The sequence below is a fragment of the Pecten maximus genome, chromosome 7 (genome assembly GCF_902652985.1).
Source record: "Pecten maximus chromosome 7, xPecMax1.1, whole genome shotgun sequence".
Lineage (NCBI taxonomy): Eukaryota > Metazoa > Mollusca > Bivalvia > Pectinida > Pectinidae > Pecten > Pecten maximus.
The window spans coordinates 8,644,134-8,716,222 of NC_047021.1; the positions used below are offsets into that span (position 1 = coordinate 8,644,134).

The window sequence follows — 72,089 nt, forward strand, 5'->3', positions numbered from 1 at the left end:
TTATTGTGTGGTGCTATTTATGCTGTAGCTGTAATATATATATACTGTCATTGAATAACTGTGTCTTCGATGCGTGGTTTTTTTAGAGTCAAAATTATCTTTAATTACAACTTTAACCAACAGGGACTGCTTACAACTAAGTTGCACGATAAGCGTTAATTTAATTTCCTAATTGTTAATTTTCAGTTCTAAATAGCAACATATTATCCTCGTCTTCCTAGCGTTCACGTCTCCCAGTTGATTGGATATTTAAGGGTTTGTTCTTATTATCACTATTTCCGGTGTCCACTACTGTCGGAGAAATTAACACAATGTCTTGAAAGATGTCTCCAGACCTTTTTGTTATTTAGGTCATTCAAAGATTGTAACAAATTTCACCATCTAACCTTGGAAGTAGGCTCATGCTGTGGCACCCTGTTAGATTTATTAGTTTATTTTATTCTTTATATTCATAAGATTTAGTTGAAATATATTGAGTCTAATTAGTATTACTTTGCATATAATGTTGTCGCTGATTTAAATCCGTAATCCGCGCTCCGCATCCGCGATCGCCGTCGCCAAGTCTCGTGCGTTACTTTCACTTTGATTGGAATTTATGTGAGTGTGACGTAAGTGTGAAAGTTATGTATACCTGTTTGACCAGTGACAGACTGACCTCTGACCTCTGACACCTGTCGCATTGCGTGACATTTCCCGCGTTAATGTTTTCTTTGCTTCTCGATTCTTTCTTTCTATGCACTTCATATCTTCTCTTCGTAGAGGTAACATCGATACATACATGTATACATATATATAGAGAGAGAGGCGGGTTACATCACCGATGGCTTAAGTAAATCCCCGGTACCACATACAGGGTAAGCTATTTATTTACTGAGTAATTGCTAAACTTAATATTTATGCTGGTAAATATTAATGTTCCTTATTTTACATTTATTGGGAATACATAACTTTCTCATATGTAATTATGGGTGTGGTTATTTGGCTAAGATAATCTTTTCTTTACGGAGAGTTATTTAACACTGATTATGTGTCGGGGTATTGATGTACGAGTATTATGTGAACCATATTCATATAGTTTTCTAGTCTTCATATCCTGAAATGATTGTTTCATCACTTTATAGTTTTTTAAAAGTATCGTACGCTACAATGTGAATTGTCCATATGTAAATGTATTATAGAAGAGTTCGTTTTGTATATTGTCTCATGTGTGTTTTAAATTGTTACGGGAAAAATAAATTACCCAAATGACTTCAGATACGGTTTTGGTATTTTGGGACCCTACATGGGCGCCAATGTAACAGAGCGCATGATCATTTAAATTTAAATCACTGCCTCCGCGGGATCGAACCCAGGACCTCTGGCTTACTAGTCTTACGTTCAACCGATCGAGCTAAAGAGAAGATCTCTCTAGCCGAGCGGTATATTGCGACTAGTATTTACCAGGGTTACATAATAGACGCAATATACCGCTCGGCTAGAGAGTTCTTCTCTTTAGCTCGATCGGTTGAGCGTAAGACTAGTAAGCCAGAGGTCCCGGGTTCGATCCCTAGCGGAGGCAGTGATTTAAATTTAAATGATCATGCGCTCTGCTACATTGGCGCCCATGTAGGGACCCGGGGAAAATACTCAGGATTGCTTCACAAGCATCGCTGTTACTCCTGGAAACTCGAGGACGAGTTATATCCTGGAGGGGGAGTATGTAACCTTGGTAAATACTAGCCGCAATATACCGCTCGGCTAGAGAGATCTTAATTCTCTTTAGCTCGATCGGTTGAGCGTAAGACTAGTAAGCCAGAGGTCCCGGGTTCGATCCCTAGCGGAGGCAGTGATTTAAATTTAAATGATCATCCATGCAGAGATCCAGAGCCAAAAGATTATTATGAGGAACCGCGGTGTTTCCGATGTGGTCATTTTATGAGGCGATGCCAGGAATGGTTTGGTCCACGATATCTCCAGGAAGCACCCTTAACTACACCCTGGTACATGTCTTTCCGTTGCATCTCACTTCAGGAGAGACAACTTCAGCATAACAACTACTGTCTTGCTGTGCTACGTAGTTCGGAGAGGGATATCGTGACGATACCGAACAATCGACAGGTCAACATCCATTGCAAAGTGGAAAAGGAGATGCCATACCCCAATGTATGTGCGCTGATACATGCCACGTCTTCTTCAGTACTTACCCAGGACTTAGATGTTTCCCCAGCAGTTTTTACTTATAGGTATCAACAAAATGGGATAGTCAACGTAAATATTTCCAATGTTACAACCAGAACAGTAGTTGTCCCACCACGGGGATTAGTTTGTGAAATACAGCCCGTTGCTGTAAGGAACAGTCTTGCTGCCGATGAAAGAATGGGACCTGCTGCGGCCAGTGTATTGGATCAGGCAACATTTTCGCCATTCCTGGATGATGCGCTGCTAATGAAAGGGAAAGATGTACTTCGCAAATACCTAGATGTGTTCTCAAGTGGAGAATTGGACCTAGGACACACAAATGGTGTTACCCACAAACTTGAACTGGACGATGACCGGCCGTTTAAGCAAAGACACCGGAGGATACCACCTGGTATGGTTCAGGAGGTAAGGGATCATCTTCAGCAGCTACTTACCTGCGGAGTGATAAGGAAGTCCCATTCGCCTGGGCTTCTGGAGTGGTATTGGCGCGCAAGAAGAATGGCCAACTCCGGATGTGTATTGACTATCGTCAACTAAACCAAAGGACAATCAAAGATGCGTATGCCCTGCCGAGGATAGAAGAAATTCTAGACTCTCTCTCTGATGCAAAGTTTTTCTCTGTACTCGACATGAAAAACGGGTATCATCAGGTAGAAGTTGAAGAAGAGCACAAGGAAAAAACAGCATTTACCGTCGGCCCACTGGGGTTCTACGAATTTAATCGACTTCCTTTCGGTCTTGCAAATGCCCCAGCCACTTATCAGAGACTAATGGAGCAGTGCCTTGGTGAGCTCCATATGGTCGATTGCTTCATATACCTGGACGATGTAATAATATTTTCATCAACGTTCGAGGAACATCTCCTAAAACTCTCCAGGGTACTTGAACGACTTCGACAGCATGGGATAAAGCTTTCTCCAAAGAAGTGTATCTTCTTCCAACGTAAAGTAAAATACCTGGGATTTGTAGTTAGTGAGGATGGTATCGAAGCAGACCCAGAAAAGGTTATGAAGATCCAAAACTGGAAGACACCCACTTGTCCTGAGGATGTTCGTAGATTTCTTGGTTTCGCCGGCTATTACCGGAAATTCATACAAGATTTCTCGAAAACAGCACGCCCCCTTACCAATCTTATGCCTACACCAAAGAAGGGGAAAGGATCTGCTCAGAAGGAAAGGACATCAGAAAGAAAAGAGTGGATCTGGGAGGAAGTTCATGAGACAGCATTTACCAAGCTAAAGGATGCGCTATCATCACCTCCAATATTGGCCTACCCTGATTATGACAAACCATTCGAATTGCATACGGATGCAAGCCATTAGGGACTTGGTGCTGTCCTGTATCAGCAGCAGGAGGAGGGGATGAAGGTTATTGCATATGCTAGCCGTGGACTATCCCGTTCAGAAAAGAACTACCCAGCTCACAAGCTGGATTTCTTGGCCATGAAGTAGGCTGTAACCGAAAAATTCCAAGACTACTTGTACCAACACCAGTTCACAGTCCTCACAGACAACAATCCTCTAACCTACGTGCTAACCAGTGCTAAGTTGGACGCCACTGGACACCGTTGGCTAGCTGCATTATCGGCGTTCAACTTTACCATCAAATCTGTCTACGACAGAAATGAATCTATAGAGACACTACTTGGAGCCTTTTATAGTGCAAAACAGAAGGAAGGTGAATCAGTGACATCTTGGGGCCTGCGCTTAGAAGATACTTTGGCGACAGCAACCGATAAGGGAGGACTTACCCAAGCCAGGACTGACTCAATGCTTCGTTCGGTCTTCCAGGAGGGGTTGCGACCTGAATTAAAGAATGTCAGTGGACACAAATTCGATGCCATTACAGACTTTGACCAACTTCGACAAGCAATAAGAAGAATTGAGTTCAGTCGTGGGTTGGATCCGAAGGAAGTAACCAAGAAGGAAACTTCTCATATCAAGATAATAACAGAAGCCAGTGGGAACTCGGATATAGATGAGCTGAAACAGATGATGAAGCAACTGTCAACCAGATTTGATAAGTTTGAGGAAACCAAGAAAGGGAAACCAGAAGGTAAGAGAAATGGTAAACCAAAAGGTGGTAATGGTGGATATCGCAGTAACCATGGAGGAAATACTGGCCATAATGAATCAGGAACTGATTATAGACAGGCACCACATCCTTATGAAGGACATCAGCAGTATGGAAATGATCATCCATGCAGAGATCCAGAGCCAAAAGATTATTATGAGGAACCGCGGTGTTTCCGATGTGGTCAGTATGGACATTTGCAGTTGGGATGACGCGTTCGGCTTGACCATATGAGGGGTAATTTAAACTGCCAAAGACCTATGGACGGAGGTTACCCATAGGTCTAGACCACCAACAACCTCACAGCATGGATATTACTAGTAGGGAGATACCAGATGAGGGGCCACCTGGTTTATCGGGGAGGTGCAATATAGCTGATATTTTCATAGAAGGATTGGAGGCTAAGGCGTTATTAGACACGGTAGCCCGAGTTTTCTCTGGCCCTGTCACCATGTCTGGTGTAGGGCCAGAGCGCACTACTATATGAAAACGTGGAATTATCCGACACCGTTTGGTGTCGCTCAGAATTTGATGCAAAAACAATAAAATCGGGTGTGACATAACACCTACCTTACATATATGGATAAATGAGATATTTATGTACCCCAAAACACCCATTTAGTCTCATCTAGGTGTTTTATTTCGTCCGTACAGGCCCTCGCTTTACGCTAGTCAAAATTTCATACTGTTGACCCGCCATTTTGTAAGTGACAGTACGACTAACCACCCAAATCGGAACGCAATGGACCGAAAAGACCACATATCATTTATTGTGTTTTTCTTCTTACAAAGTTTAAATTATGAAAACTAAGTTGATTATTTCCCAAAAGATGTTATATTCCATTAAAAAAAATCATTATTTATAAATTATAAGCGGTAAAATATATAAAAGTAAATGTTGTATTTTTTTTTCTTTTCGCTCCATCGCGCACAGATTAGGGTAATTAGTCGGACCGCGACCTACATAGTTAGCAATATGGCGTCGAGTCAAGTATGAAATTTTGACTAGCGTAAAGCGAGGGTCTATACGGACGGAATAAAACACCTATATGAGACTAAATGGGTGTTTTGGGGTACATAAATATCTCATTTATCCATATATGTAAGGTAGGTGTTATGTCACACCCGATTTTATTGTTTTTGCATCAAATTCTTAGCGACACCAAACGGTGTCGGATAATTCCACGTTTTCATATAGTAGTGCGCTCTGGCCCTACACCAGACATGGTGACAGGGCCAGAGAAAACTCGGGCTATAGACACGGGTGCTGCCGTTTCCAGTGTTGGTGAGACATTCTACAGGAGTCATCTTGGACATATACCTCTACGACCACTTAAGGATGGAGCACTTAAGATTGAAGTTGCTGGTGGTGATTTACTACCTTACATTGGATTCATTGAGGTTAACATCACAGTAGACAGTTTAAGAAGAGAAGGGGAGGAAGAAGACAACTGCCTTTTACTTGTTGTTCCTGATTATGATTTCAACAAGCGAATACCAGTTCTGCTAGGAACCAACGTGCTTTCTCATTTTATGAGGCGATGCCAGGAATGGGCGCTAATGTAACATAGCGCATGATCATTTAAATTTAAATCACTGCCTCCGCTAGGGATCGAACCCGGGACCTCTGGCTTACTAGTCTTACGCTCAACCGATCGAGCTAAAGAGAAGATCTCTCTAGCCGAGCGGTATATTGCGGCTAGTATTTACCAAGGATTACATACTTCCCCTCCAGGACAGAACTCGTCCTCGAGTTTCCAGGAGTAACAGCGATGCTTGTGGAGCAATCCTGAGTATTTTCCCCGGGTCCCTACATGGGCGCCAATGTAACAGAGCGCATGATCATTTAAATTTAAATCACTGCCTCCGCTAGGGATCGAACCCGGGACCTCTGGCTTACTAGTCTTACGCTCAACCGATCGAGCTGAAGAGAAGATCTCTCTAGCCGAGCGGTATATTGCGGCTAGTATTTACCAGGGTTACATAGCCACTTCGAACAAAATCCATCGGCCATTGTCCCAGTACGATACTGAAATCCATCGCCCTTTGTCCCAGTATGATACTGAAATCCATCGCCCTTTGTCCCAGTTCGATACTGAAATTCATCGCCCTTTGTCCCAGTATGATACTGAAATCCATCGCCCTTTGTCCCAGTACGATACTGAAATCCATCGCCATCTGTCCCGATATGATACTGAAATCCATTGCCTTTGTCATAGTACGATACTGAAATCCACCACCCTTTGTCCCAATATGATACTGAAATCCATCGCCCTTTGTCACAGTACGATACTGAAATCCATGGCCCTTTGTCATAGTACGATACTGAAATCCATCGCCTTTTGTCCCAGTATGATACTGGCCAAATACAATCACCCTATAACAGACGCCGTAGCATTAGCTCACTTGCTCATATACCGACAATAATTACGATAGTGCCACTAGCAGATCCAGGGAGGGGGGACCTGGGGGCCTATGCCAAACACAACCCCCCACCCCGCTTATGGAAAAATCTTATCACCGAAATATTATAAAATATTTCATTTTCAATTTTGGCCCCCAGACTCCTTGCCAAAAACCAATTCATCTCGCGCCTTTGGCGCTCGCATTACCACTAAACATCAGAAGAAAATACAGTGTAGATGTTGTTCAAGAAAACTGTGATAGCTCAATCACGTTATAAAATTGTCATCGTGGTTGCCATGCTAAAGTTTCTACGATGCCGAAAATTTATATAATTTTTTCAGCTTCCCTTCCTTAACATTCCCAACAACTTCAAGCTCAATAGAAACAGTGGAACTGGAAAAGAACTTTAAAATGTTTTTTTCAAAATGGTGGCCATCTTGGACTTCTGACTGGCCTGAAAAATAACAACATTTGGTGAGGACCGTCTCAGGATTATTGCAGGAATGTAAGAGCTGAATCCACCAAGTGAAAGTTTATATACATGTTGTTCATGCAGGATAACCATGAGAAATCATGTTACAAAATGGCTGCCATAGCAGCCATGTTAAATTTTCAAAGAGGCTGAAAAATTAACCATGACTTTGTTGTCCCTACCAATTTTTAGCTCATTTTGACCATTCTGAGAAATAACAACACTTGGTCAGGACCATCACAGGATCATTGCAAAAATATTAAGAGCTCAATCCCAATGTTGGAACTTGGGAAGAAGTTTGAAATGTGACAAGTTTCACACGGTGTACGATGATGGACAAAACATATGATGACTGCAAGTCATAACCAAACAAGAAGACCATATAGGTGGTCATCTGACTCCTACTATTTTGGTATACATGTACATACTCAGTAACAAGTATAGTGATAACATTGGCGATGCCCATCATCTTGGATTTCTGACCTACCCACAAAAATAGCAACACTTGGTCAGAATGATCTAAGGATCATTGTAGTAAAGCTTGATTAAAACTCACTAGTTCAACAAAATGTGTTGTTCAGGAAAACCAGAGGAACTGGAGAAGTTTAGATTGTATTTTTGAAGATGGCTGCCATCTTGGTAAATAGGATGACCCAAAAAATAACAACACATGGTCTAAACCTCATCAGGATCATCATAGCTAAGTCTGAGCTGAATCCCACAGGTTGAACTTCAAAAGAACTTTGAAATGTGAAAAAATTATGGACAGCAGATGGCACATGGAGCACAGTGGGTGTAGGTAATCCCGACCCTTTGGGTCAGGTGGACTAACAATTAAGAGATGTCAGAGGGATCTTGACGCCCACCATTGAATTATCTTTAAAGGCTCTATATCAGATTGTTCTTCTTTCTATTTTTCCCTTCCTTTTAAAAATCTGTTTTTAATTTGAGAAACATCCCTCAAGTACTTTTCAAACAAGGGACCTATATATGAAATTTGAGATTTAGTGATAATGGCTGACTGCTGGCCATGTTGTTTTCAGATTGGTCCCCAAATGCAATACGGGGGACAAAGGGGAACCTATATATGAAATTTGAAAAAGATCCCTTCAGTACTTTCTGAGAAATAGCAATAACAAACTTCTATGGTCAAAATCCAACATGGCTGCCTGTCGGCCATGCTGTTTTCTGATCAATCCCAAAATGCAATGTGCACAACATGCAATCAAGGGGAATCTACATATGAAATTTGAGAAAGATCCCTTCCGCAATTTCTGTTAATAGCAATAACAAACTTCAATTGTCAAAATCCAAGAAGGCTGCCTGTCCACCATGTTGTTTTCCAACTGGTCCAAAATTGCAATATGCATAATTAGGAACTAAGGGGAACCTACATATAAAATTTCAGAAGGATCCCTTCCGTGTACTTTCTGACAAATAACCTAGTAGGCCGAAACATGTCGGCAACCAGCATTCCTTTTCAATACAACGTTTAGATACCTGGATTCAGGAGTTGGCACTCTTCTTTTTATTTTGTTATTTACCTGGATTGTTTAAGAGGCCTCTGTATCTACTATGGATCCTCCTAGAACCCAGTGATGAAACAAAGCATCTTTTTGAACTCTGCAGGACGTTGGTTCTTGGAGAATTTCTCCTTAGGGAGAATTTTCTCTTCTGATTTCATTTTCTGACAAATAGTTTTAACAAACTTTCATTGTCAAAATCCAAGATGGCTACCTGTCGGCCATGCTGTTTTCCGACTGGTCCCAAAATGAAATATGCATAACTAAGGGCCGAGGGGAATAAATCTACATATGAAATGTGAGGAAAATCCCTTTCGTACTATCAAAAAATAGCCATAACAAACAAAATCCAAGAAGGCTGCCTGCTGGCCATGCTATTTTCCGATTGGTTCGAAAATGCAATATGCTTAAACTACGAACCAAGGGGAACCTACATATGAAATTTGAGAAAAACCCTTCAGTGCTTTCTGAGAATTAGCGATAACAAAAATTGTTTACGGAGGGACGGACCATGGACTACGGACGCAGGGCGATTTGTATGAAAATATAAACTTAACTAGCCTGTGTTGATAATTTTATATATTATATATTTATTGTAGTTATAGTCTTTTAATTGCTTATAGGACAAAAATAGTCAATTGCAACAGCATAACTTGATAGATCGACCTGAATAAGGAATCTTCTGGTGATATACTGCCCAACATTTAGTGACAATATCAATTTTCAACAAACTAACCATAGAAAGGAATCATTGGAAGTCTGACGTCTGCACACGATCTTTTCTGCTACTATTCTGCATGTTAAAAAATTTCTCTTAACAATCGACTTGCTTGTCTTAACAACAATTTATTATTTTACAAAATAATAATTATATACAAGTAGTAATAATACTCTGTTTTAAGTCTTTAATAAAAATAACTTTCAGACTTAAATGGTTCACAGTCTATAAACAAATTCTAATGAGTTTCCATATATTTTGAAACTATATACCGTATTTATTCTAATAAACGCCCCGGGGGCGTGAAATTTTTCCAAGGGGGGGCGTTTAATGGAGATCAAAATTTCAGAGTCGGTAAGTTGTGAGATATGTTGTATGTACCCATTTCACGCCATGAAACATGTGTATATGTATCCAAAACATTGTAAAACTAAGTGACAAACATTTTGTGTATGAAATTGCAAGAAACATAAACTTTGTTATTTATACTTACGGTAGTTGTACATTACGTACAACATATACATTGTTTGAAACACGGGGTCGAGTGTGTTAAATTGCGTCATAAACCGGTCACGATCCAGTTTACTCTCATCACTTGTAGTTTATTATATCTGCTATCAATCATGTCGGGTTTGAAGTGAAGTTATATGAAGTAAGTTTCAAACTGAAAGTTGTAAACTACGCCGAGCAAAAGGGAAAACATGCGGCAGCTACTGTGTTTAAGGTTGACCGGAAACGAGTGCGGGACTGGTGCCAAAACAAACAAAAACTAAAAAACATTTCTAAAACATCAAAACGCTGTAAGGGAGGAGGAAGGTCAGTAAAATTCCAAAATATTGACGTCCAGGAAGCTGAGGATGTACTGGAAAATTTAATGGGAGGTGCAGTTGAACTCGGTGAAAGTGAAAGTGAATCCACCGGAAGTGATGATGACAGCGAGGTCAGTGGCGCGTATGACAGCCCGGGACATTAACGTTTGTTGATACGATATAGTGGTACTGTGTATATAGTTACTGAAACTTTGTTTTGTGGTTTGTGTTAGTTTTATGTTGGATATCCTTTAAATAATTACCTCTGGACACACGTGGATGTGCCACGGTAAGTTCTTTTTCTCGAATTGAGGAATTTTCTTTCCAAAAAAAGGGTGGGGGGGGCGTTTATTAGGGTGGGGGCGTTTATTAGAATAAATACGGTACATATTATTGTTATGTCATATGTATCCCACATACATTAGCCATTCTAACAAGCACAAAAGCCCACAGATACACCCTGGTAGCTGATTTCTAGTAAAATCTGTGCGGAATCGTTGATAGATACTACCGAGGTATGCTGTAGAGCTGTATCTAAGAAGTAAGGAGTATGGTCGTATTCCTTAATAACACTTATACATCAGGGGTCAGTCCATTATGTATATGTTGATTAGTTAAAAGTATCCATCATCTTTATCTAACTTGTGACAATTCTACTACAATCAGACAAAATATATTATATCTATTAGATATCATTCTCAGAGAAACCACAAAACAAGGAAATATTTCCAAAATGAAATCCAACTATGTAAATGTTTTTGAAAATATTTCGTACCAGTTATTTTGACAGTCCAAAATTAAATCTGACTAAACATTTTAGATGATATTTTGTAGCAATTATTTCAATATGAATACTTATTGTGTATTGTTTATAATAGACTGTCATCAAACAATAAGTTCCATTCTCAACATGTAGACTATGTCCATATGTTAATTGTCAAATTATTCATTTGATATTTTGAAAAATTCTCCAGTCCCAAAGATTCATTTGCCTTTTGATACATTTAGGAAAAGGCATTATAATAGAACACCTTTATTCATTTTTTTTACACCTGAAGAGCTTGCTCTCAAAGCATGTGAAAGCGCTTGTGATTTTCTGGTTTGTGTTTTTTATCATTATTACTATGTATATCCATCACAAGGACATTATTTACTTTTAATAATATATACCGGTATATAATTGTTGAATATTGAATGAAAATACTGTTTAAAATATAAAACAGCGTAAACATAGTTCTGTTGTTGAAACATCATTCAGACTATAAAACATCAATGTTACTAAAACTGTCCCTCCACGAAACTCCTCATTGCCTCTGGAGCATTGGAATCAAATCCCACTATGTCCAACATGAATGGGTCTGTAGGATCAGCAATGGTAAATCCACTACTTGCCATACCAACAACGATCATTCTGGCATCTTTAATCCCAGTCTTTGTTCGGTATTGCTGCAATGCTTGACTGGGATGAATCTCAGTAAAGTGAGTCTCAGAATCGGTGTACACTATAAATACGTCAAACTTCTTCTTGTCTGAAAGTGCTTGTATGATGGGTAAAGAGCAGTTTGTGGATCCAAAACTCAGAGAGGACATCTTGTTCAGTACTTTCTTCATTGTGTCTGTTTTCTGAATTTGTATCTTATCCAACTTGTGACAAAAGGCGTAAACTTCAAAGTCAGACTCTGTTCTGGCCGTCAGCATCATCATGGCCGCAGCTCCGTCCCGGGCAGTCATGGACTCTATACCCATCATAGGAGTATCCATTGATCCACTCACGTCCACTGCCAGGCAGTACTTCTTGTTGGTTGGCTCAACATTATCAAAACACATGTAGTAAGCCTCTTCCAAAGCTTTAACAACATTGTCGTTGCGAGGCCAAGTAAGACTTCCCTTTTCGCTCATACCTTTGCTGTAAATTTTCATTGCAACTAAGATCTTAAAAGGATGGATCTTTGACTTCTTGAGGGCTGCTTTATTTTGAAGCCTGTCAACTATTATTTTCTCCTCTTCTGACCCCTCCTCTATCATATGAAGGCTTCCCATTTTACCAAGGTTGCGGATTGTGGCATTCATTGGCATGTTCTTCAGCAAAGCCTGCCACACTGGTATAGACATGAGGAGTGGTGTAGGTACATGTTCTCGTACCAGACCATGTTTCTGTATCAATTCCACAATATCAGACTCTTCTGTACAATGCAAGGCCTTTTCTACTGCTTCAAGGTAAATGTACACCTTCTGCCACTTATCCAACTCCACTACATCAGCCGGCATCTGCAACCTTTTGGCTTCCCTTAGACCTCGTACAAGGTACCTGATGATGAGTCGTAAAGATTCTGATGCTGGATATATGTGGGCCAGACGAATTACATCTTTGTGTTCCCAATTATGACGTCGGCGGAACTTCGTCACCTTGTAAGCAAGTGTTGTAACATCTTCATTAAAATTGTTGTACCAGTCTGCAATGGCACGGCGATGTGCTCTGCCCCAACCAGTTCCAGCACTAAATTCTTCACAGAATTTAATGAAAGCAAACAAATCAGTTGGGATCTGGCACACAGTGGAGAGTGCATCGTATGCTGCCTTCTTTGTGTTCTGGTCGTTTGATCTGGCACAAACAGCTAGAGCATAAACAGTACAGTTCTGCTTACAAGCACGCCCAGCCTGGCTGACCTCTACGATTTTCTTCACCACTTCCACTCCTCTGTCTTGGATCATCAGTCTGAAAACATAAAAGTATACAGTCACATTACATTGCATGCTTCACATGGTTTCATTTAACCAATGTATAGAAGATATTGAATAGTTTCCTGTTGAATACAAAATATATTTCACAAGTAAGACAGAATATTGATATTTTCACAAGTTCAAAGCATGAGTGAAAAATATCAATTTTTTCTGTCATACAAGAGAAATATGTGTTATATTCAGTAGGAAACCATTCAATTTTCTTTTTAACACATTTTGGTGCTAAATAACAAAATCAAAACATCAAACATTGAAAAGTGTCAAAAAGTTTGTCAACTTGAAATTGACGGCACCAGAAAAAACAGAATATTGCCAATTATTGAATTATATCGATTGAAGGCAAGATATTGTAGTACATGTATTATACATACCATGATACAGAACAAAATCTAAAATTAATCAAAATATTCCTATCAAACAATGTATGGAACACTTTGACAGATGGGAATTCAGTCTTTGTGTGCACATGATTGATGTTAGTTCTGGTGCTGGTGATTTTTTAAAAGAAAATCCCATTTTCCCTTTCATTCTTCATAATATTAGTTATATCATCTTTGTGAACATTATGGTAAAATGTACAGTTGATAAGGTACAATTTACAGTAATCTTAGGTCTTTAAGTTATGGTGTTGTGTTCCTAAATTCCTGGTACAGTTGTATGATATCATACTGTAGTTAATTAATTCTCATAAGTTTTTATTCGGTAAATAGTTGTTAGCGACCAAATGGATTTTGGCTCAATTAGCAACAATTTTTTCATAAAAAATGGTGAGTCTAGCCCAAGTGGGGAAGGAGAGATGGTGTCAAACAGGAGGAGATAAGGTAATTTCTTTCAATGGCTACTGTTGTCTTCGAATGATCTAACACTGAAATAAGGTCATTTTGGCTGACCTCACTACAGATTAGGCCAAAGCTACTGGAGGTCTGATTGGCTTGGGTTAAGTATGGTTAAGTAATGAAAAAAATACTGGTAATTAACTCATCAGTACAGATACCTCAATCAAACAGTAATATCATATAGGTCTCCGTGCTAAGTTAACCTAAAACGAAAGTAGTTGTGTTCATTTGCATTACCTGTCAATACACTGAACGCTTTCTCGTTTCAGCTCCTTCTCGCCGGAGTAATACGTGCCTCCTTCGGTACCAAGGATAAGAAACCGTAGAAGTCGAGTCATATCAGTTACCTGGAAGACGAACCCCCCAGAAATATTTTCGACTTGCATGTACGACAATCGATCTGTCTGGAGTTTGATTTCATGTGTTTCATCGTCTGGTTGTAAACTTCCTCCTTCTGCCATTTTTTTCTGAGAGTTGTATAACAATGTATTCAATAAAATCGACAAATATGATTGACGTCCGGACCTGGAACTTATCTTAAAGACAATGTCCCTAGTCGTGTGAAGAGTCAGTCATCAGTCGAGGAATGTACTGGGGTTTTCCAAATTTGAGGTAGCTACTAAAGTCCTGAACGCCAACATTAATGTCGACCATTAAATAATGACATTATCTAAAATATTACGGTATTTGATATTACAACATTATTTTGGCAATACTAGTATCTTTAATTACATGTATGGTTACGCTGAACAGACTTGAGACAGATAAAATCTGTTTTTGTTTGGACAGAATGTAAATTAGCGTGATAGACGTGGGGGACACATCGAGGTCGTAAATCCAAACACATTACTCTAGTTGAACATTACAGCCGTAATCTTATTTAAATATGTAATTTAAACTGAATAGCTATATTACATAAAATGTCACACATATACATATATATAGATTATCTATATTGTATCGAGTCCGATTTACAGAGACTGATCCGGTCTTTAGTAAGTACCATCTAAATCTTTTACAGTGGTCTACGAGTTTACGGAAAGTGCCGACAGTTCCCGAGCGGATCTAAGTGTTTTTGTATGTTTCCTGAAAGCGAAAGTTGTGGTCACTAAATCACATTTCTGTTAAACTATAAATACATTATACATCTTTACATGAATTCGAACTCAGGGCTGAAAAGCAGTTTATTCTACAGTACTTATTTCAAATAGCATAGTATGGCAGCTCTATCATACGTCACACCAGCGGGTCGTACGATTTACCCCAAAACACCCAAAAACTACCAAAAACACCCAAAAACTACCCAAAAACACCCAAAAACTACCCCAAAACACATCAAATTCAAGCAATAGTAATAATTCAATCGTTAATAAGGTAAATGAAAAAAAAATGTCTGGAAGATAAATGTGCGTGAATCGACAAACTACGCTAGATAATTGTCTTGCCGGTTTTATTGTATGACTGTTTGTAAGAGTTATCTCCCTCGCCGTCAAAACCCTACTCGCCGATAAGTCAACAAAATAAGATATCAATAGCTGTATTTGATATGTTAACATATACATATCGATTTCTAATGATGTTTTCATATAATGTGTTGATGTTGTGAGATGTTTTAAGGTGTTTTTGGGTAGTTTTGGGTAGTTTTGGGGTGTTTTTGGGTGTTTTTGGGTAAATCGTTCTGCCGACACCAGCAACTAAATATACAATAGTATACATGTACGTGTACGAAAAAGGTTCGTTTACCAGGGAAATCATCATTAAATAATTAATCTGAGATGCGAGATTTTGAGGAAACGTCGCTTGCAGCCATAACTGCCAGTGCTATTTACATACCTATAATGATTTATGGTCTGATACAGAAATCTGAAAACTGTCCCCCTGGAACAAACTGTGTAACGCTAGATCGTCGATTGTATGGAAATATCTTTCTGTTATTCGTTTGTGTTTCTTCACCTCACAGCCGCTTCTAAACGTGAGCTTCATTCAATACATTAGACAAAATCTCTTATAGTTTCTAACGTTGAAGTTTTCTTAAAGTACAACGAAATTTACGAGTTAATCAAACTCTCCTTCAGATCTGAATCAAAACCGTGACATGTAAATTGTGCAAAACAGTGACGTTAAATACTTTCTTATACAATGTCCCGGATTATTCAAAAGTATAGACATCTTGCTGGAGCAGATTGCAAGTTTCATAAGCGTCGATAAATATGTACAGTACGGTATGTTAGGAGAAGACGAAAAATGTCCATTCATTCTTGGTGGAAGGAGGGATACCATCTTGGGAGACGGAGAATGGGACACTCTAATGTTCGCTTTTTACAAAATTGAACATACTTTTTCAGAACAGTCCTTGAACATCTGTCTGTGTGTATGTCAGTCTGTCTGTCATGGTTATATCAAACAGAGGGAAAATATTAACCGAAGGCTGTACCAGTTTTATTGTAAAATACTATTTGGATTTATAAAAATCAATGAATGCAAGTAGCACTTGTACATTAAATTATAGATACTGATATATGAATTAGTTGTGAGTATGTAATCATGTATCTTTTAAACACCGAACAATCAACACAAAAAACTTGTACATTAAAACAAATACATCAAACTAAGGGATAACTAATGTAATAATTTAAAACATCCAGAGTCGGTGCTTGTCTGTGTTGTAATCGCGTATAAGATATTTGACATTGTTAGAAAATATCAATATGATATGGCACGGTATGATGTCTGAAAATGATAGAAAATATCAATATGATATGGCACGGTATGATGTCTGAAAATGATGGACACAAACTAATCCGAATGTTTCTGGTGTTTTATCGGTCTTTTAAAACTTTGATATAATCCGAATGTTTCTGATATTTTATCGGCCTTTTAAAACTTTGATATAATCCGAATGTTTCTGATATTTTATCGGTCTTTTTCAACTTTGATATAATCCGAATGTTTCTGGTGATTTATCGGCCTTTTAAAACTTTGATATAATCCGAATGTTTCTGATATTTTATCGGTCTTTTTCAACTTTGATATAATCTGAATGTTTCTGGTGTTTTATCGGTCTTTTAAAACTCTGATATAATCCGAATGTTTCGGATGTTTTATCGGCCTTTGGGTGTCCTGTCCTAAATATATCCAGGTCTTGGTAATTGTAAAAATTCTGGAATCGAAATATTTTCAATATTACTTGAAAATTATTATTCTAACCTTTATATTGTCCAGTCCCAGGAAATGTCTCCCACAAGAACATGGAACTTATTTCCGAATTTCTTATTTTGCAGATGGCTGAAATTCTTTGATATCTTATTCATTTCTGTTGTTTTCCCCTCTTTACCAAACACGATAATGTTATTTGCACCGCGCTAAAAAATTTTACATACTGTATTCGGAAAGACAGTGCGGTAAGGTATATTACATATTGTATTCGGAAAGACAGTGCGGTAAGGTATATTACATATTGTATTCAGAAAGACAGTGCGGTTAGGTATAATACATATTGTATTCGGAAAGACAGTGCAGTTAGGTATATTACATATTGTATTCAGAAAGACAGTGCGGTAAGGTATATTACATATTGTATTCGGAAAGACAGTGCGGTTAGGTATATTACATATTGTATTCAGAAAGACAGTGCGGTAAGGTATATTACATATTGTATTCGGAAAGACAGTGCGGTTAGGTATATTACATATTGTATTCGGAAAGACAGTGCGGTTAGGTATATTACATATTGTATTCGGAAAGACAGTGCGGTTAGGTATATCACATATTGTATTCAGAAAGACAGTGCGGTTAGGTATAATACATATTGTATTCGGAAAGACAGTGCGGTTAGGTATATTACATATTGTATTCGGAAAGACAGTGCAGTTAGGTATATTTACATATTGTATTCGGAAAGACAGTGCGGTAAGGTATATTACATATTGTATTCGGAAAGACAGTGCGGTTAGGTATATTACATATTGTATTCAGAAAGACAGTGCGGTTAGGTATATTACATATTGTATTCAGAAAGACAGTGCGGTTAGGTATATTACATACTGTATTCGGAAAGACAGTGCGGTAAGGTATATTACATATTGTATTCGGAAAGACAGTGCGGTAGGTATATTACATATTGTATTCGGAAAGACAGTGCGGTTAGGTATATTACATATTGTATTCAGAAAGACAGTGCGGTAAGGTATATTACATATTGTATTCAGAAAGACAGTGCGGTTAGGTATATTACATATTGTATTCAGAAAGACAGTGCGGTTAGGTATATTACATATTGTATTCAGAAAGACAGTGCGGTAAGGTATATTACATATTGTATTCAGAAAGACAGTGCGGTAAGGTATATTACATATTGTATTCGGAAAGACAGTGCGGTTAGGTATATTACATATTGTATTCGGAAAGACAGTGCGGTAGGTATATTACATATTGTATTCGGAAAGACAGTGCGGTTAGGTATATTACATATTGTATTCGGAAAGACAGTGCGGTTAGGTATATTACATATTGTATTCGGAAAGACAGTGCGGTTAGGTATATTACATATTGTATTCGGAAAGACAGTGCGGTTAGGTATATTACATATTGTATTCGGAAAGACAGTGCGGTTAGGTATATTACATATTGTATTCGGAAAGACAGTGCGGTTAGGTATATTACATATTGTATTCGGAAAGACAGTGCGGTTAGGTATATTACATATTGTATTCAGAAAGACAGTGCGGTTAGGTATATTACATATTGTATTCGGAAAAAGTGCGTAGGTATTACATATTGTATGGAAGTATAATATTGTATTCGGAAAGACAGTGCGGTTAGGTATATTTAAGACATGGTTGGTATAAGACATGCAGTTAGGTATATAAATTGGTTAGGAAAGAAGTGGGTAGTTAATATTTAGTATTCGGAAGCAGTGCGGTTAGTATTGCAGTTAGGTATTAATATTGAATTCGGAAGACATCGGTTGTATATCATTGTATGAAAGACAGTGCGGTTAGGTATATTACATGTATTCAAAAGACAGTGGCGGTGGTATTACATATGTATTCGGAAAACAGTGCGTAGGTTATTTACAATTTATTCGAAGACATCGGTATGGTAAGTTCATAGTTGTATTCGGAAAGACAGTGGGTAAGGTATTAATATTGTTAAAAGAATGCGGTAGGTAATACATATGGTATGAAAGTAATGTATTGAAGACGTGCGGAAAGACAGTGCGGTTAGGTATATTACATATTGTATTCGGAAAGACAGTGCGGTTAGGTATATTACATATTGTATTCGGAAAGACAGTGCGGTAAGGTATATTACATATTGTATTCGGAAAGACAGTGCGGTTAGGTATATTACATATTGTATTCGGAAAGACAGTGCGGTTAGGTATATTACATATTGTATTCGGAAAGACAGTGCGGTTAGGTATATTACATATTGTATTCGGAAAGACAGTGCGGTTAGGTATATTACATATTGTATTCGGAAAGACAGTGCGGTTAGGTATATTACATATTGTATTCAGAAAGACAGTGCGGTTAGGTATATTACATATTGTATTCAGAAAGACAGTGCGGTTAGGTATATTACATATTGTATTCGGAAAGACAGTGCGGTTAGGTATATTACATATTGTATTCGGAAAGACAGTGCGGTTAGGTATATTACATATTGTATTCGGAAGACAGTGCGGTTAGGTATATTACATATTGTATTCGGAAAGACAGTGCGGTTAGGTATATTACATATTGTATTCAGAAAGACAGTGCGGTTAGGTATATTACATATTGTATTCGGAGAGACTGCGGTAAGGTATATTACATATTGTATTCGGAAAGACAGTGCGGTTAGGTATATTACATATTGTATTCGGAAAGACAGTGCGGTAAGGTATATTACATATTGTATTCAGAAAGACAGTGCGGGTAAGGTATATTACATATTGTATTCGGAAAGACAGTGCGGTTAGGTATATTACATATTGTATTCGGAAAGACAGTGCGGTTAAGGTATATTACATATTGTATTCAGAAAGACAGTGCGGTTAGGTATATTACATATTGTATTCAGAAAGACAGTGCGGTAAGGTATATTACATATTGTATTCAGAAAGACAGTGCGGTTAGGTATATTACATATTGTATTCAGAAAGACAGTGCGGTTAGGTATATTACATATTGTATTCAGAAAGACAGTGCGGTTAGGTATATTACATATTGTATTCGGAGAGACAGTGCGGTTAGGTATATTACATATTGTATTCAGAAAGACAGTGCGGTTAGGTATATTACATGTTGTATTCAGAAAGACAGTGCGGTTAGGTATATTACATATTGTATTCAGAAAAACAGTGCGGTAAGGTATATTACATATTGTATTCAGAAAGACAGTGCGGTTAGGTATATTACATATTGTAGTCAGAAAGACAGTGCGGTTAGGTATATTACATGTTGTATTCGGAAAGACAGTGCAGTGAGGTATATTATAAAACGTTTATGAAAAGACAGAGTTTTAAGTATATAACCTAGTATGTACCGAAAGACATTTCTTTTAAGTATATTAAGAAAGTGGATAGTGAAAGACTACCTGCTAAAGTTACATGACGAAAAAACAAACAGTAAAAGCAAAAATTGGTTTCACAGTGATTTATTATTACATTTAACAATATCACATACAACGAGAGATTTCACATTATTTCCAACATTATAACTTCTAATATTTAAATTACAAAAATAACGATATCAAACATAAACATGTGTGATAAAAAATAATAGACTTCTATTAATGCTAATAAATTATGCACTGAACATACTGTTTATCATTAGTTAGGAGGGAGTACATGAACATAAAAAAACGTAACTATCAACAGACAAGTTGGCCATGAATATAAGACTGTTTGACTTGAGGACCTCTAATTGCATGCGAAAAAGGAAACAAAATAAACATTCACTGAGAGATCCCAGAGGGATCTTGGCGCCTGTTTACCTATATGTCAATAATGACGATAACAAACTTCGCTTGTTAAAACTCAAGCTGGTCCCGTTTGCCATTTTGTTTTCCGACCAGTCTCAAAATTAAATACGCATGACGAGGGGTCCAGGGGAATCTACATAAAATGAGGAAAAATCCAGGAAATGATTCCTGAGAAATAAGGATAACAAGTTTTGTCTAAATTCAAGAATGTTATCTGTCGGCCATTTTGTTTTCCTGTTCAGTCTTAAAATTCCCATGCATAACTAGGGACGAAAGGCAATTTGTATACATTTAAACAAAAATCGGTATGAATAAGTTCCATGACAGAAGAACTGCTATAACCAAAAAAAACATCTGTCAAATCCACGATCGCTGTCTGATGACCATTTTGTTTGATGAATCAATCAAAACTTCTGGTTAAATAGTTATTTCTACCAAGCAAAAGACACAACATTCATTGTTCTGATAAGGGTCCTACAGTTGACACAAACATGATCCTCTATTGTTTTAGGTATGTCTTTTGCACCAGTTCGCAAACGTTTTACAGTTGTGACTTGCTATGTTGTATCGCCTTGCTCCTATCTGTCCCTTTGCCCTTCTCAATACCTCTTCATTCGAAAAACATTCGTTTTTCTTGTGTGTCACCAAATACAGTGGTTTTTCAAACGGCAACCACTCGTCTACAACCCCGTATTTGTATGTGTTTCGAACTACCCTGATTTTCGTATGACTGTCGTGCTCAATCAGAATACCATGACAACGTGGATGTAAAGCCCATCTCGTCATGACCACGTGATCGCCTGGTACCAGTTCGGTGATTTTGTCTACTGCTCGGTCATCCGTCTTGAGACAGTTGGCTATTGCCCTTCCGACCCAGCATCCGAGTAATGTGCCTCCAACCTTTCCTACAGTCATACCAACGATTCCTCCACATGCGCCTGCAAGTAAACAGGGTATCATGGGTCCGGTTACCGTAAAGGATACACCGATAATGACTCCTACAATCGTAAAAGCCACGGTGACCACACCGTCAACAATGCGCCTGATGGCGATTTTCGCGTATTCGTTCCGGGACAAGTTGCCATTTCTTCGTTCTCTGTATGCCTTTATAACATCCCAAGCAAGAATGATACCTTCAAGGACTATCACAACCACTGGACCCACACAGCCTGCAGCGACTCTGGCCAGTGTGCAAAAGCCTGTAATTGCCGTTCGGACTGTCATGACGGTAAAGTGTACCAGCCATTCCCAAGTCTTAGCGACCAACCAGATGTACTGATGGCTCTTGCTGATACCCGTTTTGCAAAAAGTGGCGAAAGATTCACAGTTGTCATCGAATATATGAAAACCTGTTTGACTTAGCCTCGATCTTGCTCTGGCTATCACGAGATGTGGAGGGTTGGAGAGTTGTATGTCCGAAGTGTACTGAATCCTGTACAGGTCGCCGTATTCCTTAGATACATCTATTTGCTGCTGTATGACACTAACACTGCCGTTCTCGCTCTGCCAGTTGATCACCTCCAACGTGCTGTCCTCGGCATTGACCTCAATCACGATACAGTGATGCCATATGACATAAGGGCGATGGAATGCGATATGGTCGCCGACCACGAGTTGGTTAATATCAGTTACCCGGCTACGAGAGCTCTGTACCAATAGGACATTGTTTTCATGTAACTCGTGGCGAGACACATCCCTGAATCTATACATCCTAAGACGTGGTACTCTCGGACCATCTTCGGCAGAGTCTGGATTGGCAGTGTTGTCAGATAGCCATTCTGTGTTACAACATCTACAGAATATCCCAAATGGTTGGTAGTAAAGGAAACGTTTTGGATGGCGGTTTCCACAGGAACACTCGATTGTCATTCTATGTGTGTTTTATCTCCAATCTCTGTCAGCTCTGAAAACAAAAAAAAATACATGTACAACTATTGCTCGCAATGTTTTAAAGGAAATGTCGAATTCGCTTATATAGCCGTTTATATTACGGGAAACAATTTCTAATTCTATAGATATGAAACTTTGCTAATAGAAGTTGAGTATTGAGATAGTTTAGCTCTTGTTCCTTGGGTAACTTACCTAATATTACATCAACAATTTGTAGTTGTATATTTCTGGTTAATTTATTGAACAGACGTAGCTTAAAATCATCTCAGAAGATTTCAACTATTCTGCATTCCCAAATCAAGTGTGTAATTGTTTCTATGTGACAGTTGCAAAAAGTGCATAGGTTAGAGTCTTTTAGGTTTATCATATGTATACATTTATTGGTACTTATCATTCTGTGATTTATACTGTATTGGAACCATCGGCGCTAAGTCTATAGTGGATTTAAATGGAATCATATTATTTTTTCCCAGTATGACGTGTCTTTCACCAAATCCAGTTCTTGGGACGACCATTTAGTTATATATTTGTTGCTTGTTTATATATTTAAGCCTCTGTTTGTTTGTTATTTCATCACGGTATACATGTAGCTCAATCTAATTAAAATTACACTTGTAATTTCCGTACTGCAATACTATACTTGTATTGCAGTGTATAGTAGAGGAACGGAAATTACAAGTCTTATTTTAATTAGATTGACATGTAGCTGTTTGTATTTATATTAAGTTTATACGTAATAGATGAGTAAGTGTATAAACACTTGACACACTCTTACATGACGTTTATACAATAATACATAATTGGTTCTCCTTCCCCCGTGAATACGTCCGACCAAATGCGGACTAAAACATTTCCTTCATACAGAAGGAAAAGGATTTTAACCAATTTATGTGACCTCTCCCCTGTTTGGCCCATCATGATCGGGCCCCTTGATGGCCCGGCCCAACGTTTAAGGGTGCAAGGATGTAAGGCTGACGGACGACGGACGCTGCGCCAGGGTATAAGCTACTCGGTCCTTCGGACCTGATGAACTAAAAACAGCACAATAAAATGAAAAAAGAAAAGTAAGGACACAATAAATACTTCAGAAGTACAATATGGTGGTGAGAGAAAGTTGAGCCTTCATAGATACAAAAGAAACCCCAATCCTCAATTGTATTATTTGTGTACCTTATATTTGGATAGTTCACTAATTAGACAGTCTAAGATAGAAATGTCATTTTTGCATTGTTAATGATGCTCTTTGGAGGCAGATATATATATATATTTCTCTCGGTACGACTACGACAGGAAATTCAAATCTATATCTTCGGATCACCAACACATAGTGTATATGATACATTGTGCTAATAAATAGATATATAACATAGTAACACAAAAACGAAGGCCTCGAACTCACGATCTACGGCACCCAATCGCCTAGCCAGAAATACCCGCAGCTTGTACCGCTGCGCCACATCGGCGTTCTTAAGAAAAAACGTTTCAATGGCGCAATGATGGTCGACCCGATACCCTGACATGATCATTGTGGAAGTCGTATATTTATATATTATATATATATGGTCTAGTAAGTAATAACGACGGTATAATCCAATATAGGTACTGGATCCTAACAAACAGATGTTGGATGCGTGTATACTGTATGACGGTGCGACGCTTTTCATTGTATTACTTACACTGCGGGTTCTTAGTTTTGTATTAACGCAAAACTCATTATTTAGGCAATCCTGGAAACGCAGAAATCATTAACCTAATTAATTTTCACGGAAACAATAATCGAGCGTTGATACGCGGGAACCCATCTTTAACAATAAGAACATATATTTGTTGTTTACCTGATAAAAGTATATAGAAAGTATGATTTATACCTGGCCATTAAGTCTACAGCTACACGAACCGTTTGTAAGAGACTGACACAACAGGACAGGGCAGTTAATCGGATAAATGTATACTGTAGTGTACGTGTGAACTCATCAATATAAACAAACACGTATACTGTAGTGTACGTGTGAATTCATCAATATAAACAAACACGTATACTGTAGTGTACGTGTGAATTCATCAATATAAACAAACACGTATACTGTAGTGTACGTGTGAATTCATCAATATAAACAAACACGTATACTGTAGTGTACGTGTGAATTCATCAATATAAACAAACACATTTAAAAACAGAAATATTTCGAATAAAAATTCGATAAAAAATATTATACCGTAAATTGTTGAAATACTGAACAAGAGGCCCAGAGGGCCTGTATCGCTCACCTGGTTTCATGAGATATGAAACAAGAGAACTATGCTTAAGTACATTTGTCACTGGTATTGCTATGTCAATATATCATAAGCATTTTATATGGACGTACATGAACATTGGTTTTATTGTAATTCTAAAAATATCAATTTAGCCAAATTGATCACTTTTAGCCCCGCCCCTCAGCCCCCCGGGGGGTCAGCCCCACCAATTGTACAATTTTGAATCTCTACCCCAAGGGGATGCTACCAGGCGAATATGAGCGATATCCATTGCTTAGTTTCAGAGAAGAAGTTGTTTATATCAATTTAGGCAAATTGACACCTTCTGGCCCGCCCCTCAGCCCCCAGGGGGGTCAGCCCCATCATTTGTACAATTTTGAATCCCTACCCCAAGGTGATGCTACCAGTCAATTATGAGAGATATCCATTGCTTAGTTTCAGAGGAGAAGTTGTTTATAACAATTTAGCCAAACTGGCCCCTTTTGGCCCCGCCCCTCAACCCCAAGGTGGTCAGCCCCATCATTTGTACAATTTTGAATCCTTACCCCAAGGGGGTGCTACCAGGCAAATATGAGCAATATCCATTGCTTGGTTTCAGAGGAGAAGTCGTTTATATCAATCAAGCCAAACAGGCCCTTTTTGGCCACGCCCCTAAGACCCCCAGGGGGTCAGCCCCACCATTTGTACAATTTTGAATTCCTACCCCAAGTAGGTGCTACCAGGCAAATATGAGAGATATCCATTGCTTAGTTTAAGAGAAGTTGTTTATATCAATTTAGCCAAATTGACCGTGTTTAGCCCCGCCCCTCAGCCCCCCGGGGGGTCAGCCCCACCATTTGTACAATTTTGAATTCCTACCCCAAGTAGGTGCTACCAGGCAAATATGAGAGATATCCATTGCTTAGTTTAAGAGAAGTCGTTTATATCAATATAGCCCAATTGACCACATTTGGCCCCGCCCCTCAGGCCCCCGGGGGGTCAGCCCCATCATTTGTACAATTTTGAATCCCCACCCCATAGTGATGCTACCAGGCAAATATGAGTGATAGCCATTGCTTGGTTTCAGAGAAGAAGTCGTTTATATCAATATAGCCCAATTGACCACATTTGGCCCCGCCCCTCAGGCCCCCAGGGGGTCAGCTCCATCATTTGTACAATTTTGAATCCCCACCCCATAGTGATGCTACCAGGCAAATATGAGCGATATCCATCACTTAGTTTCAGAGCAGAAGTCGTTTATATCAATTCTGTAAAACTGACCCCTTTTGGCCCCGCCCCTCAGACCCCAGGGGGTCAGCCCCATCATTTGTACAATTTCAAATTCCTACCCCAAGGTGATGCTACCTGTAAAATATGAGAGATATCCATTGTTAGGTTCCAGAGAAGAAGTCAATTATATGAATATAGCCAGATTGACCACATTTGGCCCCGCCCCTCAGGCCCCTGGGGGGTCAGTCCCATCATTTGTACAATTTTGAATCCCCACCCCATAATGATGCTACCAGGCAAATATGAGCGATAGCCATTGCTTGGTTTCAGAGAAGAAGTCGTTTATATCAATATAGCCAGATTGACCACATTTGGCCCCGCCCCTCAGGCCCCCGGGGGGTCAGCCCCATCATTTGTACAATTTTGAATCCCCACCCCATAGTGATGCTACCAGGCAAATATGAGTGATAGCCATTGCTTGGTTTCAGAGAAGAAGTCGTTTATATCAATAGCGCAAAAATGACCCCTTTTGGCCCCGCCCCAGAGGCCCCCAGGGGTCGGCCCCATCATTTGTACAATTTTGAGTCCCCTACCCATAGGGATGCTTCTGACCAAATTTGGTCAAATTCTGATGTGTGGTTATGAAGAAGAAGTCAATTGTTGACGGACGGACGGACGACGGACGACGGACGCAACGGTATGGCATAAGCTCACCTTGGTCCTTCGGACCAGGTGAGCTAATAAATGGAACATCAAAACAAACGTTAAACAGATAAAAATGTACTTACTTTATAAGATCCCGCCTGACTCTAAATGTTTGTAAACAAGTTTTTGCAATCACACGCCGATTGCATCACATCATAAGAGGAAGGATGCGGGTAAGCGTGTTATTACAATTACTACAGCAGTAGGCTGTAACCTCCTCTTACAGTACGTCATCCTAAGTTGATAGCTATAAATACTTATTATTCAATTTTATAAAACATTATATCACTACGGACCAAATTGAAACACTACTTCCGTAGAAAGGAAACGAGGTTCACGCACGTCCACAACCACGTACATATAAATATAACAATGAAAATTTTCACTGTGTACTATTCCACGACAATGCCAAGGTCGACTTATTATATCTTTTATTGGGAAAACCACGTTGTTCTGGGAACTATCCTTATTCCAATGGCAACACTTTCGCTTTACCGTCCCAATGCTATGCCAACACAATGTTATGTGAATAAATTTATGTGACGGTGGAAACAAAACAACAATAAAGAAAACAAAAGCGTACACTTGTAACAGGGGACAGCAAATTAGATCAGAGTTAGCATTGATGCTGACCAGTATCTGATATAGGAGTCAACTTTGATGCTCTTCGAATGTAGTAAAAGATTCAACATGGATGCTCGCCGGTATGTAGTAAAGGTGTCAACATTGATGCTCGCCGGTATGTAGTATAGGAATCAACATTGATGCTCGCCGGTATGTAGTATAGGTGTCAACATTGATGCTTGCCAGTATGTAGTATAGGAATCAATATTGATGTTCTCTAAGGAAGACAACATTGATATTGGCCAGAATGTAGTATAGGAGTCAACATTGGTGCTGGTCAGTATTTAGTAAAGGGGTCAACATTGATGTTCTCTGGTATGTAGTATAGCATTCAACATTGATACTGGCTGGTATGTAGTATAGGGGTCAATATTGATGCTGGTCGGTATGTAGTATAGGAATCAACATTGATATTTGCCAGTATGTAGTATAGGAATCAACATTGATGCTCGCCGGTATGTAGTAAAGGAGTCAACATTGATGTTCGCCGGTATGTAGTAAAGGGGTCAACATTGATGCTTGCCAGTATGTAGTATAGGAATCAACATTGATGCTCGCCGGTATGTAGTATAGGAATCAACATTGATGCTCGCCGGTATGTAGTAAAGGGGTCAACAGTGATGTTCACCGGTATGTAGTATAGGTGTCAACATTGATACTGGCCGGTATGTAGTAAAGGGGTCAACATTGATGTTCGCCGGTATGTAGTATAGGAATCAACATTGATGCTCGCCAGTATGTAGTATAGGAATCAACATTGATGTTCGCCGGTATGTAGTATAGGTGTCAACATTGATGCTCGCCGGTATGTAGTATAGGAATCAACATTGATGCTCGCCGGTATGTAGTAAAGGGGTCAACATTGATGTTCACCGGTATGTAGTATAGGTGTCAACATTGATACTGGCCGGTATGTAGTAAAGGGGTCAACATTGATGTTCGCCGGTATGTAGTATAGGAATCAACATTGATGCTCACCGGTATGTAGTATAGGAGTCAACATTGATGCTGGTCAGTATTTAGTAAAGGGGTCAACATTGATGTTCGCCGGTATGTAGTATAGGAATCAACATTGATGCTCGCCAGTATGTAGTATAGGAATCAACATTGATGTTCACCGGTATGTAGTATAGGTGTCAACATTGATGCTCGCCGGTATGTAGTAAAGGGGTCAACATTGATGTTCGCCGGTATGTAGTATAGGAATCAACATTGATGCTCGTCAGTATGTAGTATAGGGGTCAACATTGATGCTCGCCGGTATGTAGTAAAGGGGTCAACATTGATACTGGCTGGTATGTAGTATAAGAATCAACATTGATGCTCGCCGGTATGTAGTATAGGAATCAACATTGATATGGTGCGGTATAGTATAGAAATCAACATTGATGCTTGCCAGTATGTAGTATAGGAATCAATATTGATGCTCTCTAAGGAAGACAACATTGATATTGGCCAGAATGTAGTATAGGAGTCAACATTGGTGCTGGTCAGTATTTAGTAAAGGGGTCAACATTGATGTTCTCTGGTTTGTAGTATAGCATTCAACATTGATACAGGCTGGTATGTAGTATAGGGGTCAATATTGATGCTGGTCGGTATGTAGTATAGGAATCAACATTGATATTTGCCAGTATTTAGAAAAGGGGTCAACATTGAAGCTATAACCAGTGAGAAGTATAGAGTCAACATTGAAGCTATAACCAGTAAGAAGTATAGAGTCGACATTGAAGCTATAACCAGTAAGAAATATAGGGTTAACATTGAAGCTATAACCAGTAAGAAGTATAGAGTCAACATTGAAGCTGTAACCAGTAAGAAGTATAGGGTCAACATTGATGCTGGCCGGTATGTAGTATAGGAATCAACATTGATATTTGCCAGTATTTAGAAAAGGGGTCAACATTGAAGCTATAACCAGTAAGAAGTATAGAGTCAACATTGAAGCTATAACCAGTAAGAAGTATAGCGTCAACATTGAAGCTATAACCAGTAAGAAGTATAGGGTCAACATTGAAGCTATAACCAGTAAGAAATATAGTCAACATTGAAGCTATAACCAGTAAGAAGTATAGAGTCAACATTGAAGCTATAACCAGTAAGAAGTACAGGGTCAACATTGATGCTGGCCGGTATGTTGTATAGGAGTTAACATTGATGCTCTTCTGTATGAAGTTGATGAGTCAAAATTGATGCTCTCCGGTATGCAGATATGGTAACCAGTATTTACTAAGAGGCACGGTGGTTGATTTGCGGCATTTCGTTATTTCCACTTTTCATCTCGAAAAGACAAAAATTAAATATCATAACTCTTGTCGTTTTTCGTCTTTTTACCGAGAAAAGACAAAAATTAACAAACCTTAAATTTCGTCTTTTATCCCCGATAAGAAAAATCATTGTCGAAAACACAAAAATAAATGCACGCAAAATTAGTGGCTTTAATTCTCTACTTTTTGGATTCATTACTCTCGTCTTTTCTACTTTGTTGTCCTGAAAAGATGACACTTAACAAACCTTAATTTTTTACTTTTCGGCCCAAAAGGAGATTAAAATCAACAAACCACAAATCCACTTTACGACCCATAAAGATGAAAATGAACAAACCTTAAATTTTGTCTTTTCAACCCATAAAGACAAAAACTAACAAACCTTGAATTTTGCCTTTTCACACAAAAAGGCTAAAATTAACAAACAATAATTTTTCGTCTTCTTTGGGGCGAAAAGTTGATAGGAGGAAATGGCACAAATCAGCAACCACATATAGGGGTCAACATTTATGCTGATTGGTATGTAGTATACATGTAGGAGTCAACGTTGATGCTGGCCGGTATGTTTTATCAGAGACAATGTTAATTCTGGCAGTTAAGTAGGGGATAACATTAACACTGGCCGGTATATAGGGTCAATACAGATGCTGGATGTTATATAGGGAACAATATTGATTTTGGGCTGTATATAGGGATCAACATTGATGCAACTTGTTCCAGAATTTTATTTGACTGGCTTACCAGCGCTCATACAAACAATTCCTCATATACAATATTATCAACATTCTATTATGATAATACTCTAAACATACCAGTGTCATTCGTGATTATAGCATAATATTTGAATAGGCATACCACTGTAAATCACACCAATTTAAACTCAGTTGACGATCTGAGAGGTGTGGTTTGATCCCTTCTTTGTAGCAGTTTATGTTTTCCATACTATACACCACTGCGGTGTCCATCCTGACATATGTTATAGTACTTCACACACCAGTGTCCATACAGACAGTATATATATAATACTACACACACCAGTGTACATACCGACAGTATGTTATACTACACACACCAGTGTCCCTACAGACAGTATGTTATAATACTATACACACCAGTGTCCATACAGACAGTATGTTATAATACTATACACACCAGTGTCCCTACAGACAGTATGTTATAATACTATACACACCAGTGTCCATACAGACACACACCAGTGTCCCTACAGACAGTATGTTATAATACTATACACACCAGTGTCCATACAGACAGTATGTTATAATACTACACACACCAGTGTCCATACAGACACTATGTTATAATACTACACACACCAGTGTCCCTACAGACAGTATGTAATAATACTATACACACCAGTGTCCATACAGACAGTATGTTATAATACTATACACACCAGTGTCCATACAGACAGTATGTTATAATACTACACACACCAGTGTCCCTTCAGACAGTATGTTATAATAATATACACACCAGTGTCCATACAGACAGTATGTTATAATACTATACACACCAGTGTCCATACAGACAGAATGTTATAATACTATACACACCAGTGTCCATACAGACAGAATGTTATAATACTATACACACCAGTGTCCATACAGACAGTATGTTATAATACCATACACACCAGTGTCCATACAGACAGTATGTTATAATACTATACACACCAGTGTCCATACAGACAGTATGTTATAATCTACACCATCCAGTGTCCCTACAGACAGTATGTTATAATACTATACACACCAGTGTCCATACCGACATACCGACTGTATGTTACCTAATCATTTAACTGTCATCTTCTGAAAATCCATGTTCTATAGTTCTCACAGTATTGCAGACAAATTGCATGTAAAGCCAGGTTTGTTTCCATTTTTAACTTCCATTTTTTATGTTATCTTGTTATTGGCTTTTCATAGCCAAATGTTGTACCGTCTGTCAATAGGACCTTTCTTGTGAGGTCAAGAGTACACCTCACAGTTCCAAGGAAAAAAGATAGTTTGAGGCAATGAAAACAAAATTTCAACAATTTAATCAATATATTCCACATAAGGATATTCATCTTTTACACAACAGAAATACATAAATTGTTGGGAGATACATGAACCAATTGTTTTTGTGGCATCAATAGAGTGAATCAAGTTATGTCAGAACATTGTCACCAATGGGAATCATTTATGTGAGAAGGTCGTATGATGACAAAGCAGAGCAGATGGAAATATTACCATACAAACTATTGTCCATACAAACTATACTATTGTCCATACAAACTATACTATTGTCCATACAAACTATACTATTGTCCATACAAACTCTAAGTTTTAGTACTTATACATACATGTGTAGTTGTTTCCAAGAATTTTTAATTTGATGATAGTGTTAAAATGACAATTGATTATTGAGAAATTAGTCAAGTATGAGTAAAACTATATATTTACTATTACACAAACATTTGTTATTTGGTATAGAGTATCAACATATAAGTATATATAATTACCTATAACACCTGTACATCAGAACTTTGAGTTTTCCCCATGATAAAGCTTTTCATTATTTAACAAAAAAAGAGATCCAAGAGGATCTTGTCACCCAACATTTAATTATCTTTATTGGTTCTATGTTCTTTTGTCTATGCTTTTCCCCTTCTTTCCTCCTAACAATCTGAAATCAAGGAAAACCTTCACATGAGATCTAAGAAAGATCCAAGAAGAACTTTCCAAGAAATATAGATAACAATCTAAAATTGTCAAAATCCAAGATGGATGTCTGTCAGCCATTTTCTTTTCCTGATTAGAATCAAATTTGATTGAGCACTAGGGACCAAGGGGCCTACATGTGAAGTTTAAGAAATATCCTTCCAGTTTCAAGAAATAGCGATAACAAATTTCAATTCTCAAAATACAAGATGGTCACCTGTCAGCCATTTTGTTTTTCTTAATCACACTATAAAAACAAAAATTGACACAACTAGGGACCAAGGGAAACCTACATGTGAAGTTTCAGAGATATCCATAGGAAACCTACATGTGAAGTTTCAGAGAAATCCATAGGAAACCTACATGTGAAGTTTCAGAGATATCCATAGGAAACCTACATGTGAAGTTTCAGAGATATCCATAGGAAAACTACATGTGAAGTTTCAGAGATATCCATAGGAAACCTACATGTGAAGTTCCAGAGATATCCATAGGAAACCTACATGTGAAGTTTCAGAACATTGATATCCATAGGAAAACTACATGTGAAGTTTCAGAGATATCCATAGGAAACCTACATGTGAAGTTCCAGAGATATCCATAGGAAACCTACATGTGAAGTTCCAGAGATATCCATAGGAAACCTACATGTGAAGTTTCAGAGATATCCATAGGAAACCTACATGTGAAGTTTCAGAGAAATCCATAGGAAAACTACATGTGAAGTTTCAGAACATTGATATCCATAGGAAACCTACATGTGAAGTTCCAGAGATATCCATAGGAAAACTACATGTGAAGTTTCAGAACATTGATATCCATAGGAAAACTACATGTGAAGTTCCAGAGATATCCATAGGAAACCTACATGTGAAGTTCCAGAGATATCCATAGGAAAACTACATGTGAAGTTTCAGAACATTGATATCCATAGGAAAACTACATGTGAAGTTTCAGAACATTGATATCCATAGGAAAACTACATGTGAAGTTCCAGAGATATCCATAGGAAACCTACATGTGAAGTTCCAGAGATATCCATAGGAAACCTACATGTGAAGTTCCAGAGATATCCATAGGAAACCTACATGTGAAGTTCCAGAGATATCCATAGGAAACCTACATGTGAAGTTCCAGAGATATCCATAGGAAACCTACATGTGAAGTTCCAGAGATATCCATAGGAAAACTACATGTGAAGTTCCAGAGAAATCCATAAAGTGCTTTTAAAGAAATTGTCAACTGTCAAAAGCCAAGATCAAGTATTTTTCAAGAAATACCAGTAAGGATTATTAAGATGGACAGACCATGGGCCACGAACACAGGGCAATTTAAAATGTCCACCATCTGATCATGGTGAGCGAAAAACAAAAAACAAAACAAGAACAAAATAAAAACAAAAAACAAAAAAAAAAAACAAAAAAAAAAACAAAAAACAAATGGGGAGCATGTTACAAATGCAGAAGCAATTTTCCATTATCAAAACTGCAGATAATTGTCCTCACATTTCCTTAGAAAATCAATAGTTAAATGTAACTTTAATTTGTCCCTATCGATTTCGCAAAATTACACAGCAGTGTTTTGTAATTACAATATTTTTGACAACAGTGAAAATTTATTTTTTGTTTTGCAAAAAGAATTAAGGTATTTTTTCACATAGATCAAAAACAAATTATAATTTCTTTATTTAATATTTCACCATTTTAAAAACAGCAAAAAATCAAGAACCCTTTCAAAATAACATGATGATGAAGATGGCTTTCCCCATTTTATATATACAACACAGAAACAAGGATGATTACGTGTAAAGGAGAATGTACAGTTCTAAGTAGTTTAACTTTGCGGAGAATGTATGTACAGTTCTATGTAGTTTAACTTTGAATCAATTCTAAACTAAAACCTGTAAAATATTTGATAAAACACAGTAGAATTCTACTTTGAGAAGCATGACAGTATGTAACTGCTGCATCCTAACTGTTAATTATACCTCTGATGTTCGACTAAAACTTAACAGAAATGTCAGACTAAAATTTTACAGACATTTGTTTTTATTTCATTAGAAAACATCTACACAAATATCCAATATTGTTTTTGTATTACAAAAAATCTATGTTAGCTCAATGTACAAATAATTTACTTATTTGCAATGTACTTGTTTTAATTACATGTGGTACATTACCCTAATTTCTATTTAATCGAGAGGTTTTTTTTTACATCTTAAGAGGATAAATGTTCGACTTCCTGGTTAAGGATATATGCAAACAAAAATATTCGGTTTAGCTATATTCAAATTAATTGTCAGTAATATCAAAAGTATCAATACATATAAATCACATACCTGGTATATACAGTACATAAGCCCCCCCCATTATACAGATTCACTCTTCACATAAAATAAAACTAAATATTTGTTTTTTTTACTTAATTATTTCTCAATTAATATATTGATTGTGGAACATTTCACCAAGTTGTTACACTTGATTAATCTTGACATACATATACATGTACCTGTAGATGATCACCACAGTAATAAGACGTACCTGTACCTTATCATCCCATTAATAAGACGTACCTGTACATTATCATCCCATTAATAAGACGTACCTGTACATTATCGTCCCATTAATAAGACGTACCTGTACATTATCATCCCATTAATAAGACGTACCTGTACATTATCATCCCATTAATAAGACATACCTGTACATTATATCCCATTAATAAGACGTACCTGTACATTATATCCCATTAATAAGACGTACCTGTACATTATCATCCCATTAATAAGACGTACCTGTACATTATCATCCCATTAATAAGATGTACCTGTACATTATATCCCATTAATAAGACGTACCTGTACATTATCATCCCATTAATAAGACGTACCTGTACATTATCATCCCATTAATAAGACTTACCTGTACATTATCATCCCATTAATAAGACGTACCTGTACATTATCATCGCATTAATAAGACGTACCTGTACATTATCATCCCATTAATAAGAAGTACGGGAAAGTTGATTAATTTTTGAAAATTAACACCATACAGATAGACTTAAACTTGTGTTCTATTAAACATACATGTAAACCAACATTTAGAAGCACCACCAAAACACATTAATTCTATACACATACACATATGGTATCATCAATGGATTTCTATTAAATGAACATTAAAACTTAACTACAACAATTAAAAAACATCAATACAAAATCAATTACAAGTCTTTTAAACTAACAATACTGTTTTATCAAATTTATAAAACCAATATGATATAAAAAGAGAACAAAAAATATAAAATTGTACTCCTTAAGTCTGGTTTCAACAAGACAAAAAGAGCAGAAATCCTGAAACTATAGACTTAGTTTGGCATATTGTATCTAGTGATCTCAATAATCCACAAACATATTCAACTACATACCTCTAGAATAGAGCTAGAAACAAAACTAACAAAACCCCTAACACTGGATGAAATCCTTAATACAAAACTGGAAAATTTCAATAACAAAATGTAAGCCGTCTTGACTTATAGTAGTGACCACATCATTTGGACTGTCTGGTGACCTTGTCATTTTTGGCCATTGACCTTGTCATCTTTGGCTAGTGACCTTGTCACTTTTGGCCAGTGACCTTGACATTTAAGGCCAGTATCTTGACATCTTAAGATTGGTGACCTTGTCATCTTAGACTGGTGACCTCGTCATCTCACAGAAGAAAAACAAGTGATATTTAATTGAAAATTCAAGCACATTAAAAGTAATGAAAAAATGAATTCTATTGACCTTGAGGTTATTTGGAGTTATTTCTATATTAACCTCCACCTTTATTCTGGATATTCAAACATCACCAGCCAGTCAAATATTTTTGCCAAATAGAACAAAATGAAACATGTTAGACAAATGACAAGGGCAAACTGATCCGATGTGGAGCAGAAAGCTTATGATAAATGGAAACATTGTCAATTTACTTCTTCTCTGTATCCAGAACATTCACTTAGATTGTATTACAAAATATAGCAAGACATAACTTAATTAGCTTGCATAAAAACCTTGTAAATAGCATAACATTGCAAAAATGAAAACATACATCAAGCAAGATAACAAAGTAAAAGTAAAACAATGTAGGAAACTCACAGATATACATACACAAGATGCTCAATGGGCCTGCATCATTCACCTGGTATCACATTTCAGGTAATCCAAACAAGAGGCTAGAGGGCCTGTATTGCTCACCTGGATACTTCAGTTATTATGGCAAAACACATTTTTTGGACCCAAAGGATCTTGACCTTTGACCCAATGACCTTGATCTTTGGTCATTTGACTCCTTTTTAGTTCTGACCAGCAAAATATTCATCAGCGAAAAGATGCAAAAGTTGATCTTGAGCTTTTGACATAATCACCTTGACTTTTGACCTTAATTTTGACCTTAGTGTGTATTTCTGTGAACTTAACATCTTGACCAAATTTTGCATAAATTGATCAAGAAATACAGGTACTAAAACAGCCACACAATCTGTGAATGAAAAGGCAGACCTACGGACAGACAGAGTTATTGCTATGAAAGGCATCTGTATCTCTGATATGGGGACCTTAAGTTAAGACCAAATCCAGTCATTTCCTGAAAAAATAAAAAGGCAGAAATTTTAAAGAATAAGTTGAATTTCCATGATTTGGCCCCAACCCTTAGGGATTCACCATTTATATATGAAATTGATTTAACCCAAGGATGGTACAGACTGAGTTTGAACAGAATTCTGCTATTGAAACAGAAAAAAGAATAATTGAAGAATTTGCAATATTTCCCCAGTTGGGCCCCACCCTTAAGATCATTGGGGGACCCAGCCTCATTGTATACACAAAATGGGTTCCCCTTCACTAAAGCATACTTACATGTAGGACCGAATGAGAAGACTTTTGAAGAATTTGCTATATTTTCTCTAATTGACTCCCTCCCCTCAGTCCACTGGAGGATCAACCCTATCATTTGTACAATTTTGAATCACCCCCACCTCCGCTAGGAATGCTTTCACTAACAAATCAGTGATGTCCAGTGCATTATTCTTGAGAAGTTGTTAATAGGAATTTAGCCAAATTGCCCCCTTATGGCCCTGCCCCGCCCCACCACCAGCGATGCTTATTGTCAGATTAGATTAAAAACAGTCATTGATTAACGAAAAGATGTCATTTGAAGGAATTGTTCACATACGGATGACAAAAGACAGATTGACAAACGACAGACACTAGGGTATGGCATAAGCTCACCTTGGTCCTTCGGACCAGGGAAGCTAAAAATACTGGTCATGAAAGGGTCACAGAGTAAAAGGTTAAAATCTTAAAAACGGTTAATACAAATGTATGTGATAGTCTAATCTCTGCTTACCAATAAATTGCTTACTGGTAATTTACTTACTGGTAATTTGCTTTCAAAACATATATGGATATAGATACCCAAATATAAACCTACTTACCATACCCCAAACCCTGCTTCAGCTCGTAGCTCAAACTCACAAAAACTGACACACCACAAAATGCATCTGTACATTTTTACCAAATCATGCCTTTCTTCCATGTCATATTTTGAAATTCAGAATACTTTCAAATCAAACAAACATACTCCAACACAGCTCCAAAAAGCTTACAATAAAATCAGTGATTTCACAGTTGTGCTCTGGTTACAAACATTTCAATAATAACATTTAATATTTATATCATTATAAAACACATAGCTAAACATACAATGTAATTTTTATAATATTTATCAACACTTTACACATGAGAAAATAAAACAATTCAATTTAAATTATGCTAACTGTACTTGTATTCTTAGAGTCACTCATCATTCCTAAGATACACCATCATATCAACTATCAAAAATACCATCGTAAGATTAAGAATCATTAACTTTTTTGGAGGAATAACTATTAATGCAGAAATATCTGTCATAGAAGCAAATTTGTCTTCTGTTTTGGCTACAAATAATAAACACCCTGTCCAGACTGGGGCTTGTTTTCTCAATCTTCCAAAGAGTGTGAAGCTGCCACCAGACTAAAGGGAAATAACTCTTATCAGTCAGAGCTGGTAACACAGCCAGTACTCTCTGGTTATATTGATGATTAGGTGGGGTAAAATTCTAGCAGGCAAGTTGGCATAAAACATCCATTTTTAGAGGGGACAAGGCAGAAAATATCAACACACTGGTAAATACATTATACTGGTTGGGTTATGTCTCAACCTTTTTTAAATTTGTAAGAGATATAATTTGTGTGGCAATGGACTACTTCGCTAAAATAATGGAAAATGTTTTAACCACATTTTAACCGGAATTGAAGACTGACATTGTTTTATGTTGTTCGGGCAATGAGACCTACATCTGTAGGATGGATTTTTACCCCTAAGTGAAGGAAAACTAAATGTTGATATATTTTACCCAGGATAGACTACCAAAACAATCTCACTTATCCCTTTGAGTGTGAAAGAGATATCTCCTGAAACAATTTAATTTACTCCAAAAAGAGACAGGTAACCTAAACATGACTAGATCAAAGGAGTTACTGCCCTTTATTTTGACTTGGATACTGGCTCTTTTATTACTAGGTGGTTATGAGGTATAGTTATACAGTTGTCTTTAAGTACACTTTCAGTAACTCAACCCTGCAGTACAAATCTAGCTAGTTTTATAAATACAACCAATCAAATGTCTGCCAATCATTACTGTAACCTGTATATAAAAATAATATCTACCTTTGTACTGTATTAATCTAAGTAGTCATTGTTGTACAGGTATAACTATTGTACAGGTATAACTATGTACCTGTTGATGTGATAGAGATAATGACCTAAGTATTCATTGTTGTACAGGTGTAACTATTGTATAGGTGTACCTATTGTACAGGTGTAACTATTGTACATGTGTAAATACTGTACAGGTGTAACTACTGTATAGGTGTACCTATTGTACAGGTGTAACTATTTTACAGGTGTACCTATTGTACAGGTGTAACTACTGTACAGGTGTAACTATTGTACGGGTGTGACTATTGTACAGGTGTAACTATTGTACAGGTGTAACTATTGTCCAGGTGTAACTATTTTACAGGTGTAACCATTGTACAGGTGTAAATATTGTACAGGTGTAACTATTTTACAGGTGTAACCATTGTACAGGTGTAACTATTGTACAGGTGTAACTATTGTACAGGTGTGACTATTTTACAGGTGTGACTATTGTACAGGTGTAACTATTGTACAGGTGTAACTATTGTACATGTGTAACTATTGTACAGGTGTAACTATGTACATGTTGATGTAATACAGATAATGACACCAGGGCTATATGTACCTGAACATTTCTATTTGTAATCAAATGCAGGAATGATTCTACTGAAGGCAAGGAATGCATAGATATGAAATGTACAGAATAAACACCCATGATTACCTTCCAAGCTGTATACAAGACATAACAAACACTTCACATTGGTCAATGGATATGTCTGATAATGAATGATATGGTGGGTGTAGGTTTAAATCGGGAGGGAGGGGGGGGGGGAGGTTAAATCTGTGGCGGTGGGAATTAGGTTAAAAGTGTGGGGTTGGGGGTTAGGTTAAATGTGTAAAGGTCAAGGTTACGGTTAAATGTTTAATTTTTATATATATATAAATATACATAGGATTTCTATATAAAAATAAGTTGTTTTAGTAAGACAGGTTGGCTTAAGAGAAACTTAAAAGCAGGATTTCATGATGAGTCAGAGAATGAGTTTATGGGGAGCACTTTCATATTTTCAGAGCTATCAAGTGATAAATTATTCACAATATGTAGAGAAGAAGAAAATGAAATTGAAATCGGGACACTGTTGCATGGGAACGGGATTCCACAACAAAAGTAATTGGATTTATTATTAGAAATACTGACGACAAAGACAAAAGTTATATAACAATAGAACTGTATCCGATGCAGTTTTGTATCACTGTTACGTTGCTGAAATCTGTACTGAGAAACAGCTCGGGTGGAGGAGTGTACAATCCTATGAGTCACTGAGAGATGTCTTGTTTCCTTATACTTTCACTTTAACAATGCATTACCTTTAAAACATAGTAAAGGTCTTCATTCCTTTACAACATCTGGGCGTTTTCTCTATAACCAACAGTGTCCTGATCAATCTGGTTCCACAGTCAGCGATCAAACAACAGTTGTAATACATCTAATGGATTTAACAATACTCATACAATCTTTAAAGCAAAAGGGTTTTCTCGATGTAGAAAAGTTTTCAGCTAGAATAAATTGTATTTTACAGCAAAGTATGTACTTTAACAGACTGATATACATGTAATCATATCTAATAATGTTTAATGAAAGCAAAACTTAAAATCAAAACATATGTTTATGATAAAATCTAAATGTTCATTATACTACAGCATTACAAATATCACAGATAACAAACATACTCTATATATTCCCACAAATTCATTACAACCTGTTTGAGTATAGTGTATTACAACATAAACACAGTATTCAAACAATATTAATAAGAGTCCAGTATTCAAGCTTAGACTGGAAACAACAGTAACCTATCACTCAAACCCTCTGTTTTCCAATATATGACAGTGTCTGGTGTACAGACATAATATGACTTATATTAGGATATTGTATTTTCACAGTATCACAATTCTCTACACACATTGTTTCCCACAAGGAGAATTATACAAACAAGACTAACATGACCAGGTGATAATACACTGTATAAGGATTCCTGTGATTTACATTGTATTTTTTCAATCTTACATGCTATTTCTTAATACATGTATATATGCTTTCTAATGTCTTTAACTAACCAAAGATATCCCAATTACAATATATGCTTTCTAATGTCTTTAACTAAACATAGATGTCCCAATTACAATATATGCTTTCTAATGTCTTTAACTAACCATAGATGTCCCAATTACAATATATGCTTTCTAATGTCTTTAACTAACCATAGATGTCCCAATTACAATATATGCTTTCTAATGTCTTTAACTAACCATAGATGTCCCAATTACAATATATGCTTTCTAATGTCTTTAACTAACCATAGATGTCCCAATTACAATTTCACAACAGAAATGTTTTAACCGAGGAAATTTGTATCAGGTAAAATCCTGGGGAAAACCAATCCTTTAAATCACATGGAAGTGTTCTAATCATTCTCTATGTACCAGTTAGTTACAGATTTTAAATTTACTCCAAAAGTAGGACTTTTCAATTGTTCTTAACATAATGCATTAGAATTTCTCGCATACCTTTCCATTTGTAGAACACGCAGAGGCTAGTAGACTAGTTTATTGTTATTATAAGTGTAGTGGGAACAAGATTTAGATAATTTTATATGTGTCAAAACAATTGATAAAACTGACACTTTGTATTACATAATATAAACATGGTGTCTTAAAACCTAATACATGTTATAATGATCACACACATCAGCATCCTCAATATATAACACAGGTCAGGGTAGTGGACTGGGTCCTTATATTCCAATCCCAGCCTTTTCAAAGGAAGCACCAACAGAAGACCTGCCTCTGGCTGTCACCAAATTCCAGCTTATACAAATGATGTATTCATCCATTGGGTATGCGTAACCATGGAGTTCAGGGTAGTCTTTTTTCTCCTTCAAATGCCTGGTGTGTTTGGAAAGCTACAAAGCAAGTAAATATAACCATGCATTTAAAACTCAATTAACTTCTAAAGACGCTCACCATGCATGTGTAATATGGATAGGAAAGAAAATTCCCATAATACCCAGGAAAGGGAAATTCCAAAAATAAACAGGAAAGGAAAAATTCCATAATAGCCAGGAAATTCCCATAGTAGCCAGGAAATACATAGTATCACATGATATATTCTCTCTTGCTCTTCTAATTGCCCTTGAAACATTTAGACAAACACATCATGTATTATGTCGAGAATCACAGCATTTTTTATCATTTGTGATAGCTTCAATCTCATTGTGACAACATCAACTTTGCTGTTCCCGGACAGTACTTCTATGACCTTTAACCTCCTAAGGCCCAAAGAATGCCTCAGTGTGAATCATCCCACGAAGGTAAAGGAGATTTGGGTTTCAACTTCTGGTAACACGACTGAATGTCGATACAATATTTTCATTACATGTACTGTGTATATGGTTTAGTCGGAGAATCCATGTTAAAACATATTGACTGAATAAGACAATCATCTAAACAAAAATAAATATCAACCTACCTTTGTAGAAGACAGCTGTAAAATTGACTTTGGGAAGGAGCTCCTTCACCTTGGGTATAATGGTGGACTGTTCATGGAGGTTTGACCGTTTATTCCAGATCTGTATAATGTCATCTCTCTCTCTTACACTGATACTCAGTCCTCCCACCTCGTCTCCTGTAACCAATCATACATTGGTATAATTTATAAAGTCTCTCGTCTCCTGTAACCAGACAACACTATAATATGTACAGCCCCCATCTCCTGTAACCAGACATTATAATATGTACAGCGCCCCATCTCCTGTAACCAGACAATACTATAATATGTACAGCCCCCATCTCCTGTAACCAGACATTATAATATGTACAGCGCCCCATCTCCTGTAACCAGACAATACTATAATATGTACAGCCCCCATCTCCTGTAACCAGACAACACTATAATATGTACAGCCCTCATCTCCTGTAACCAGACAAAACTATAATATGTACAGCGCCCCATTTCCTGTAACCAGACATTATAATATGTACAGCGCCCCATCTCCTGTAACCAGACAATACTATAATATGTACAGCCCCCATCTCCTGTAACCAGACAATACTATAATATGTACAGCGCCCCATCTCCTGTAACCAGACAATACTATAATATGTACAGCGCCCCATCTCCTGTAACCAGACAACACTATAATATGTACAGCCCCCATCTCCTGTAACCAGACAACACTATAATATGTACAGCCACCATCTCCTGTAACCAGACAACACTATAGTATGTACAGCGCCACATTTCCTGTAACCAGACAATACTATAATATGTACAGCCCTCATCTCCTGTAACCAGACGACACTATAATATGTACAGCGCCTCATCTCCTGTAACCAGACATTATAATATGTACAGCGCCCCATCTCCTGTAACCAGACATTATAATATGTACAGCCCCCATCTCCTGTAACCAGACGACACTATAATATGTACAGCGCCTCATCTCCTGTAACCAGACATTATAATATGTACAGCGCCCCATCTCCTGTAACCAGACATTATAATATGTACAGCCCCCATCTCCTGTAACCAGACAATACTATAATATGTACAGCCCCCATCTCCTGTAACCAGACAACATTATAATATGTACAGCGCCCCATCTCCTGTAACCAGACAATACTATAATATGTACAGCGCCCCATCTCCTGTAACCAGACAACACTATAATATGTACAGCCCCCATCTCCTGTAACTAGACAATACTATAATATGTACAGCCCCCATCTCCTGTAACCAGACAACACTATAATATGTACAGCCCTCATCTCCTGTAACCAGACATTATAATATGTACAGCCCCCATCTCCTGTAACCAAACAATACTATAATATGTACAGCCCCCATCTCCTGTAACCAGACAACTCCACAATATGTACAGCCCTCATCTCCTGTAACCAGACAATACTATAATATGTACAGCCCCCATCTCCTGTAACCAGACAATACTATAATATGTACAGCCCCCATCTCCTGTAACCAGACAACACTATAATATGTACAGCCCCCATCTCCTGTAACCAGACAACACTATAATATGTACAGCCACCCACCCCCTCTTCGATCTGTAACCTATCAGACAACAGAACTATAATATGTACAGCGCCCCCCCCTTAATCTGTAACCTATCAGACAACAGAACTATAATATGTACAGCCCCCCCACCCCACTTAATCTGTAACCTATCAGACAACAGAACTATACTATGTACAGCGCCCCCATCTCCTGTAACCAGACAACACCAAAATATGTACAGCCTCCCATATCTCCTATAACCAGACAATTCCAAAATATGTACAGCCCCCCCCCCCCCCCATCTCCTATAACCAGACAACTCCAAAATATGTACAGCCTCCCATATCTTCTGTAACCTGTGCATTCCCTCAATCTCCTGTAACCAGACATCCTTATAACCTGTGCATTCCCTCCATCTCCTGTAACCAGACATCCCTATAACCTGTGCATTACCTCCATCTCCGGTAACCAGACATCCCTATAACCTGTGCAATCCTCCATTTCCGGTAACCAGACATCCCTATAACCTGTGCATTCCCTCCATCTCCTGTAACCAGACATCCCTATAACCTGTGCATTGCCTCCATCTCCGGTAACCAGACATCCCTATAACCTGTGTATTCCCTCCATCTCCTGTAACCAGACATCCCTATAACCTGTGCATTCCCTCCATCTCCTGTAACCAGACATCCCTATAATCTGTGCATTCCCTCCATCTCCTGTAACCAGACATCCCTATAACCTGTGTATTCCCTCCATCTCCTGTAACCAGACATCCCTATAACCTGTGCATTCCCTCCATCTCCTGTAACCAGACATCCCTATAATCTGTGCATTCCCTCCATCTCCTGTAACCAGACATCCCTATAACCTGTGTATTCCCTCCATCTCCTGTAACCAGACATCCCTATAATCTGTGCATTCCCTCCATCTTCTGTAACCAGACATCCCTATAACCTGTGCATTCCCTCCATCTCCGGTAACCAATAAGACAAATCTATAATATGTAGTCCTCCATCTCCTGTACCCAGAAAACTCCACAATATGTAGTCCTCCAACCTAATATCCCTGCTCTAAAAAGTATATCACAAACTTCTTTATGGAGGTATAGAAAATGAAGCCCTGTGATACTCATTTTGTTGTTTTCCTAGAAGGTAGAATGTACAATAAAACATGTTTAATACGAACATGCTTATAGCGATTTTATGGATATTGCGAACTGATTCGGATTCCCCAGCTATTCTCCCTCTTATTTCTATGTAATTCTATAATTATATTGCGAATTTCACATAGCAAAATATTGTCTATAACGAACCAATTTAGCGGCCCCGTCGGCTGAAATTCCATGCTATTTTAACACTATAGTACGAAACCATCTTCCAAAGTCAGAAGTCATGCCCTGATGATCACGGACTGTATTACTGAGAGGCGCCCGAGGGCACATTTCAGGGTATATATTTGTACGGCTATTGAATCGATGACTTCTGAATAAAGTGAGTTGTCTTATCGATGTTTATGTCAAGTTGTTAATCCATTCTAAGATGTCTTAATATGTACATTGTACATGTATGTTTCGCAATGGCTTTATCATCAAGCGACTGAGAGTTAGTGAAAACTAGGCTTCCGGGGTAAAGGTCACCGCGACCAATTTCGTCAGTAATATTACTAAGATGACTGATGCAGATGTTGTAAAAGACGTAATGAATGTTTCGGACTGTGAAGTTGAGGAGAAAATAGAGACAGAGGAGGAACATTCTGTAATCAGTGGTGCTACGGCAAGTAATTATTTACACGAGACAAGCCATTTCTCAAAATGATACTTCAGATGTTTTTAGTACTTTGTACACACTTGCCTCACCCGAAAGTTTCGGCAGAAAGGTTATAACTGACTTAAAATAATTGCATCGCTTTTAATTTGTACTTGCATGTATTTTTATTTTGATATTTTCATACAGCGAAGTTTTTAGGAAAAAGCAATAAAATTCATAATACACGTAATACAAACTATCAATATAACAAACTGATTTAGTTAGTCCCCTGGGATTCGTTATAACCATGTTTTACTAAATTGACTTACCGTCAGCCATATTATCAGATAACTGTTCTCCAATGGCTGCTAGTAACAGTTCCTTCCATACTGTAGGCTGAAAGTTAGTTCAGATACAGAAATAAGTCAGTTATAACACATACAAATTACTTTTTGTAACATTTTGATAATTACCATACCACATTTTTTTTCTTCCAGAAGGAAAGAAACAGTAAGAAAAATCAATGGTATATATACCTCAGTTAATATAGGATACAGGTTGTCCTTATCCTTGCAGTAATTTAATCACCGTTTCACCAGTATTTGTATTCTGTTTACTTTATAAATAGGTTTCCATGTAATAGGAAATTATGATAAATTTGACAATTAAATCTCATGTGAAACGCAAACAACTAAGGAATCATATTTATCACATTATCAAGAATTTTTGTGAACAAGCATGCTGGACAAAGACAGCTGGCTTGAACTATATGACGCTGCATGCTCACAATAACATAACGTCATTATTTTATGTTGAGTAACCATGTTGTAAATGATAATTCCACCAATTTTCATGCACATTCTAAGGTAGCATTGTAGATAATGTGATGAAAAACTTTCATAAAAGCTAGGATATATCAGCCATCATGTAAGAGTTTGGCTGGCAAGCACTCGGCAAGCCTAGTGTTGACTGGCCAAACTCTTACACTCGGTGGGGCCGCGGTGGCCGAGTGGTTAAGGTGTCCCGACACTTTAACACTAGCCCTCCACCACTGGGTTGCGAGTTCGAAACCTACGTGGGGCAGTTGCCAGGTACCTACCTCGGGTTGAGATATCCTTGTCCACGGAACAGACCCATGTCACATTCTATTAATCTCAGTCAGGGCCTGACATTCTGTACAAAAAAATTATGCAAGACGATATCAGCCTCAGATTGAGATTAATAGTTCCTGGTCAAGACGATATCAGCCTCAGATTGAGATAAATAGTTCCTGGTCAAGACGATATCAGCCTCAGATTGAGATAAATAGTTCCTGGTCAAGACGATATCAGCCTCATATTGAGATAAATAGTTCCTGGTCAAGACGATATCAGCCTCATATTGAGATAAATAGTTCCTGGTCAAGACGATATCAGCCTCAGATTGAGATTAATAGTTCCTGGTCAAGACAATATCAGCCTCATATTGAGATAAATAGTTCCTGGTCAAGACGATATCAGCCTCATATTGAGATAAATGGTTCCTGGTCAAGATGATATCAGCCTCATATTGAGATAAATGGTTCTTGGTCAAGACAATATCAGCCTCATATTGAGATAAATAGTTCCTGGTCAAGATGATATCAGCCTCAGATTGAGATAAATAGTTCTTGAACACATAGGAAATACCAGTAGAAAAATATTTTTCTTCATGTACATGTCTGTATCAAAACTGCACAAAAACTGTAAAGAGCTAGTACATTTAAATTTCATTTTGAAATTCTTTGATTCACCTTAATTTCCTCCCTTGTGCGTCAAAGTCTATTAGTTTTGATACCACCTTAATAGTGACTTGATTATACAAGAAAACATGTTCTTCACTTAAACCTAGTAACAAATGTCAATCACTGCATGGTCAGGTCTACAACAGTTTAGACAACATACTGGTGAAGACAAACATGCCATGATTAACAACTAATTGGGTGTTTATAGCCCCATGAACAGCCAGGGTCAATTTGAGGCAGGGTTTCCTTGTAGTAGTTGGTGATTACCTCAATGAACAACATAAGGGAGGCCCATTGCATGTCATCCATTACAATCAGGATAAAGTGACTTGCCCAAGGACACAGCCACATAAGACCAGACCAGTCCATGTCTCAGATTGCCAAGATCTTCCCTGATCTTCACATGCGTTAAATTTATGCGGCTGTCATTCTAACAGACTAAACTGTCACTGTCCCTAATTAACGCCGTCATTCTAACACACTAAACTGTCACTGTCCCTAATTAACAACGCCGTCATTCTAACAGACTAAACTGTCACTGTACCTAATTAACAACGCCGTCATTCTAACACACTAAACTGTCACTGTCCCTAATTAACAACGCCGTCATTCTAACAGATTAAACTGTCACTGTCCCTAATTAACAACGCTGTCATTCTAACACACTAAACTGTCACTGTCCCTAATTAACAACTAAAAATGTCATTCAAATGTAGATAGTGTGTATTGAATAGCTCTAATTACCTATAGAGGTACCTTAATACTGCTCACACTGCACACCACATACAAGTGATACTTACTGAATCAAATTTATTACACTTCAGTCTCCAGTTCCCACCTTGGCAATTATTTACATCTTCCCTGAAAATATAGAACACAAGATATGTAATTATAGACATAATTTTTTGTATTTTGTAATTCACAATAAATACTACAGTGTACCCTCGACCTATCGCCACCCGAATCAACTGCCACCCTCGCATACCGCCACCTACACCCCTAAAACGGATTTCCCTTCTATATAATTCCCTTGTTAAGTTCGCCACCCTCGCATACCGCCATCCGCCACGTTCATAATAATACAAACGTCCCAAATCCCTATATATTACCCTCAACGATATCGCCATCGTGGTCCGTTTTTTCTGCAATCGAGGAACTCTTTAGTGTTCTATTTATAGAATTATTGCATTTCCTTTTTCACAGGTAACTTAGTTATACGCTTGAATGAGTTTCTTTTGTATGTATGCACTAAAAAAACTTCAGCATCATAATTACTGTTGTTGATCTGTCCTGTTTGACTACGAAGATTAAAGATTCACAAAGATATGACCATACATAATCTAGAGTAGATAACTGTGTGTGTATGTAGGACTATTGATCTGTCCTGTTTGATTATGAAGATTAAAGATTCACAAAGATATGACCATACATAATCTAGAGTAGATAACTGTGTGTGTATGTAGGACTATTGATGATCTGTCCTGTTTGATTATGAAGATTAAAAGATTTACAAAGATGTGACCATATACATAATCAAGAGTAGATAACTGTGTGTGTATGTAGGACTATTGATCTGTCCTGTTTGATTATGAAGATTAAAAGATTTACAAAGATATGACCATACATAATCAAGAGTAGATAACTGTAGGACTGTTGATATCATCACTTTACTTTGACTACGGAATATAACTGATTATATTATTGGTAAATATTAGTAAATAATGGACACTGTTAAATATTTTATCAGAAAGTTGTTGCGCTATAATCTAATATTGAACTGCTTTCATCTGTCCAACTTAAACTAATCTACTTGTCCCAATATATTTTTCTGGCTAGAATAAAATTCAGCCAGTGTGATAATTGATGAAACAACTTACCATAAGGGTCTGCGTTCATCCCGCATCAGATGGTAGGTATATCTCACATTAATCATATCCACTCCTGGGATGTTGTTATAGACAGCCCAGAATCCCTGAATATATACAGATCATATTAGATCATTTCTCATTGAACATCCTTATTTTTTACCCGGTTCTCCATGTAAATGTAAATCAAGTATTTTTAACTGATTCCCATGAAAATTGCTGGAAAATGGTAACAACCAAGTCAACAGTCAAAAATGCTGACTGTCATGGAACATCCTAACACATCAAAGCATTCAACTGATTCTGATGAAGGGTCTTTCAGATGAGATTGCCGACATCTGCTACAGGACAATTTGAGTTATGATGAGGAACTTCTGGATCCGATTTTAAATGGACTATATCTGATTATTTTTGGTTATTCAGGTAACAAAACAGTTGTTTTTTACCTTTAATCTCAGTCAAAACTCCTTTCCCTTGCTGTTGGGACCAACACCTCGGGGAACAAGTTTTGGCTGTTAACTACCCTTATAAGGCATGTAACAACTGTATGATATTATACTTGGATAAGAAAATATATAGCCTTTTCATAAACACTTATGTCAGTAACAAAATATTTAATGTGCATTTATTGTGTTTGATTAAAAACTGTATTAATGTATGCTGCAAAACAACCTACTTCATCTACCTTCACTTAATTTGCATAATTATGAACCAAAACATAGCAGATTTCAATGCAGTGAATAGAAAGCATTGTTTTCCTAACTTGCCAATACCATAAGTTATAATCATCACCATGCAATGATAATATACAATTCCTGTACTTGCCAAGTTCATCAAAAGGGGAGATTGTATATATGCAAATTTTCAAGTTAAGATCTAGAATAAGGAAATAGGTCTTGCTAAAGCAATACATGTCCCCTACCAGTCTCCCCTAAAATAGTAATAGTGACACCTTTACCTTGACCCAAAACCCCTAAAACTTCAACTTGTTTGAGATATTATGGTCCTTTATAATTATGTGAATTTTGATCAAAATCTCACTAGGAAGTACAAAGAAGTTGTTAAGAGAGATAGGTAACCTATATTTACCGGTAGGACTAAACAAGAGATTCCAAAGGGATCTTGGGCCCCACCATTGAATGATCTTTATTGGTTCTATGTATGACTGACCTTCTCTCTATTTTTCCCTATTAGCAAACTTCAATTTTCAAAATCCAAGATGGTCGCTGTCGGCCATTTTGTTTTTCTCATCAAATTTCTAAACTGAATTGGTAAAACTAGGAACCAAAGGGAACCTACTCATCATCTTCGAGAAATATCCCTCCAGTACTTACAAGAAATAGTGATAACAAACTTCAATTCTCAAAATGCAAGATAAGCTGCCTGTTGGCCATTTTGTTTTTCTGACCAAAACTCTAAATTAAATTGACACTTGAAATTTGAGAAATATCTCTCCAATACTTTTCAATAAATACTGATAACATTAATTGTTTACTGACAGACAACCGACGAATGACTGACGGACGACAGACAGATGCAGGGCGATATAGACAACCTATTTATTGGAATTTGTTCTATAAGGTCTAAAATCTGGTTATCCTTCTCAAATAGGGAAGGTTTGCAAGCAATGGATACATGAGATTCTTAAATACTATAGATGTTGTAGTACTTTGTTTATAATTGTTTGAGATAGCTATATAGGCTGTAATATTGTAGTATTTTGTATACTGTATGTAATATTGTAGTATTTTGTATACTGTATGTAATACAAATGTATTGTAGTATTTTGTATACTGTATGTAATATTGTAGTATTTTGTATACTGTATGTAATATTGTAGTATTTTGTATACTGTATGTAATATTGTAGTATTTTGTATACTGTATGTAATACAAATGTATTGTAGTATTTTGTATACTGTATGTAATATTGTAGTATTTTGTATACTGTATCATATACAGTATACAAAATACTACAATATTACATACAGTATACAAAATACTACAATATTACATACAGTATGTAATATTATAGTCTCTATAAATTATATACCTGCACTGTATTAACAGTATAGAGTTTCCTCAGTGTTGCCTCGTACTGTGCAGCTGAAGTTCCTGGGATAGACCTGTGGAGAAATTTGGAACAATTCATCATAATTTTTTAGTAACTGTAAATTGGCTACATTTATTGTTCTGAGTTCTCTATTAATCAACAAGAGGCCCACTAGCTCACCTGGATATTTCATTTATGATAGCAAATACTTTAATCTTAGTTATATTTCAAATATATTCCTACTTTTGAACTGCCTATCCCAATAATGGTTCAAACTACAGGTGGACCAAATCCTAGCTGTTAATCTTGAAAAAGAAAATGGATTTTAAAGGGTTTTTTGCTATATTTTCCCTCTTGGGCCCTCTTTCTTCTGCCCAAAGAGTTAACATCCTTCATTAATACACCATTAGATCTCATTTGTCCAATAATGTTCAAGACCACATTTCACCAAAATCCACTCAGGCATTCAGGACATGCAGGGATTTAAAGAATTTATCTTTAATTCCACTATTAGGGTCACCTCTCCTGCCCCAAATGAGCCTCACCCTCCGTTTATACAACCTTAGACCTCCTAAGCCCAATAATCTAGCTTACAGACAAAATTTCATCAAAATTCATTCAGGCATTCAAGACTATAGAAACAATTTCCATTATTTACCTCTAATTGCCCTATTGGGCCCCGCCTCTCTAGCCCCAGGGGAGCCACACTCTCTGTATATACAATGTTAAGTCTTCTTTGCCCAATAATGCTCTAGGCCAAACTTCATCAAAATCCATTCAGGCCTTCAGGACAAGTAGGGATTTAAAGGATTTACCTCATTTACCCGTATTGGGCCCGCCCCTGAGTCCCAGGGGATCCACATGTATATCATCCATTTATACAACAATGCTTCAGACCAAATTTCATCAAAATCCATTCAGACGTAGAAAACTAGGAGGGATTTAAAGGAAATGTTTACAGACACCCAAATGACGGATGACCGACGATGCGCAAGGCATAAGCTCACCGGGCCATTGGGCCAGGTGAGCTAAAAAGAATATATGTATATATACTGATGCAATAAAATAATTATATGTATCCAACTTTCTTAGTACAGTTACATCATATATATGATATACTTCACTACTCATATGTATTGCTTTAAAAACTTCCTTATTTACTAGATCTGATTATCTTTCTTACGGTCCTGATGATATGTTTCAGTTTTAAATGATAGAAAAGACAATGTTTATATGTTTGTGTTATTGTTATTAATATCAATGAATGAATTTTGAACTTTCTGTTCACATCCACTTCTTTTCACGTGACTTAATGAAAGCGTTGCCTCCAACCAATGAACCAAGGAATTAACTTTGTTTAGAATTACTTATGATGTACACAGCCTGCATGCTCAAGGTGTTTCCTTCACTTTGAACAGCCAATAGATTCAAGCTCTCTGCATGTACCTGTGCAATACACTACACAACTAACTTAGTTAATGTCATTTATCGTTTTTTGATATGTATATATCTAAAACCACTACACTAATAAAGTTTGAATAGGTAAATCACATCTGTAAATATACAAATGAATGGCTATTAATTATGCTAATTATCAATCATTTGTAAAGTCATTTCTGTTATCCACATAAATGCTAATAAATGAACTTTTAAAAATTTGCCAAAAAGACTAGAAAAGTTGAGGTGAATTGTAAACTAACATTAAAGTAAAAATTCACTGGTATTTAGTTTTATCCTGCAACAGCCACTGCATTGTCGGAATACACTGGTACCCACCACATATATTTTTGCTGTATATGGCAGTGACGGAAAACAGCTGTATTTTGGAATCTTAGCATGTGCATCAATTCGAATGACCTACTTCAAAGTGAATCAACTTTTAAAAGGCGAACATATTTCTATATTTTTGACACCATTTCACTTTAAAGTGATTATTTTTGATGATTATTTTTGATGACTGTTGCAGGATAAATAGAATACATTGTCAGTGTCTTAAAATATAATCTGTATTTTTGGCTCGGGACAGAAAGACATAAGTGGCACGCCACATTTGTCTTTCTTAACCCTCGCCAATATACAGCTTATATTTTAAGACACTGCCCATGTATTCTCTATTAATTATACATCTATGTAGTTATCATTTATCAAGTATTTTTGTCATTAAAGTGAAAAATATTGATTAATCAAAATTCGAGGTTGCCCCTTTGATTATTTTTCGAGAAAAAAACAAAGTTGTCTTGTCGGAAGAACACTAAGCCACAAACAGAAATAGAAATGTTTTAATTATTGATTTTAGTTTTGTTAATTGTGTACAGTATAATACTGTATTTCAACCCTTCAAGATCCCATCAAATCTTTGTCATTTGACAGTAATATGTAGGACACAGGATTTTATATCATTGATAACAACTACAATTTAATTTGTATGCATGCATGTATATAATACATTTGTTGTGTTACGACCCTGTGCACATTGTACATGCATACAAAAGGCGTTGATCCGCACAAAAATATAAGCATATTGTATTGTCGTATGTACTCTTATACAGGTGTAAAAGAAACGGGTAGGTGTGGCTTGTACAAAATGTCACTCGATCAGCTGATGAAGCATGCTTCTTTGGCTCTGGGGGTAGGGCCGTGGCTTATCACGCAGACGACCCGGGTACGATTCCTGTCAGGCCAATTGGCAGGAATGTGTTTTCCCATAGGTATAAGAGTTCTTTAGTCTGCCTGACTGCATTGGCAACCTGTGACAAACACCTGACAAAAGTTTCCCATCGTGTTGAACCAGTAGCATTTGAATCTTTGACTTTGTTAAAAACTATACGGTGGGTGTACCTATTCTGAGAATGAGGTGGCAGTTGCTGGATAACACTTGTACTACATGCACATTAATAACAACTTATACCACTCTATGCATGTCGTATGCGAAGAGATAGGCTTACGATCGCGCAAGTTGGGATCCACAGACACGCACCGCATGACCCCGAGTCACCATCCATAACATACAACTGTCTAGATCTTGGAACCACAATTTAGGTCAGATTCAAAGGGAGCCAAGAAATGAATTAAATACACAAATTGTCCAATTAAATATGATACAAAAATAATTTCTATTCCATTGAATTAATGCAATCGTGCCATACGTGCAACATACACGAAAATTAATTGTGTCTAAATATTCTACCTAAAGAGAAAGTAAACTTGACCGTCAAACCTTGACCAAATTTTTCAGCGATGTCAACATTGCCTACTTCAACAAACGTCATACTTATCAAGCCAGAATGTCCATGGAGTGTTCAAAGGCACGCCTGTCTGCTCTGAAGAATGGATTTCACTAATTTTTGAGCGAGGAAGCTGTGGACTGCCGGTCATTCTGGAATCAGTAGCATTTATACACCCTATCTCGGAAACACTGGAGGCCGCCATGGTAGACCATTGCTGTCTCAGGTAAGGTCATGTGATCAAAACATTATACGTCATGTTTTCATTTGTTCGGAGCATCTCGAGTATTTACGTAGGCAATCAAACTTGCTCAATCGGAAGTCCTCGTTATGTAGGCTCTTCAAATAACAAACGAAAATAAAATCCCCGACAAAGAGCAGAGACTTGTATATCAGTATATAAAATATACGTCTCTGATTAGAGGAAAAGAAATATTTAATACATTGTTTTTTGTTGGGTTTTTTTAATGAAAGCGTTAAACAATAGGATGAATAAAATAAAGAAATACATTGTTCCTTTTTTTTAATTATTGTAGAGTTTAGTAGACTATATTTCGTATAAGGTAGAAATATTATATTTTTAGTAGATTAGATGGGGTGTCCTATTTGCCCTACGTTGCCCGACTTAATTATGTTATTTAATTCTTTATTAATCGTAAACTGATACAGTTCATGGATATAAGATTTGCATACATTAAATTACAATAAATACAATAAATAGGCCGAGTAATACACCCGTCATTCACTGATAATGTTTTAATTACCTTGATTCCTAGCTACTGGTCTACAAATTGTACGTTTCACATTGTTTGGGATTTATTGGTCCATGGTTCGGGAGATATTAATTAGACACCCCTTACTTATTCAAAGCAACTTGAAGTTGTGCCACTCTGCGGGTTCTTTATTAATATATAGTGCCTCTATCTACATGTACCTTACCTATGGTCATCATATACTCATCCCTAATCACCATCTAAATGTTTACTTGTATCCACATATCTAGGTCATCGGTCAAGTTATGTCATAAGGTCAGTTCAGGACACGCTTGTCCGATACACTATATAGAGGCCTAACAGCTCGGGTGCTGCTGTTGGATTTTTAAGGTTCATGACAAGATTTTTAGTAAATATTACTTCCTATTGAAATAGTTTGTACAACCTGTGTTTCTTTAGAAAGTGGAACACTCTTGTATTCACAAAGGCTAACAACTTTTTCCTAATAAACCAAACTGATTGGATCGTTTACAGTGGGAATAAGTTGAAACCTTTTTTTAAAAATCTATCTCAAAACAGGTAACAGGTACGAAATTACGCTTTTCTATGAGTAACCATATACCATTTACAAAGGTACTCCAAAACTTGAATTCTAAAAATACATTTTATATTTCAACTTTCAGTAACAGACTACTTCAGAGGGGGTAGTTACATGTCAATGATTTTGTTGTTGTTTTTGTTTTTTGTTTTGTTTTTGTATTTATAATCAATACTCAGGTAAAATATTGCCAGCAGTACACGATGCCTGGATGCTAGTACAAGAAATGGCTCTTGATTTTTTTTTTTTTAATGGAAATAAATTTTGCCATTGGATTGCTAATATTGGGCAATGTATAGATGAAATACACAGATAGAATGTCCTTGGATTTTTTTTCCAAAATACTACTTTACTTATCCGAGTCGAGAAAAAAATGCAAGGGATGTTCACTATATTTAGTCGTAAGTTTATACAAGAATGTGGAGATTTATAGAAAACTAGGTAAATTGATTCTTAAGTGATTTTTGTACCAAGCAGTGCTCCTCCATTTTTAATGCTCTTAGTAATTATCACAAATATATATATTGTATAGAATATTGTAAGATTGTATAACTGTATGCCATGTATCATATTGTTATTACATACATATTGTGTAGTGTGACCTCTTGTTACACACGTTAGTGTATCAGAGTGCTATCAATAAAACATTGAAAAGAAAAATGAAAGTGTTCACCCTTGTAATAGTGAAACTAAAATGTCTTTATTTAACACTTATGTTGCATGTGTTTTGAATTACGGATGTGAAGTATGGGGACAAGCTGTATCATCACAAATTGAAAAAAAAAACTTCTTTTTCTCAAAGACATGCTTAATGTTAAGAAAACGGTAAATTCTGCTATGGTCTTCTTCGAACTGGTAGATATTCATTGTATGTCCAACGTAAAATAACAGTAATGAAATATTGGCTGAAATTATTAAAAACCAATAATTGTGTTTTAAAATCATGTTATGATCACTTGTCGAATTGAATAATAAAAACTTAATTGTAAAAGTAATTGGGTTTATCACATTAAAAATGAGCTTTGTAGTTTGGGTTTTGATTATATTTGGAACAGCCAATACGTTTTAAGTGAAAATCATTTTATGCAAGTATATAACCAGCGCGTGTTCATGATATATTTATTCAAGAATTACGCAGAGCGTTTGATATATCTTCGAAATGTTATTTATACAAACATACTGTTGATACCTTCAATTGAATACTCAATTTCATCTTATTAAGCCAATTGATTATAAATTTTAAAAGTTGTTGAGTCAATTCCGTATGCAAGGACACAGTCTTAATATTGAATCTGGGCGCTACAATAAAATACCTCATGATAGCTAGAAGTCAAAGAATTTGCACAGTTTGTGACAAAAATGACGTCGAGGACGAAGTACATTTTGTGCTTCTTTGACCTACGTATTTTGTATTAAGAAAAACTTACATCAAAAAGTATTATTATTCTCGTCTAAGCGTTTATAAACTGAAACAATTATTTTCCAGTCAAAGTGTTTAAACTCAAAGTGTTAGGTTGGGCAGAGTTGGGTAGATTTTTTGTTATATGCCACTGCAGTAATCAAATTAAGTGTGTTTGGGAAATTAAGATCACAGTTTTCATATATATAGTGTTATTGTGTATATAGAAAGTATGTAACTTATATTGAATTGTACATTTTAAAATTATGACGTCATACTGTCATGACGTCATAGGCATGCATTACGTAATGCTGAATTGTTATGCATCAGTTACAATTTTTCAAAATCATTATGTAATTAATTATCATATGTCGTAATTATATTGCTTGTGTTGTGTCCTCCGCCATCTTGTCATTCAAGTTGCAGCATGTATACATATATATGAATATTGTGTTATCCCATAGACTTGTATATCAGGTATCCACGTCTCTGGTTATACTATATGATGTGTTACATTTGGAATAATTAAATTGAAAAGTGCAATGTAACCTAGGGTCCATATATCGAAAATAGAGTCACTGCCCTTGAACATAGAAAAAGGGAACTAATGGAAGAGAACGATCATTTGAAGGAAGATTTCCTTAAATTAAAAACGCACTCGATGAAGTATAATTTGATTTTTAATGGGATCGTGTGCAATGAACCTGAAGACACCGAGCAGGTCTTGAAAACTTTTATAAATCAGGAACTGGGGATAGATGACGCAGGGACCATTCCACTTCAAAATGTCCATAGGTTGAGGAGGAGAAACGACGGTAAACTCCCGGGGATAATCGCCAGGTTATCCAAGTACTCAGATCGCGAGCTCGTGCTGAGAGCCGTACCCGAGAAACTCCGCGATAAACGACATGACTCCACAGCTAAGGGAAGCTAAACGTAGGGGTGAAAAAGCAAAACTGATCTACGATACGCTATATATAAACAATGTCCCCCACTACGCGCCTCGACCATACCACGACCCTCGACCGCCAGTAAATCGTAATTAAGACAATCACTCATGATCAGACACTGTTCTTAAGGAACCAATTAATGATAAACAATTAAGTTTATGCTTCTTAAATGTGTGTGGTTTAAAATCTAAATTACTTATCCAGATTTTCACAACTTAATTTCTGAATATGATTTAATATTATGTGTTGAATCTAAAACGGATGTATTTGATGATATTAACTTACCAGATGGTTATATGTTCCATGCTAAACACAGACAGAAATGTAAGAATAAGTCCGGTGGTATTGTTATAATATATGAATCCAGCTTGTCAAATATTTTACAATTTTATCAATCTGATTCTGAATTTGTTCAATGGTGTGAAATATCTCAACAGATGCTCAAACATTTTAATCGGTTGTACGTATATTCCACCGGAAAATACTGTTTATTCATCAGAAACTGCCTTTACAGAAATAGAAGAAGAGCTTCTTAATTATGGGAATGGAAAAAACAATGTGATGTTGATAGGAGATTTTAATGGTAGAACTTCTACAATACCTGATTATATATTACCTGATGAAGGATTATTTGATATTTTAAATGTAATGGAGAGAAACGATGATGTAGATAATTTGTACTCTGCACACGAATTGATTGAGCAAAATATTTCCTTACAAAGATATAGTGAAGACAAGGCCAGACCAAATAGATATGGTAATCTCTTAATTGAACTCTGTAAAAGATCGTCTCTTTATATTGCCAATGGTCGAATAGGTAAAGATAAACACGTAGGCCGAGTGACATGTAAGGACATAAGTGTAGTTGATTATCTCCTATTAAGTAGTCAGGCCTTCAGACTAGTCTCTGAATTTGAAATATGTGACTTTAATCCTTTATTTTCAGATGTATATAACCAAATCCATTGTATTCTGAATATGTCGTGCTTAGCCAATGCGATAGTAAATGATACTGATATGTATTACACAGTTAAAAATGTTAAATTTGATATATCTAAAAAAGATGAATTTGTAGAAGCCTTAAATTTGAATGAAAATGTAAATTTGCGTGCAGTTCAAAATTCTATAGACCAGTTGGTTGAAAATGGTGAGGTTGATATTGAACAAATCAATGATGTGGTCACCGGTATTTGTCAAGTTCTGACAGGGGCGGCCAACAAAGTATTTCTGTCTCAGACGATAAGACATAAACAAAAAAACAAACAGGAGTAAACCCTGGTTTGATAAAGAATGTGGATTGAAACGAACAGCTTTTAACAAAAGTAGGAATAAATATAAGATTAACAAGTCAGCCATTAATAAAACTGATATGAATAAAAAAGGTAGCGAGTACAGAAAACAGCTTCGAATAAGCTATAGGAAATTCCAAGAAAAGTGTTGTAAGAAACTTCGTTCTTTGTCAAAAAACAACTCGAAAGAATTTTGGAAAACTATTAACAAATTCTCATCAGTGAAGAAAAAGACGGTTGATATACCATTAGATTAGTATTTCAAGGCTCTGAATGATGATGATGATGATGATGATGATGATGATGATGATGATGATGATGATGATGATGACGTCATCAATATTAATGACGTCGTTGTTATTGATGATGATGATGATGATGATGATGATGATGATGATGATGATGATGATGATGATTTATTAAATAGCGAAATTACAGAAGATGAAGTTAGAAAAACAATTAAACAACTGAAAAATGGTAAAGCGCCAGGAATAGATAATACATTGTATATTAAATGAATACTTGAAACACTCATCCCCAGAGTTCATTTCTATATATTGTAAACTTTTTAATATTGTCATGGATACGGGAATTATCCCAGAAAACTGGACAATTGGTATAATCAAACCAATTTACAAAACAAAAGGGGAATCCAAAAGATCCCGATAACTATAGAGCAATTACCCTTATAAGTTCTTTAGGGAAATAAAAGACGGTAAATAATTTTGTTAAGCATAATCATGTACTCTCAATTAGCCAAGCTTGATTCCGGAAAAATCATTCAACAATTGACAATATTTTTTATTTTAAATATGTTAATTACATTATACCTGAATAGTGGTAAGAAACTCTACTGTGCTTTTATTGATCTCAGAAAAGCGTTTGACACAATTTGGAGAGCTGGGCTATGGACGAAATTGCAAAAATGTCATATTAAAGGCAAATGCTTTAAAGTTATAAAAAATATGTATCAAAATATTAAGTCTTGTGTTAAATACAATGGAAAAATATCAGAATATTTCCCTTGTTTAATTGGGGTACGACAAGGGGAAAATCTTTCCCCCATATTATTTTCTATGTTTATAAATGATTTAGAAATGTTTTTTAAATCTATGAAAAGTGATCTGTTACACAAAATCGCAGATGAAATTTCAAATTAATTGCATCTTTTTGTTGAAATTTGTGTACTCCTATACGCTGATGATACCATTATCTTTGCAGAAACACCAGAAGGACTACAAAAAGTACTGGATATTTTCCAGAGATATTGTGAAATTTGGAAACTGAAAGTAAATGTTGACAAAACAAAAGTCATGATTTTCAGTAAACGCAAATGTAACCAAAATCTTGAATTTCGTCTGAAGGATGCAACACTTGAAATTGTAGATAGTTTTTCATATCTTGGTGTAGTAGTTAATTATAATAGAAATTTTGCAAAAGCAAGGGATAAATTAATTGAACAAGCACAAAAGTCATTGTATGCATTGTATAAAAAAATTCGTAATCATGCTATTCCTATTGATATACAACTCCATATTTTTGACACTATGATTGAACCAATCTTGTTATACGGATCCGAAGTATGGGGATTTGAAAACTTGGGTGCATTGGAACAAATCCATCTCAAATTTTGCAAAAGAGTGCTAAAAGTGAGATCAAGTACTCCATCATTTATGGTATATGGTGAACTGGGTCGTTTCCCACTAGAACTGAATATTAAACTTAGAATGGCTCGTTTTTGGAACAGTCTTCTTTGTAATGAAAATAAACTTAGTAGTATTCTACTAAAATTAGCAATTAAACTGCATGACGACGGAACTTTTTCTTTTAAATGGATCAACAAAGTTAAAAACATATATGATGAATCTGGCTTTTCATTTATTTTTGAAAATAGATTTAGTATGAATAAATTGCTCTTTAAAAATCAACTGAAACAGAGACTCCAAGATCAATTTATCCAAAAGTGGTTCTCAGAAATAGATAACTCTTCAAGAGGCGATTTTTACTCAATATGTAAATCTCAATTTGGTCTTGAAAAATATTTGACAGCATTGTCAGAACATAATAGACTATATATAACTAAAATACGTACATGCAATTTTAAATTCCCTATTGAAACGGGTAGATGGCAAAGAATCCCGAAAGAAGAAAGAATATGTAACCTATGTTTAGAAAGTATTGGAGATGAATATCACTATCTGTTTTCTTGTAAAAATGAGATAGTTAAAAATTTGCAAAATAAATATATTCCAAATTATTTTCGTACAAATCCAAATGAGATGAAAATGAAAGGCCTATTGTCAGTATGTAACAAACAAGTTCTAAACGGATTGTCCATTTTTCTTTAAAAAAATATCTCTTTTATTATGAAGCTTTAACAAACAGTATGTGTATAAATGATTGTATTATTTTGCTGTAATATATATGTATCTATCATAAAGTGTTGACTTGGACTATGGAAGATTTATACAACATGTATATTATATGTGTCCTCTCTATCATATTAATAAGTTGTTACTGGTAATTAAGGAAACATATACATCATGTGTATTGCAATATAAGTTTCTGCAGCATTTCACTGCTATTTGTAACTATAAAAGTGTAATAATTTATGTATTATATTTGTCCATCCTGTCATGTCAAAGAATTTTGTTATAAATGTACCTCATGTAACACATAGTCATGTGTCTGAGTGTAAATAAAATCTGAATCTGAATCTATAGGGTCCAGTATACATTTTCAATGAAATCTTACGTAACAACGGTTTTCAATTTCAGCCAGTATGCATGGTGTCTGTGGTCAAGCATGACGGTGTTACAATAGCTAGTCTCAGTAGCCCTGGGCATATACGGCCAGGTGTGATTACCGTAGCCGTTCGTAAAAAGCCCTGGGTTTACAGCTGGTAAAATAAATCTGAATGGTTATTTTATGGCAGAAGTGTGATCATGAAACTTATGATTGTGTAACTGTTGTACATGTTGCTGATCCTGAATACAAGAGTCTGAAACCGGTGATGTTTTATGATGTTCTCAACGGCCCATGTATACTAAACTTTTCAAAACTCGGACATTGTAGAGAGTGCCCGACGCTACCACAGAGGGCATTGCTGAGTGACTCGGGAACTGTAACACAGTTGATGGGTTCGTCCAGGGACTAATCTTTTATCGTGATATACACGTCTCTGGTTCGTCGGGAGTTTTCGCGCTACGTTATTTATTTCATTAACTGTGTTTGACAGAGGCAAAATAGGAAACGAAACAAAATAATAATAAAAAAAAATAGAAATGTTTGACTGCCGTTCGATTTCTATAATCATCATGCGGTTCACAAAGTGGCAATGAAAGCTAGGCATTCATGGTTTTATCCTAGCAAAACAACAGATACTACATCATGCTATAGGCTGCTTTTCTACAATTAGTGACCCTTTGGATCGAGTGGCATTACAAGTGAAATATATATCTTCGCCGCAAATATTGTTATTTAATTGTGTTTTGCCAATCGGCCTGGTCAGTTATTTCAGAGACGTCTGATATGTGGTTTGGTCGTATACATGTAAGTAAACAAGGGGAGTGGAATACTTTTGGAAAGTTGAGTAAATGAGTTTGTTTATTCAGCTGTGAGTCTGGAAACGGTGATATCCTAATATTTACGATCATTTCGGAAGCCATTACAAATAACAGTGATAACAGTGATATACAAATTACAGTTATACCAACAATGTACAAATTACAGTAATACCAACAATATACAAATTACAGTAATACCAACAATGTACATATTACAGTTATACCAGCAATGTACAAATTACAGTAATACCAACAATATACAAATTACAGTAATACCAACAATGTACAAATTACAGTAATACAAGCAATGTACAAATTACAGTAATACCAACAATGTACAAATTACAGTAATACAAGCAATGTACAAATTACAGTAATACAAGCAATGTACAAATTACTGTAATACCAACAATGTACAAATTACAGTAATACCAACAATGTACAAATTACAGTAATACCAACAATGTACAAATTACAGTAATACCAACAATGTACAAATTACAGTAATACCAACAATGTACAAATTACAGTAATACCAACAATGTACAAATTACAGTAATACCAACAATGTACAAATTACAGTAATACAAACAATGTACAAATTACAGTAATACAAACAATGTACAAATTACAGTAATACCAACAATGTACAAATTACAGTAATACCAACAATGTACAAATTACAGTAATACCAACAATGTACAAATTACAGTAATACCAACAATGTACAAATTACAGTAATACCAACAATGTACAAATTACAGTAATACCAACAATATATAAATTACAGTAATACCAACAATGTACAAATTACAGTAATACAAGCAATGTACAAATTACAGTAATACCAGAAATGTACAAATTACAGTAATACCAGCAATGTACAAATTACAGTAATACCAACAATGTACAAATTACAGTAATACCAACAATGTACAAATTACAGTAATACCAACAATGTACAAATTACAATAATACTAACAATGTACAAATTACAGTAATACTAACAATGTACAAATTACAGTAATACCAACAATGTACAAATTACAGTAATACTAACAATGTACAAATTACAGTAATACCAGCAATGTACAAATTACAGTAATACCAACAATGTACAAATTACAGTGATACCAACAATGTATAAATTACAGTAATACCAACAATGTATAAACTACAGTGATACCAACAATGTACAAATTACAGTAATACCAACTATGTATAAATTACAGTAATACCAACAATGTACAAATTACAGTAATACCAACAATGTACAAATTACAGTAATACCAACAATATATAAATTACAGTAATACCAACAATGTACAAATTACAGTAATACCAACAATATATAAATTACAGTAATACCAACAATGTACAAATTACAGTAATACCAGAAATGTACAAATTACAGTAATACCAGAAATGTACAAATTACAGTAATACCAACAATGTACAAATTACAGTAATACCAACAATGTACAAATTACAGTAATACCAACAATGTACAAATTACAGTAATACCAACAATGTACAAATTACAATAATACTAACAATGTACAAATTACAGTAATACCAACAATGTACAAATTACAGTAATACCAACAATGTACAAATTACAGTAATACCAGCTATGTACAAGTTACAGTAATACCAGCTATGTACATATTATACAAAATGTAGTTATAGCCGATATGATGTAAAAAATACAGCAAAATCAGTGAAGCACAAATACTTTAAATAAAATAATATCAAGAACGAATTATATAGAATAGGCCTAGGCTATATATATTGCAAACAGAAACTATGATATTGAAAATATTTCTTACATTGTAATTAAAGACAGACTTTTAGATATCAACAGACAGGATTGCAAAAGTTTTTTTTATACATGTCTTAACAATAAATTTGGTATGCAGGGACCCCAGTTATTTGAGAAAACCATCAGGGAAAGGGTACTTAAAAGAAATTACTAAAATTCGACTGTCAGCTCATGATTTAAATGTAGAAAAAGGTCGTTATCAAAATATCCAGCGACACTTGAGAATTTGTTCTGTATGCAATGATGTCGAGAATGAATTTCATTTTATTCTAAAATGCCCATGTTATTCTGATATTCGTAAGAAATATATATATTTGAAATGTTACTATTTAAAAAAAACAAGTATGTTTAAATTGATAAAATTATTTAACGGACAAAATACCAAAGAATTAGAAAAAATGGCCAAATATATCAAAGCGGCAAATGTCAAAAGAATTTCTTTAACATATTTATGCTTTCGTAGTATGTCATGTTGAGTCGGAAGAACTTGAACTTGAGCTTCACTCTCAATTATGTATTATTTGATTATGGGCATTTTTTGTGAAACAAACTTTGCCTCATTTATTTTATACATCAGGAATAAGTTTCAAATATTAAAATTATATTTTCAGTTTCTTTATTCATCCGTTTTATTTTATTTGTAAGAGTTATCTCTCTTGGAGCGAGGACCCCATGCATTGTACGACTTTTTTCGTGGACTGGTGGCGGGAAATGTTACAAATGTTTGCTCTGACACGGAACTTTCCAATGAATGTCAATATGAGACCTTCGTGGATGTGTTCGAGTATTAAGAATTGATAAAGTAAATAAGGTAAGGTTATCAAAGGGAAAGCTTTCTTTTGCGCCCCATTCTAAAATGAAGTAGAATATAATTATGTGGATATGCGTGAGGTCAGGATCCAATTAATACAACGCATAAATGCAAGGTAAATAAATTTCCCTTAATGTGTATGCAACTTGTTTTCAGTTTGAGGAGGGGGTGCAAAAGGAGTCTTACCTATCAAAATATAAATAAATCAAACAAAACAACAAATTATAAGAATGATGTGCTTCCGTCAAGGTCACATTTACATACGGTGACCTCTGCACTGATGAGGCCGCTCAGAGTGCCATTCCGGTGGATGCGGGTACATCTGCCTGAAAACGGTGTTATTTTCATACCTCACTGCATACTGAGTATAACAGTATGCTTACAAAAGCGTAAGTACACGTGGAAAGAAATGACAGCAGATCAATTTTGTACCACAGGTTGTAGCAAGGTCTAGATCTCGTGCAAATGCAGTAGGATTTCAACATTTTGCGATGGCGCGGTCAAAGTTTTGTGTCGCCAAGAAAAACGGCTTCTTGTCTGATAAGTCTGTTTGAATTATTTTTTTCTTTCAAACTTCATATTTTCTTCTAATTCTGATAAAAATAAATGACATGTCAAGTGAAAAGCTGGTATGATATGCTGACTATATATAGGGAGACAGGGTATGAGTAATGAGCTAGTTCTGTATCAATATACTGTATTGTGCTGTACATGTTCATGCTGATTAGCTGAAAGGCTGAGGGGCCAAACACCTCTAAAATAATAATTAGAATGTCACTTTTCGATGAAATCATAATGGAACCTTTGATACAAACAATAACTACTGGCCATTGTGTGTCTGCATCAATCTGCTTCAAGGTGTGAAATACATATAGAAAACGAGGCTCCTAATATCACTGCTAATATCTACATTTAAATGCAAGTTATTTCCATTATTCTCAGAACAGCTTAACAGCAGACTGTAATATGAATACCATGTTTTTTATGGATGCTTTCCTCCCCATACCGACTAAGCCGATAAATCCGTTCATTTGGTGTATAGAAGCATATATGTACCATCCCTGTTCCATGTTCTATGTCTATATGTGATCGTATGTAATTTACCTGTGTCTTGATAAAGGGGCAGATTGCCTCGAAAATTCGACAATTTACTTGTCTGTACTGTCGTTATTACTACTTAACATATATGTACCATCCCTGTGATATAGTAAAAGCTTACACAATATGCTTTGTATATATCGCAGTCATACAAGTTTTTCTTATCTTAAACATAGGCAAAATAGAGTAATATCATCATTAACATGGAGGGAAATATATGTATATATACCTGATTTTTCCTTTATTTTCAGGAAGTAGTACAAGTTTATGCTTGATGAAAAGCCATTTTACATGCAGTTGTAAAAAATAACGACAAAAAATGGTGATTCGTGCCTTGTTAACTTTTGATCAGCCGAGATAAAGACGAATAGGCTATTTTTTGTCAAGGTTAAAAACTTGTTTAGTTGATGTATTGCTCCAAATTATTACCTTTAGGTAACAACAGTCAAATTCATCTGATGAATATGGCCATTAATTTTCTGTTTCTTATTTGTTCATGTTCAGTTTTGAAACTGATCAGAAAATCACTATAGGCAACTGGTCAAAATCTTAGATCCTCAGGTTATGGTCGGTTCTGGTGAATTATTTTGCTAACACAACTTGTCAAATGCAACCTTGCCTGAAGGATACTCTGAAATACTTCAGTTGGGATGAAGATATTTTTATCATGCTTCTTCTTGACAACATAGGGTGAAGGGGGCACAGTTTTCTATAATGGTGAATCTGACCCCAAAGATGGCAGAGGGGGAAGCCCAATAAGGCATATTAGAGTTAAAACTCTGAATTCTTCATTTGTTGGTATGAAAGATTTTGAACTCATTGGTGGTCTGAAAGCCTGTGAAAGTTCTGAGTTTCTTGGCTATGGTACTTTAATGTAGATCGTTGGTCTGCAGCTTCCTTTGATGAATGCAACAAATTATATTGTCTATACCCCCCTCATCACCGAGGAAGAAGGGCAAGCTCCAACAGAGGAAGTCAAAATTGAATATCACCTAACACCTAAGAGACAGAAATCTAGATGTTATTTAAAGTGTTGAATTGTAGGCATGGTACTGATAGGTGGATCTCAAAATGGGAAAATATTTGTAATATAACTTAAATGAAAATGTCTATGATGATCACTGAAATATTCTGGTGGTCAATGAATGTCCATTGGGCCTCTAATTATTCTTGATTGACAAGTGATAAACAATAAGTATTTATTTGAAAACAATGTGAATTCTTTATTAGTGAAAACTAACAAGGATTATTTGGAATTTTTGTTGTGGTTTTAAGAACAGTGATTAGCATTGAGCTATGGTAATAGTGTAGATCGTTGGTCGGACAATTACGCCCCACCATACTCTGATCATTGGGCACTAGTGAAGACAGATGAGAGTTTGTGGTATTAATTTACATCCTAAAGACACGTTACCGACATTTCCCAGACTGCTTATTTGGAATACACATCCCGCTATTATGTCAAAGCTGTGCCATGCAAGTTAACCAAGACGGTCGCTGACATTACGACTTCGTTAGAATTGACGTTGGAATTGACTCGCCAAAGTTGCAAGTGATCGTTACGTATGGCGGATACAGTATGTTCTGGCAATCTTTATCTCAACCTCATTTCTGACAAGGACTACTGATGATCGACATGATTGGACAGAAATTGGTGAAATGGCAAATTTGATCAAAGCAATGATTTTGATTGGTCTGCTGTTTTTATTAGCCTTGACCTTTCAGGATTCCTTTGACCTTTATGTTTCTGTGATATTCGTAAGTTCATTTAAAATGAGTGGTGATTCTCCTCTGTCCACCCCCTTCCCCTGCACCCTCAAAAAATAAAATTGTATTGATTTGTTGAGTAGGAGGGGATGTCTGTAATGATGGAGTAGGGGATGAGAGGGGACTGGGGAGTTCTAATGTAAAGGTCACACTTCTCCCCGTGTGTATAGCTCTGCTGGATAACAGAAATATTCTGTAGTGAAGCGGATGTACCACACCCAAACAAACACTCGAGCACTGATTTATATGATGAGTGGCCAGAGACAGGAGGTTGATGGAAATAAAAATGCTAAGATGTGTCGTCTTTTCAATATTTGAAAATTAAATAACAATATAAAGATTAAGAAACCTGACAGCTAGTCACAAGTTAATGGATAGAGCCATCTGGTATTTATATGTACCAGTAGGATGTTAGTCTGTCATAGTTGGAATCAACTGATTTTATCCAGTTTCTATAGCATTTCTGGTGCTTTTCTCCTCTGCCGACGAGATTCCATTGAAACTCCTGACAAAAATTCATGGGTAAGAATAGATACACAAACAATACAACCTGTTTTCTTTGTTGTTTCACACTATTCAGTAATGGTAGTGCTATCTCTGATACAGCGTGAAGGTATTGACCAAATTTGGTATGTTGGTGAATTATAGCACAGTTTACTCTATGGCGGCTTCCATTATTTATGATTGAGGTGGGTGGTACATGGAGATTTGTGACTTTGTTACAACATACTTTTGTTATGTAAAAGATTTTGCATAATGTCATCAATACAAATGTATGTTGATATTTTGTTAATCGATAATAAAAAAACAAACATGCATCCTGGTAATTTCTGGATTTTTTAAGGTGATCTGATGCCACAGTGGACATCACACTCTCCTATCACAAAGGTACCTGGTATCTTATCCCCTGATCGGACGTGAAAAGGTAGTGGGTTATCATCCTGACCATGCAGGTTCTCTGGTAGTCCAGTTTCCTCTCGTATTGAAATTTCCTTTCATTTTAGCCTATAACAGTGAATAATATTTATTGATGCATCTTATTTAATGTCATTGTTGTAACAATAAAACTCTCGTCTTGCTATGTTCAGATGTCTTAATAGTATCAGGTAGGGGAATTTGTATTGTTTGAAATACCTCCCTATAGGCCATTTTAATGCAATCTAATTAATTCACAACTGCCATTTGCATTTCAAGGTCAAAAGAGAATCAATGTTTATGCTTTTATAAGTCAAATCTGGTCAAACAAACGTCCTGACTACCTGCTATAGTCACTTGTGAGTATAATGACATGGTTATTTTGTACAAAATACATAATCTACATGAGCTTACTGTGTACTCTGCAGAAGTCAACACAGCAAGATCCCTGGTTAGCAATGATACTTACAATTGATCAAGTTACTTCTGTGCCATTGCACCAGAATAGTGATTTGCAGGCTTGTATATATCGCTGGATTTGCTATTTAGATAAACCTTTAATAACATTTCATGATTTTAAACTTGTATTTAATTCTGTTTGCTCATTTTCACAGATGTTTTTTAATGTGAATAAAAAAACCATTTAGATTTGTTTTTATTGTATTTGCAGAGAGGTCAGTGATGTATTGCAAAGAGGATGTAAAACTTCATTGCTGTCACAAGAGAAGTATACAGTTATCGGCTCATCTGGGGGAAACCTATTGTACAGCTTGCATGACTTTATTGTGTGGGGTCATGCTCCAACTACCTATGGATCAACTTTTATTTAAAAATCTTGCAGAAGTAAAAAAGAAGACAAAAGAATAGAAGACTGTCTTAGGGACAAGGTAAGTCTGTAATGTATGGTAGATATTTAGGTAGACTATCTGTTGATCAACTTTTATTTAAAAGACTTGGAGAAGTAGACTTCATACCCGATACCCTGAATACACTAGATGAATCCAAAGCTGGCCAGTGCCATCATCAGTTGGATCCTCCTTCCTCGGACGTTTCTGTGCTTTCCACAAGGTCCTATAGAGGTGCACTGGCAGGGTTAATCAGGCCCAACAAGGGACTGGTCGACTGATCGTTACTGCTTGGCATTACTACAGCTTGTTTCACTGTTTTTTTTCTTTCAATTATTTTCTTCCTTTATCCTGTTGCATCACTTTGGTGATGCCTACAGAGTGATGCCTATTTGTCTTGCTACCTGTGTCTAGAACTTTGGTGATGCCTATTTGTCTTGCTGCCTGTGTCTAGAACTTTGGTGATACCTTTAAATTGTCTTGCTGCCTGTGTCTAGAACTTTTGTGATGCCTATTTGTCTTGCTGCCTGTGTCTAGATCTTTGATGATGCCTATTTGTCTTGCTGCCTGTGTCTAGAACTTTGGTGATACCTATTTGTCTTGCTGCCTGTGTCTAGAACCTTGGTGATGCCTATTTGTCTTGCTGCCTGTGTCTAGAACCTTGGTGATGCCTATTTGTCTTGCTGCCTGTGTCTAGAACCTTGGTGATGCCTATTTGTCTTGCTGCCTGTGTCTAGAACTTTGGTGATGCCTATTTGTCTTGCTGCCTGTGTCTAAAACCTTGGTGATGCCTATTTGTCTTGCTGCCTGTGTCTAGAACCTTGGTGATGCCTATTTGTCTTGCTACCTGTGTCTAGAACTTTTGTGATGCCTATTTGTCTTGCTGCCTGTGTCTAGAACCTTGGTGATGCCTATTTGTATTGCTGCCTGTGTCTAGAACTTTGGTGATGCCTATTTGTCTTGCTGCCTGTGTCTAGAACTTTGGTGATGCCTATTTGTCTTGCTGCCTGTGTCTAGAACTTTGGTGATGCCTATTTGTCTTGCTGCCTGTGTATAGAACTTTGGTGATGCCTATTTGTCTTGCTGCCTGTGTATAGAACCTTAGTGATGCCTATTTGTCTTGCTGCCTGTGTCTAGAACTTTGGTGATGCCTATTTGTCTTGCTGCCTGTGTCTAGAACCTTGGTGATGCTTATTTGTCTTGCTGCCTGTGTCTAGAACTTTGGTGATGCCTATTTGTCTTGCTGCCTGTGTCTAGAACTTTGATGATGATGCCTATTTGTCTTGCTGCCTGTGTCTAGAACTTTGGTGATGCTTATTTGTCTTGCTGTCTGTGTATAGAATCTTGGTGATGCCTATTTGTCTTGCTGCCTGTGTCTAGAACTTTGGTGATGCCTATTTGTCTTGCTGCCTGTGTCTAGAACTTTGGTGATGCCTATTCGTCTTGCTGCCTGTGTCTAGAACTTTG

At 36.4% G+C, this 72,089-nt stretch overlaps 3 protein-coding genes across 7 annotated transcripts; all 3 read right to left on the minus strand.

Moving 5' to 3' along the window:
• Positions 1 to 10,598: 10,598 nt before the first annotated feature.
• LOC117331518 (60 kDa SS-A/Ro ribonucleoprotein-like) lies at positions 10,599 to 14,363 on the minus strand. The gene is made up of 2 exons (XM_033890260.1): positions 13,995 to 14,363; positions 10,599 to 12,895 (listed from the first exon to the last, which is right to left on the minus strand). The coding sequence occupies exons 1-2, from the start codon at positions 14,216 to 14,218 to the stop codon at positions 11,458 to 11,460; spliced, it is 1,662 nt and encodes a 553-aa protein (XP_033746151.1). The 5' UTR covers positions 14,219 to 14,363; the 3' UTR covers positions 10,599 to 11,457.
• Positions 14,364 to 20,383: 6,020 nt separating this feature from the next.
• LOC117331519 lies at positions 20,384 to 27,117 on the minus strand. The gene is made up of 2 exons (XM_033890261.1): positions 26,870 to 27,117; positions 20,384 to 22,629 (listed from the first exon to the last, which is right to left on the minus strand). The coding sequence occupies exon 2, from the start codon at positions 22,593 to 22,595 to the stop codon at positions 21,234 to 21,236; it is 1,362 nt and encodes a 453-aa protein (XP_033746152.1). The 5' UTR covers positions 22,596 to 22,629; positions 26,870 to 27,117; the 3' UTR covers positions 20,384 to 21,233.
• A 4,598-nt stretch (positions 27,118 to 31,715) lies between these two features.
• On the minus strand, positions 31,716 to 55,066 carry LOC117331521 (eukaryotic translation initiation factor 4E type 3-like). 5 transcript variants are annotated; one of them, XM_033890267.1, is made up of 9 exons: positions 54,897 to 55,066; positions 51,626 to 51,698; positions 49,586 to 49,680; positions 48,509 to 48,569; positions 46,276 to 46,342; positions 42,654 to 42,809; positions 33,555 to 42,087; positions 32,795 to 33,339; positions 31,716 to 32,689 (listed from the first exon to the last, which is right to left on the minus strand). In XM_033890267.1, the coding sequence occupies exons 1-7, from the start codon at positions 55,052 to 55,054 to the stop codon at positions 42,041 to 42,043; spliced, it is 657 nt and encodes a 218-aa protein (XP_033746158.1). In that variant the 5' UTR covers positions 55,055 to 55,066; the 3' UTR covers positions 31,716 to 32,689; positions 32,795 to 33,339; positions 33,555 to 42,040. The 5 variants fall into 5 exon arrangements, with proteins under 5 accessions (XP_033746158.1, XP_033746156.1, XP_033746155.1 ...); XM_033890265.1 differs by having other exon boundaries at positions 32,795 to 33,379; positions 33,520 to 42,087; XM_033890264.1 differs by having other exon boundaries at positions 33,485 to 42,087.
• Between the last annotated feature and the right edge of the window lie 17,023 nt (positions 55,067 to 72,089).

Excerpts from the sequence above, each read along its gene's own strand:
- LOC117331519 (XM_033890261.1), bottom strand. The coding sequence starts at position 22,595 with ATGACAATCGAGTGTTCCTGTGGAAACCGCCATCCAAAACGTTTCCTT.
- LOC117331518 (XM_033890260.1), bottom strand. The coding sequence starts at position 14,218 with ATGGCAGAAGGAGGAAGTTTACAACCAGACGATGAAACACATGAAATC. Across the intron at positions 12,896-13,994 it reads AGCGTTCAGTGTATTGACAG|ACTGATGATCCAAGACAGAG; the intron begins GTAATGCAAATG and ends TTATGTTTTCAG.
- LOC117331521 (XM_033890267.1), bottom strand. The coding sequence starts at position 55,054 with ATGGCGGCCTCCAGTGTTTCCGAGATAGGGTGTATAAATGCTACTGAT. Across the intron at positions 48,570-49,585 it reads GATGAACGCAGACCCTTATG|GGAAGATGTAAATAATTGCC; the intron begins GTAAGTTGTTTC and ends CTATATTTTCAG. Across the intron at positions 46,343-48,508 it reads AGTGTAATAAATTTGATTCA|CCTACAGTATGGAAGGAACT; the intron begins GTAAGTATCACT and ends ACTAACTTTCAG.